We start from the raw sequence: 72,089 nt of genomic DNA, 5'->3' as shown, positions 1-72,089 counted from the left end.
TATGCTGACCACGAACACGTGGACCCCAGACTGGTTGGAACCAGACGGTTGATGATGTTGACTCCTGATTGCCTCACCACCAACCAATCAGAAGAATGTCCATGAGCTGACTGTGTACCCTGCAACCCTCTCCCTCACCCAGTCTTTAAAAACCTTCCTCTGAAAGCCATCGGATAGTTCAGGCCTTTTGAGTGTTAGCTGCCTGGACTCCTTGCTTGGTGCCCTGCAATAAACCTTACACTTTCCTTCACCACAACCCAGTGTCAGCAGATTGGCTTTACTGCAAGTGGGTGAGTGGACCCAAGTTTTGTTTGCTAACAAAATGAAACACTCTAAAAAATTATACTGGGACAATAGGCATCAACTGGGATTCGAGCCGGGAAAACTGGGGTTGACCCCTTATAGATAGGAGAATGCCTAAACTTCTTAACATATCCACAAGTAGTTGAACATATTTCATCAATCTCGGGAATTCCCTCCTCTCCAGGCTTAACTTCATTCTGTACTTTAAAACCCAGTTTAAATGAACCCCCTCTGTGAAGCCTTCCCCCTCACCCCTCAGCCCCCTGCAGCATCAGTCACTCCCTCACTGTATGAGTTTCCTATTGCTGCTGTAACAAATTATCACAAATTTCATGGCTTAAAACGACACAAATTTATTATCTTACAATTCTGGAGGTCAGAAGTCCAAGATGGGCTGCAGGATTGTGTCCTTACTGGAGGCTCCAGAAAAGAATACATTTCCTTGCCTTTTCTAGCTCCTAGAGGCCACCTTTATTCCTTGACTCATGGCCTCTTCCTCCATTTTCAAAGCCAACAGCCTAGTATCTTTAAATCTCTCTGTCTCTCTCTGTCTCTGTCTCTCTCTCCCTCTCTCACTTCTGCTTCTGTTGTCACTTTACCTTCTCTCTTTACCGCTGTTGTCATGTTGCCTGTTTGACCCTGACCCATCTGCCTCCTTCTTATAAAGTCCCTTGTGATTAAATTGGCCCCTCTTGGACAATCCAGGATAATCTCTCCTTCTCAAAGTCCTTAATCTCTGTCTCTCACATGCACAGCTTTGAATATGATTACTTTATAGCTCACGTTGGTTGTGTGCCTGTTCCATCAGAACAGAGTTTATGATCGTTTGGGTTCAGCTAGATGTAGTGACCTGAATCCTTCCCTGTACCTAACCTTAACTCAAACCCAACCAAGTACTGTTCTCCCTGACTTGTCTGGAATTTAGCTATCTGGCAGAGGGCTGGGGAAGGTGGCTGATGGTCGCAGGGATTAGTGTTTGGTTTCCATTTGCTCCTCCCATCTCAGCCCCATGCCTTTACTTAGTTTTCTGATGGACCTCATGTCCCCAGTTTCAGTCCAAACTCTCTTATACTCATTCTTTTTTTTTTTCCACATCTTTATTGGAGTATAAATGCTACACAGGGGCTTCCTTGGTGGCGCAGTGGTTGGGAGCCCGCCTGCCGACGCAGGTGACATGGGTTCGAGCCCTGGTCTGGGACGATCCCACATGCCGTGGAGCAATGGAGCCCGTGCACCACAACTACTGAGCCTGCGCTCTGGAGCCCACGAGCCACAACTACTGAGCCTGAGTGCCACAACTACTGAAGCCTGCATGCCTAGAGCCCGTGCTCTGCAACGGGAGAGGCCACCCAATGAGAAGCCCGCGCACTGCAGCGAGGGGTGGCCCCTGCTCGCCACAACTAGAGAAAAGCCTGCGCACAGCAACAAAGACCCAAGGCAGCCAAAAATAAAAAAAATTAATTAATTAAAAAAAATGCTATACAATGTTGTGTTAGTTTCTGCTGTACAACAAAGTGAATCAGCTATATGTATACATATATCCCCCTATCCCCTCCCTCTTGCGTCTCCCTCCCACCCTCCCTATCCCACCCCTCTAGGTGGTCACAAAGCACCGAGCTGATCTCCCTGTGCTATGCGGCTGCTTCCCACTAGCTATCTATTTTACATTTGGTAGTGTATATATGTCAATGCTACTCTCTCACTTCATCACAGCTTCCCCCTCCCCCCCATGCCCTTAAGTCTGTTCTCTACATCTGTGTCTTAATTCCTGCCCTGCCAATAGGTTCATCCATACCATTTTTAAAAATTCCATATATATGCTTTAGCATACGGTATTTGTTTTTCTCTTTCTCACTTACTTCACTCTGTATAACAGATTCTAGGTCCATCCACCTCACTACAAATAACTCAATTTTGTTCCTTTTTATGGCTGAGTAATATTCCATTGTATATATGTGCCACATCTTCTTTATCCATTCATCTGTCGATGGACATTTAGGTTGGTTCCATGTCCTGGCTATTGTAAATAGAGCTGCAATGAACATTGTGGTACATGACTCTTTTTGAATTATGGTTTTCTCAGGGTATATGCCCAGTAGTGGGATTGCTGGGTCATATGGTAGTTTTATTTTTAGTTTTTTAAGGAACCTCCATACTGTTCTCCATAGTGGCTGTATCAATTTACATTCTCACCAACAGTGTAGGAGGGTTCCCTTTTCTCCACACCCTCTCCAGCATTTATTGTTTGTAGATTTTTTGACGATGGCCATTCTGACTGGTGTGATGTGATATCGTATTATAGTTTTGATTTACATTTCTCTAATAATTAACAATGTTGAACATCTTTTCATGTACCCCTTGGCCATCTGTATGTCTTTGGAGAAATGTCTATTTAGGTATTCTGCCCATTTTTTGATTGGGTTGTTTGTTTCTATGATATTAAGCTGCATGAGCTGTTTGTAAATTTTGGAGATTAATCCCTTGTCAGTCTCATCGTTTGCAAATATTTTCTCCCATTCTGTGGGTTGTCTTTTTGGTTTGTTTATGGTTTCCTTTGCTGTGCAAAAGCTTCTGAGTTTAATTAGGTCCAATTTGTTTATTTTTGTTTTTATTTCCATTACTCTGGGAGACAGATCAAAAAAGATATTGCTGCAATTTATGTCAGAGAGTGTTCTGCCTATGTTTTCCTCTAAGAGTTTTATAGTGTCCAGTCTTAAATTTAGGTCTTTAATCCATTTTGAGTTTATTTTTGTGTATGGTGTTAAAGAGTGTTCTAATTTCATTTTTTTACATGTAGCTGTCCAGTTTTCCCAGCACCATTTATTGAAGAGACTGTCTTCCCTCCATTGTATAGTCTTGCCTCCTTTGTCATAGGTTAAGTGCTTTGACTATAGATTGACTCTGAAAGTTGGAGATCAATAGCTCGTGTTTGCATTACTGTCCTTCCATCTCCAAGTCTTGGGCTCTCTCTGTCCTAAATGATTCAGCACCTCCTTCCATTCTAATACTGTAACTCAAATATTTTAGGAAAGAACTAAGATGTAAATCATAAATAAAATCCTGTTTGTTCTATTAATGTATTACTAACCCTATGCTTTATTTATTTATTTTTTAATTTTTAAAATTTTATTTATTTATTTTTGGCTGTGTTGGGTCTTCGTTTCTGTGCGAGGGCTTTCTCTAGTTGCGGCGAGCGGGGGCCACTCTTCATCGCGGTGCGTGGGCCTCTCACTGTGGCGGCCTCTCTTGTTGCGGAGCACAGGCTCCAGACTCTCAGGCTCAGTAGTTGTGGCTCACGGGCCTAGTTGCTCCACGGCACGTGGGATCTTCCCAGACCAGGGCTCGAACCCATGTCCCCTGCATTGGCAGGCAGATTCTCAACCACTGCGCCACCAGGGAAGCCCAACCCTATGCTTTAAATTTGTCAATATCAATATCTTTTTATCTATCATCTTCCCATCCTAGACTGTAGTTCTCCTGGGACAGCGATTGTGTCTGGCACCCCGTCCCTCTTTGTCACAGGCTTTTTGCCAAGCAGTTTATTAATAACGTTTGTGCCGTGGCTGATAAAGGAGGATGAGGAGCATGGTGATAGCAGGGTTTGAATCTCAGCCCTTTTCTAATGGGATAAATGAGACACTCCTTTGGCTGGGAACTTACAGACTAGGCTGAAGGGACTTCTTTCAGAGAGGCATCATTTCTTACTGCCCTTCCCAGGGGTAGATGAAATTAAGCAGGTGTCCTCCAGGCCAGCTTCTGCCATCCACTCCAGTCCAGAGGTACAGGACGCGGTTACAGCTCTCTGGCCACAATCCGGCACTGTTCCCTTAAGGATCCCCTGGTAGAGGACTTGCGATTATAATGTTGGCCACTGGTGGGAGCTTTCTCCATCCACAGCCGCTGTGATAACAGATAAGATCACGCTCTGTGTAGAGTTCTGTAACTTCCTCTTCTCACTCAGTAATGCATCTTGGACCCCATTCTGTACCAGTGCGTGTATAGCAATTGGTGGTTATTTAGATTGTTTACAACTCTTGGCAATTGTAAACATAATTGAGATGACCATTATGGTCCCTACATTGCTTGGATTGGAGCTGCTTATAACCCACTCTTCGCCTGCTTGTAGGAGAGAGGTTGCCCCCTTCTCACAAGGAGAACTGGCTGTGAAATTGGGCAGTGGATTACGGGGTATGTGAAGCTATGCACCCCTCCTTGGCTCCCTCAGGATCTGGCTGCTTGCAGGCTACTCATCTCTGCTCCTTTCCTGTCCCAGAGGGTATTCTGGGGTATAATTGTCTGCACTTCTTATAACACTCTGGAATGTAGGTAAGGGTGTTATCATTCCCATTTCCCCCCATTTGTACATAACTGCTCTGCTTCTGCTTCCGTGATATCTTTTTTTTTTGTTTTTTTGTTTTTGCTTGTTTTATTTTTTCTTTGCTTTCTTTCTCTCTTTACATTTTTTTTTATTACTTTTTGTTGTTGTTTTCTTTTTCTTTTTTCTTTTCTGCTCCTGCCATGTCTTCCAGCTCACTGGGGCAGGCCAGGGGGTGGTGCCAGTAGATGGTAGCTGTTCACCTGAGCTTGGGTAAGTTCATTTTGGCCTCGAATTCAGCTTTATGGAGCTGATCTTTTGACGGCTATTTTACTCCCATGTGTATTTTTCACTTGATTCAGAACTCGGAGGGGGAGATGTGATTATTCAACACTCTCACAAACAACAGTGTGGGCTCTGGAGACGGGATCCAGTCTCAAATCCCAGTCCTTTCATTTACTAGTTTTGTGACCTCTGGCAAGTTACCTTCTCTGAGCCTCAATTTATTCATCTGGAACATGGGGTTTGTGATAATTAGCCACCGTTAGAGCTGTTTAAATAGTGGGTATAATGAACTTAATATATTTCTTGACACATTAAATGCTCAATAAATGTTAATTATTTTGACCTACGCTCTGAAACAGTTCAAATGGCATAGAAATTATCTGATCCTTGCAGGTTAGTGAAAATTATTTAGTAAATCCATCTGGTCTGGGGGCTTTGTGAGTTAGATCAGGGGTCAGGAAGTCATGGCCCATGGGTCAAATCTGGCCCTACACCTGTTTTTGCATGGCCTGAAAGCTAAGAATAGATTTTACATTTTTTAAATGATTGAACAAATCAAAGGAGGAATAATATTATTCATTTATTTATCTTGGAAAACTATTTTTTTATTGAAGTATATCTGACATATAATGTGTAAATTTAAGGTGTACAACAGGTTAATTTGATACATTTATATGTTGTAATATAATTGCCAGTGTAGAAATAATTAGCATGTCTGTCACATCATATAATTATCATTAGTTTTTAGTGGTTGGAATGGTTAAGTTCTAGTCTCTTAGCAGGTCTGATGATTATAATATAATATTGTTGTCTATATTCATTATACTGTGCATTAGATCTCTAGGGCTTATTTACTACTTGTTGCAAGTTTGTGTCCTTAAACAACATCTGTCTTATACCCCCACCCCCCATCCCCTGGTAGCCACCATTTTACTTTCTGTTTCTACACGTTTGGCTTTTCTAGATTTAACATATGAAGATATCATACAGTATTTGTTTTTCTCTGTCTGACTTATCTCACTTAGCATAATGTCTCAAGCTCCATTCATGTTGTCGCAAATGGCAGGATGTCCTTTCTCATGACTGAATAATATTCCGTGGTATATAAATATATACCACATCTTCTTTATCCATTCGTCCACTGATGGGCACTTAGGTTGTTTCCATATCTTGGTTCTTGTGAATAATGCTGCAATGAACCATGGGAGTGCAAACATTTCCAAAAGAAGAATAATACATTGTGACACTTGGAGATTATGTGAAAATCCAATTTCAGTGTCCATAAATATTTATTGGGAGACGACCATGCTCATTTGTTACAGATTGTTTTCATGTTACAGTGGCCGAGTTGAGTAGTTGCAGCAGAGACCTGTGTGTCCCATCAAGCCTAGAATATTTACTACCTGGCCCCTTATGGAAAAAGTTTGCTGACCCTGAAGCAGACGACTGACACCTTTTAATTTCTTCTATGCTTATTATCCTATTCAGAAATATAGTAAGAGTAAGAGAGGAGGATTTTCTCCTTTGCCATGTTGAGCAGGCAGTGATGATGGCATAGCCAATGAGAGATGGTATGTAGATAGCAAATATCTCAATGAGGTTGTCATTAGATTCCCATTAATGTAGAGCAGGAAAATCTTAAAATGAAGCCTGAGTTGTCCATTCCTGTGCATGACAAGGTCAAGGGCCCACATTGAAATCCCGTAGTGTGTGTCTGCTTAGGGCAATCCTGGCAACCTTACTTGTTTCTTCTGAGCTGGACTATTGTCCTCCCTCTGCTCAAATAAATCCAGACCATTCTCTTCCAGGAGCCACTTCAGAATATGTTCCTTACCATCGATCAATGGAAAGAAATGATGTATGTGGAAGTGTTGTGTGAAATGTGGACTAGAATAAAATGTTGACTATTATGGTTATTTTATACAAATGCGATTGTCTGGGTTTGTTTGGTTTGCTTGATCAACCCTGGCACAGCCTTTCCTGCTGCTTGCTGAAGGCCTATTTCTGGTTATCCTGGGTTTCGTCTCTGCTGCTGATGTTGGGTTCTGTCCTTTGGATGGAGAAGAGGATGCCTGCAGGCCCAGAGCTGCTGTTTATAATCAATACTACTGTTGTTTTATTTTTGTTAACAGAGCTCACCCTCTTTGTCTGATGGAACTCAGCTACCTTCCATCAATGTACAATGACCAAGGACATTGTTATGCCTTTGGGAAAGGGTTGATAGGGGAATGCAACAGCAACTAGGGTGTCAATGACAAAGTCCCAGGTTCCCATCCTCCTATATCCAGGCTAACTGCCAAGCCTCCGGGTAGATGTCTAAGTGTCCTAGACAAGGCATCCTGTATTTCCCTTTTGCTTTTGGATTCTGTCATCGCTGCTCCAGGCAATTCTGTTAATCATTCCCTTTGTCAAGTTTACCCAGGGTTGGGCAGATCCCATGAGCAGATTCCCTTAAACTCACACGCCCCTGACTTGTAAGCCAGAACCATCAACTTCCAGTGGGAACTGTGAGGGCTGGAGATGGCTCAAACCAGCGGACACTCTCCATCGCCGTATGGTCCAGTGGGAGTTTAACACTGGCCTATTTTATGCTTGGGCAATGAGGCCTTGTGCCCAAATTCATAATTTTATATTATCCCTATGTCCCTCATTGTGGGGGGACCCAGAAGTTATAATAACAATCTCTAAAGGCAACGCCTTGATAAAGTCCAGATAATTTGCCAACGATGTTCTCTCCTTCTGCCCCATTCCATCACCCACTCCCTCCTCCACCCACTCCATTCCAGCCACTGCCACCATAGACCACCGGAACTCTTCTCTCCAAGGTCGACAGTGTCCACTCAGCCACTAAGTTTAAAAGACAGTTTTTCATTCTTACCTTGCATTTCATATCTGCCCTCAAAACCCCCTCTTGCTTACCTCCTGTGATCTTGCACCCGGGAGGACTAGAACACGCATCTCCAGATGCTGCAGGGTCAGTCTGAGGTGTGACCCTCACTCTGGAATTCTGGTGAGTCTGAGGCAACCTCCACGTTAGTCAATGGAAGGAGTAATGCTCGGCAGAAACCCCACCGCCAGATCCTGTAGGAAGGAAGGCAGAGGAGCTGAAGCCTTTGTGATGTGGCCTTGGTTAGTTAGTCAGATTAAAACCTGAACTCAAACCTGCATGAGAATCCCTGTCCTCTCTCTCAGCAGACATGTTCACTTCCTGTTTCAGAGGAGACAGAAGCCACGGGCTGGATTCCAAGCGGTCACGTCTAATAAGCCCTTTTCATGCCTTATCTCGCTTGACTCTGCAGATTTTACTTCACCCCTCCTTTCCACTGTGACCCCTCTTATGTCTCTGCCCTTGTTTTATAAGTCTCCTTGGTGGCTTCCCTTCCTTCTGTTTGTCTAGACTTTTCTGACAGTCAATTCTCTTCTCTCTTCATGAGCTTGGCAATTTAAACCACACTCAGGGCTTCACTTACAATTTTTATGATCACTAAAGCCCTGTCTCCAGCCCAGGGCTCTCTTGATAGCTCCAAATCTGCTTATTGGATGTTCACGGGACTATTCTAGGTGCTTCCAACTTGACAGATGGAACTCTGGTTCCTTCTTCCAGGCATCTTGTAGCACTCTGCCCCAGGCCCGACGTTTGTTCAGACACATGGCACTACCTGCAGCTCCCAGACACATCGTTCTCACGGCTCCCTAGCAGCAGTTATGCTGCTGTGTGTTTCCTGCACCTGGAACTCCCTTCTCTTCCTTATTCCCCATCCCCCAGTCTTCTCAAGATTAAGTTCAGAAGTCATTCCATCCAGGGTAGCCTTCCTTGAGTCCCTTTGCTCTTACCCTGTGTGCACACCATTGTGGAACTCATTACACAGAATTCTAATTGTGTGATTCTCTTCTTCTTCCCTTGCTGGCTTGTGGTGAGCTCTCTGGGGACAGAATCCCAACGACAGCACAGCCCCACTCTCTTGCCATTCTGCCGTTGACTGAAGGAAAAACGCACAACATAAGAGCTGTGAGCTTGGGTTTTATTTGGGGACCTTACTGAGGACTCTAGCCTCTCAGGAGCTCTGAGCGAACCGCTCTGAAGAGGCAGGGGAGAAGCCGGTATATATATATGATTTTTGGCTGTGGAATACGTGCAGGCGAGCATACATCTCGGTAAGAGATTACAGGTAGTCACAAGGATCAGATATCTCAGTTAATGGTTTGGTATTTTTGTGTGTGTGTATGGGAAGATGCAAGAATCTGGGTTCATTAAAATTCTTCCCGAGATGTCTCTGTCTAAGGGGACTGCTTCTCCAAAGCACAGAGTGTCCTGTTATCGTCCTAATTTCCTCAGTGACTTAAGCCTTGTAGGACTGGGTGGTGAGAAACACCCTTTGTTCCTCTTTGTTTACATTGCTCTGTGTGAGGGAGAAGCTTTTTTTAAATCACAAGTTATCCACTGATGTTAGAGTATATTTGAGAGTTCTGGCCAGAGGTTTGCTGTCTTGCTTGTGCAATCAAATCACTTGGGAGCTTTTAGAAAATACAGGTTCCCCATGCTCCCCTTTCTGGAGATTTTGACTCAATAGATCTGAGGTAAATTCCAGACACTTGGACTATTTAAACTCCACTAGTGACTCTGTGGGGCAACAGGACTGGGAACCACGGAGAAGGTCCTTTACTAACGAGGGACACGTTGATGAACTGTGTTGTCAGTGAGCACATGGCAGGGCTTGGTAAGTCCCAACCAGGGGGCAGCAGTGGTACCCCACTCAATCCCACAGGATGGTGGGGAGGTCCTGCAGCCAGCTCTCCCTCCGTCCCCAAGGAGCGGCGGGCACAAACAAATACAGTATGCTAACACATATATATGGAATCTAAGAAAAAAAAAAAAAACAGGTCATGAATAACCTAGTGGTAAGACGGGAATAAAGACACAGACCTACTAGAGAATGGACTTGAGGATATGGGGAGGGGGAAGGGTAAGATGTGACAGGGTGAGAGAGTGGCATGGACATATATACACTACCAAATGTAAAATAGATAGCTAGTGGGAAGCAGCCGCATAGCACAGGGAGATCAGCTTGGTGCTTTGTGACCACCTAGAGGGGTGGGATAGGGAGGGTGGGAGGGAGGGAGACGCAAGAGGGAAGAGATATGGGAACATATGTGTATGTATAATTGATTCACTTTGTTATAAAGCAGAAACTAACACACCATTGTAAAGCAATTATACTCCAATAAAGATGTTAAAAAAAAAAGTAATGAGAACCATGGAGACCTGGGTTCATACTGTTTGCAGTCTCAGATCGTAGGACAGTTACTCAGTTTATATAAGTTAATGCAGTTTTCTCATTTGTAAAAGATGGCTAATAAAAGTGCCACACCATAGGTTTTATATGATGAATAAATTGTGTGTGTGTGTGTGTAAAATTTACCAGTCTGACACAAACTTAACTCTCAATAAGAGTTGACTACTATTTTCTTGTCCTTTTTGTCAAACGTGTCATAGGTTCTTCCTAGTTTAGAGCACTGATGAAAGCCACATAATCACCAATTTTCAGAACTAGAAGGAAACCTAGATTCACTTCCTCTCTCTGAAATAGATGGAGAAGCAAACACAGCTCATGGTTTCTGAATCTGTAGACCCATGGACCCAAGGAGGTAGTCAAATCTCTCTTACAGCACTTGGAGCTGTGAGGAATTCTGCTGAACAGAACTTGTGCTGGTGCAAGTATATTCCGTTACGAGGACGGGTATCTCTCAAAGAGGATTGTGTCCACATATTTCTATTACTACAAAAGCTTTTCCCACTGGCTCAGGGTTTTCTTTAGCTCATAGCTTATCCTTTTTCATGTCTGCCTTCCTCCTTGCCTAGCTGGCTCTCTATTTCACTTCAGTCTTCCCATCCTTGGGGAATTGGTCCCTCACTCCCAATGACTTGGTCAGTGTCCTCTTTTATGGCTGGGCTGGTACAATGCGCATCTTTGGCAGCAATGACGGGGTTGTGGTTTACAAAAGTAAACTCAGTTAATGGATGTGAGCCCTGTTGGACTTCAGCTCCGTAACTGCAGGGGCAATATCTGATTTTCTCTTCCTTGCTTAGAACAGTGCCTGGCCCAGAGAAGAGGAGCAGCAGACATTCTTTCCTGGAAACATACAGTTGTCACCTTCCATACATGCTCTTGGGTTGCAAAAATATCTGCAGCTAATAGCAATGGTGGTAAGAGAAAGAGTAGCAACATTTGATTGCTAACTATGGCCAGACACTGTAGAAACACAATTTATTATATTTAATCCTTGCTACAAATGTATAAGCTATAAACTATTACGATTTCCATTGTATAGTTGAGGCAGCCGAGTGTAGAAAGCAAGCAACTTGCTCAAAATTGTACATTTTCAAAGCCAGAAAGTCCACCTCAAGCACTGATGATCTGTGCATTGTAAAGAAAGTGGTACTTTTAGGTGGGATGTCTAGTAGCGGTGACATGTCAGATAGACTGGAGGTGGATGCAAGTTAATTTCCATCTCAGTTGCCCCTTGCACCTCAGTTTCTGATCAAATAAATTTTTCTCATCGAGGACTCCTCACTGTAGTTCCTTCATCTGTCTCTCTTTAATTCTTTTTTCCTCCTTTCGTTTTTTAGACAAGATTATATATTAACAACAGCAAACACTGGCATGGATATAAGCACCAGAAATTCTCATTCAGTGGGAATGCAAAACAGTACAGCCAACTTCGAAGGCACTTTGTTAGTCTCTTAAAAACTAAACATACTCTCACCGTATAAGCCAGCAATTATGCTCTCTGGTATTTACCCCAAAGAGTTGACAACCTATGTCCACATGAAAGCCACACAAGGATGTTTGTACCTGCTTTATTCATAGTTGCCCAACTTGGAAGCAATCAAGATTTTTAAGTAGGTGAGTGGATAAATAAACCATGGCACATCAGACAATGGACTGTTATTCAGTACTAAAAAGAAATGAGCTATCAAACCTTGAAAAGACATGGAGGAATCTAAATGCATATCACTAAGCGAAAGAAGCCCATCTGGCAAAGGATACATGCTGTATGATCCCCACTATGTGATACCCTGTAAAAGGTAAAACTGTGGAGACAGTAAAAAGATCAGTGGTTGCCACAGGTTAAGAAGGAGGAAGAGATGAATACACATGGCACAGGTGACTTTCAGGGCAGTGAGACTATTACACATGGTACCATAATGAGGATAATTAGTATTATACATCTGTCGAACCCCATAGAACGTACAACACCAAGAATGAACACTAAACTATGGATTTGGGGTGATAATGATGTGTCAATGTGTTACCAAGTCCAAGCTCATACTGCTTGCTGCCCAGCAAGCCAATAAATCGAGAGACAGGTTGCTGGGGCAAGGCATGACAACTTTATTAAGAAAGCCAGCAGACCGAGAAGATGGTGGACTTGTGTCCCAAAGAACCATCGTCCCTGAGTTAGAACTCAGGCTTCTTTTATACTAAAAGGGGTGGGCGGTAAAGTCAAACATTTCCTGGTTCCCGTCAGACTCCAGAGGGGATGTGTTAATTTCTTCTTTCCAGGAGTCATTCACAGGTGGGCTTTGTCAGGAGGTTTCCTGTGAGCTAAACAAAGGTATTTTAGCTTAATTCTCATTGCATGGGAGGCTGTGTTCCCAGGGATGGGCCATGATGTGTAATTTAAGCTTGTAGGCACATCTCTTTAGTGATTAACTTACAGCAAAAGCGATAGAATACAAAGGTTAAAGTAAAAGAAACAGATCCAATATGGAGTCAGATTTGTTCTTCCCTATTACAAATGTAGGTTCATCAATGGAACAAATGAACTAATCCGATGAGAGCTGTTGATAGTTGGGAAGGCTGTGCCCATGTGGGGAAGGGACTATATGGGAACTTTCTGCTCAATTTTGCTGTGGACCTAAAACTGCTGTAAAAAATAAAAGTCTACTTTCAAAAAAGGAGGGACATATGTTGTTAAAATACCCTCTTCAAACAAGGGGAAAAAATCCATGGAGAAAGAAAAGTCAAGGAATCAGTCATCACTTATAGACAGCTGATCAACTATCGGGGAATTAAAGGCAGTCTATTGAAAACACTATTAGAACTCGTTAGAATTCATCAAGTTAGCTGAATACAAGATCAGCATATAAACATCAAGCACAATCGATAAACCAACTGTTACCAGTACATAACATAATGGAAATAATGATAAATGGACGAAGGTAACGATAGCAGCAAAAAAAATATTGAAATATATTTAATTGGAAATATACAAACCTTTAAGGATAACATCATGAAACTTTACTCCTGGATAAAAAAGGGGGTCTACCATGAGGTTTTTGTATAGCAGTCTAAATACACACACACACACACACACACACACACACACACACACACACATAATATATATATGATTGTTTTAAGTTGCTGATCTCTTAATTTCAAATGGATTTTAAAAACCCTGCATTTGTACTCTCCTCCCATTACAATTACTGTTTTTGATATCATAATTTACATCTAATTGTTTTGCGTATCCCTTAACTGCTTATCGTGGATACAGATGATTTTACTACTTTTGTCTTTTAACCTCCCTATTAGCTTTGTGTGTGGATGGTTTCCTACCTTTGTTGTATGTTGCCTTTACTGGTGAGCTTTCTCATTTCATAATTTTGTTTCTAGTTGTAGCCAAAAAAGGGGTCTAAATAAATGGAGGCACCCACCTTATTTTCAAGGAAATATGAAAGCATTTAATGATGTCAACTGTTCTCACATTACTCTACAAATTCAGTGCAGCCCCCATTAGAATCCTAATATGGTAGTTGTGGGTTTGTTTTGAATTCTAAAGTGCTGTTTGAATGTCTCAAAATTAGCACGTACTCACTTATTGAGTTGAGAGGAGGAGCCCGACTTTGGTCCCAGGTTCAAGCCCAGCTCTGGCGCTTTCTGCTTGTGGGGACACCAGCAAGGTGCTCTCCCTCCCAGCCTCAGTTTCCCCATCTGTAAAATAAGGTGACATAATACTGCCTACTTCATGGGATTTGTCTTAGGATAAATAAATTAATACAGGAAAAAATGTCCAGCACAATATCTGGCAGTAAAAGTAGCTATGACACTTACGTAACAAAAAGGAAAAAAATATAAGTACTAAGTCAAACAAAGTAAATCACCTCTCTCCCAAAGCCAAATATCAAACTGAGTCTACCTGACTTTGCCAGTGAGGAATGTTTACTTATCCTAAATGCTAACAAATTGTGCTTCAGAATTTGGCTCTGGTTCCATTGGGATTTCTCTCAGTTAAGAAGAGACCATTACTTTTTCAATCACTTTCTTGTTTTATGGCCAGTTCTAAGTGACTGTTATTGTGGTTTTAATATTCTTAGTACTGACTATAGGAACAAGGGTATAGGAAGGTGGTGGGTGGAGATAGATATTATTTATCCCAAGACACACAGGGACTCTGGCGACTCATGTCTTCAGCAGGATGCTCTGGTCACTCGTGTCCTTTTGGCTGAGGTTGGAAATCCCAGAGATTCTTTAGGTCTTGCAACTGATGAACATATGTCCCACCTCCCCTTTCATAATCCCTCTTGTTCCAATTTACCAAAGACAGTAGGTTTCTGCATCATCCACCAGAATCTTAACACAGAGCCTTGACTCTGCATTTAGAAATCCCTGGACCTCAAAGAAACAGTTTAAAGTCTTATTTGGTGATACAGAAAAATTTTTCTATATCAAGTGATTTCTACTTCTTTCCTCTAATAAAATCAAAAGAGGACCTAATTTAGCTGGGACTGATAAATTATTAAAAATCATTTTGAGTGATAAATTACGATGCCATTTTTAGCCTGTAGTTCAGAATGATTGAAAAAATTGAATGGCATCGCTATCACAAAACTCATTCTTTCTGCAACTGCAAATTCATGTGACAAGTGTTTTCAGAGTTTACATCCATGAAGATGAAAAACATGAATAAAAGTACCTCATTTTAGCAATAATTCACAGTATCCATGCATATGTAAACTCAAAGGAGTCCTCATTCAGTTCATGAAGAGATACATTTATCAATAACATTTTACATCATGTATTTAAAAAGAATCAACAATTGAAATAAATGTCTGGTCTTCATGCAAAGCTGCAAGCATCTCTGCTGGTGCCCAAATCACCAATACACCTTATCTTACAAACTCCTTGAAGCCATTTTATTCCTTCTTCCCATGCCTTTCTGCATTGTGGAACCTATGAGATTTATGCCCTGAGGTTCCTCAGGGAAACGTGTGAGTGATGTAGCCACCCCTTACTACTCCCACAGACCACCTGCCAGCCCCACTCCTACACCTAATGCAGCCCAGACTTTGGGCCACAGCTGTGAGCTGCAGAGGGAGGCATAGAACATGGAAAAATCCACTAGGCATCAGAGATTGTTTCCTTCACCTTGTTCACCAACTCTTGCCATGAAGTGATGGCCCTGTGATGTTTAAATCTCTTTTCTGTGTCATACCTTAGGTAGAAGGAGGTAGGAAAATATCAGAAATGCTTGGTTTGCCCCTGCATTCTCCATAACAGTTACTCATTGTGTGCACTGGGCTACTTGTGCTGTTCACGGTGCTGGGGATCCAGCCCAGGTACCAGTTGAGACACAACCTAGAGTTTGGGGACCATGGTCCACTTGCAAACTGACTTCATCCTCCATGTGGCATCAGTGCGGTGCTCCCATGAGCCAGTGATACCAGGTACACTATTTGGATGGCCCAAGGCCTCCTCTCCTGAGAAGGCAGAGCTGTGTTCATCACAATACATTTTGCCTCAATAATACAATTTTTAACTTTGTATTTGGAATTAACTTCAAACACGCAGAAACATTGTAATGATACGTATAGTAGAAGACCATCATGCCATTACCCAGATGCACTTATTTTTTTTAAATTGAAGTATAGTTGGTGTACAATATTTTATAAGTTGCAAGTGTACAATAGATTCACAATTTTTAAAGTTTTATTCCATTTATAGTTATTATAAAATATTGGATATATTCCCTGTGTTGTACAGTATATCTCTTGTAGCTTATACATAATAGTTTTAATTCCCTACCCTTATATTTCCCCTCCCACCCTCCCTCTCCCCACTGGTAACCACTAGTTTGTTCTCTATACCTGTGAGTCTGTCTGTTTTTTGTTATATTCACTGATTTGTTGTGTTTTTAAGATTCCACGTATAAGTGATACCATACAATATCTGTCTTTCTCTGTCTGACTTATTTCACTGAGCATAATACCCTCCAAGTCCATACATGGGGTTGCAAATGGCAAAATTTCATTCTTTTTTATGGCTGAGTAGTATTCCATTATATAGATATACACCAGATGCACTTATTGTTGATGCATTACTTGATTTACTTTATATACATTCTTTTGGAGACTTCTTCTCACAAAGACACAGGCCAAAGATTTCAATACATGGAAGAAAAATTCCAACAGACATGCACAGCCTTTAACATGAAATTATACCCATATATTCCACTGGCCCCAAAGCTGTGGCAAGGCCACACATACATAAAGTCGGGGACAATGTAGGGACTAAAGAAACTACAATAAGCAGATCTTTGTGGTTGGGAACCCTCCCATGTCAAGAAGAACATGTAGGCTGCATTTGAAAGATTGGAGGAGCACTGCATTAATGAAACTGTCATGGGCTCCTGATTTCCAGGCAGTGTTCCAGAGGTTTCCCTTACCATGTAGAAGACACTTGAATGTCAAGGGCTGTCCCTCCACCCGAAGTCCTTTTCTGCAGGAGTCAAGACTGCCAGACCAAGGTGAGGCACTCTTCCAATACGTCTGTTCTACCTGGGGAACGGGTGTTACCTAAAGCAATTCCGAGGGAGAGCTGCCTTGTAGCAGTGAAGCCAGGTGTTAACAACTCTTCCTGCCCCTCCCACAGTAAGGTGAGCTGACGTGTCCTTGAGATACACGTTCTCATTGTAGGGCGGCCCCACAGGTGCAGGAGACCCCTGAGGACAGCAAGTCACAACCCCTTCACTGGTCCCTTCCCGAATAGGGGAGTTTGAGTCCTCTGCAAGCACAAGTGCCACTTATGATGGTGGAAATAGCAGATTTTCGCCATCTTTCCCCTGGAGAAGAAAGGAGTAACCCTATGGTGTCCATGACAGGTTGAATGAAAATGAAGGTTTTTAAAAATTTTTATTTATTTATTTGTTTGTTTTGGCTGTGTTGGGTCTTTGTTGCTGTGTGCGGGCTTTCTCTAGTTGCCGTGAGCAGGAGCTACTCTTTGTTGTGGTACGTGGGCTTCTCATTGCAGGAGAAGCAGTTGGCTCAGCAGTTGCGGTACGCAGGCCCTAGAGCATGCGGGCTCAATAGTTGTGGTTCGTGGGCTCTAGAGCTCAGGCTCAGTAGTTGTGGCACACGGGCTTAGTTGCTCCACGGCATATGGGATCTTCCCGGACCAGGGATTGAACCCATGTCCCCTGCATTGGCAGGCAGATTCTTAACCACTTCGCCAGAGGGAAGTCCCAATCTCAGACCCTCTTGCCAGCTGCCTTCTCATTAGGTTCTCTAATGGAAGGTACTGATGAAGGTAGGAAGGTGGGAAGAGGGCAGAAGTCATGTGCTGCGGTATTGTTTAAGGGAGAAAAGCTTTCTACAATCCAGTTTAGAATTTGTCTATCTGTGGCAGACCACTAATTGGGGACCTGATGCCTTCCCACGATCAACAGAGAAAGAGGCAGAGAAGCCAATCAATAAAATAAAGAATTTGAGGTGTGGCTCTGACTTGCCAGCCCTGGGCTATATGGACTATGTCAGCTTGAGAGAACCAATTCATCGTTAAGTCTCAGTAAATGGAGATACACTTTCTTCTTTACATGAGAGTCCGTATTGTGCACATCTGGTGTATTGAAACTTTTTAATGGGAATCTGGACCTCTCACAAAGGTGTTTTGGTCCATGTATCATTGTTTTTTTTAAAAAATATTTATTTATTTATTTATCTTTGGCTGCATTGGGTCTTCGTTGCTGTGCGTGGGCTTTCTCTATTTGCAGCAAGCGAGGGCTACTCTTTGTTGCAGTGGCTTCTCTTGTTGTGGAGCACGGGCTCTAGGCGTGTGGGTTTCAGTAGTTATGGCACGTGGGCTCAGTAATTGTGGCTCTTGCGGCTCTAGAACGCAGACTCAGTAGTTGTGGCGCACGGGCTTAGTTGCTCCGCGGCATGTGAGATCTTCCTGGACCAGGGATCGAACCCATGTCCCCTGCATTAGCAGGCAGATTCTTAACCACTGTGCCACCAGAGAAGCCCCATGTATCATTGTTAAATCAGTCTTTCTGCGAGGAAATAAAGGCTGGGACTTCCGCCATCTTGCTGATTTCACTCTGGGGATATCCTAGTTCCTCTCTAATTTCCAGTAGCTACCACAGAGAGCATATAAAAGCTGCTGTATTTTTACATATTGTTGATACATCTAGCCACCTTACAAAGTATCTCATCTTACTATCTTAATACTGCTTGTTGTATTTCAAGAGCCTGTCTCATGTTTCCTGGCAAAACAATCATGCTCTCTGCAAATGAATGTGTTTTCTCTCTTCTTTGGAAATATTTAGGATTGGTTCATTTTATTATTTTTGTCGCTACTTAGGGGGGTTGCCACAAAGCAAGGCTGACTGACTGCATGTGACAGGCATATTTTTGTTTATCCTGGATTTTAATGGAAATGTCATTAGCATCCATTATTTTATTTTATTTTAATTTTTTTAATGATTTTTTTTTTTTTTGGCCGTGCCACGCGGCTTGTGGGATCTTAGTTCCCTGAACAGGGATGGAACCCAGGCTCTTGGCAGTGACATCACCAAGTCCTAACCACTGGACCACCAGGGAATTCCCACATCCATTATTTTAGAACTGCACTTGCTCTTGGCATTGTAAATTATTTTTTTGTACCTAAATAGTTTTCCTCTATACTTATTTTACTTTAAATTTTTATTAAGAATGGTCATTGAGTTTCATTAAATAACCTTCATCTAGTCATATAAAAGGGAGATTTCTTTTTTTCAGTTGTTGAGATGATGGTATTGGTAGAGTGTATGATATTGAACTGCACCCTTGGTTTTGGAATCCCCTGTGTATGTTTCACATTTTAATCCAAGGCCACCTCTGGCCTATATTTAATGATTTCAGAGGAGAACTTTTATATATACACACACACACATACACACACACACACATACACACACACACACACACACACACACACACACACACACACACACATTGGCATAATACTGTGGTTCTCAAAGCATGGTCCATGGGCCACTGTGGAACTCTGATATTCTTACAAGGGGTCCTGGGAGATCAAACTCTTTTAGTAATAATACTAAGTTATTATTTTTCAAGTCACTCTCATTCTCTTACAGTTGTTCATTGGAGTTTTCCAGAGGCTATGTGATATGTGACACAGCAACAGATTTAATGCAGAAGAAAATATATTTCAGCAGTTTTCTATCAGTCATGTGTTAAAGAGATTGCAAAAATCTAAACAATGGTAATCCCAATGCAATGCAATTTTTTTGTCCTTTTGGAAAATATAAACTTTTTAATAAAGATATGCTAGATATTAAAATATATGAATTTATTATTCTTATGATTAAATAAAAAATAAATATTTTATAAATGTCTCCATTTTAAACTCTGTGTAAATGTAGATATTTATAAGCCACTTGAACAGAAGCTCTTTTTTGTGGTCCTTAATCGTTTTTACAGTTATAATGGATTCCCTTTTCTGAGAACCATTGATATAATATAACCACAGACATGTAAGTACATTTTATATACGTATCATTTGAATAATACTAACTACCCTACTTATTATTTTCACTCCTAACTATCAATACTCATAAAAACAAGGAAGGTTGAGGGACCTCCCTAGTGGTCCAATGGTAAAGAATCCACCTTCCAAGATCCCACATGCCTCAGGGCAACTAAGCCCCCGCGCCACAACTACTGAGCTCGCGCCTCAACTAGAGAGCCTGCGTGCCGCAAACTACTGAGCCCAAGCACTCTGGAACCCACACGCCACAACTAGAGAAGAGAAAACCTGCACGCTGCAACTAGAGAGAAGCCCGCGCGCCACAACGAAGAGCCCGCATGCCTCAGTGAAGATCCTGTGTGCTGCAAATAAGACCTGATGCAGCCAAAAAAAAAAAATAATAATAATAATAATTAAAGACAATACAACAAGGACGGTTGAGAGGAAGTGGAAGTTGACAAAAGGATGATCAAGAAAGATCTCACTGAGAAGGAGACCTTTGAGTAGAGACCAAGGAAACAAGAGAAATTGAAATGAGATTAAAACAGGATTGGTATGCACTGCATATTCCTATATGTGTTCAAAGGCAAATAATAATAATAATAAATTTAAAAATAGTATTCAGTTGTTAGATTGCGTATATTTGGCAAATACACTGCTCAGAGTCAGGACTAAGTGGGCAATTAATAGATTTTTTTTTTAAGATTTTTTTTTTGGATGTGGACCATTTTTTAAAGTCTTTGTTGAATTTGTTACAATATCGCTTCTGTTTTATGTTTTGTTTTGTTTTTCTTGCTGCGAGGTATGTGGGATCTTAGCTCCCTGACCAGGGATGGAACCTGTACCCCCCGCATTGGAAGGTGAAGTCTAAACCACTGGACCACCAGGGAAGTCCCAATAGATCTGAATCCAATAATTCTTTCAGTCTCTGATATTCTTCCTTTACCTCCAAAACACATATATATCTTCATCCTTCTACTTGTATTTATATTATCTCAGTGGTTTCTCTAAAAATGGTTATTACTGTTACATATGAGTCCAAGTTGGGGGACTAGAGCTGGGGATGTTCCTCAGAGCCCAGTGGGTGCTGAGAGTGGGCGGTGGGATTATTTGCACTGGGTGTGGGCGTAAAGAGATGCAGTGCCTGTGGAGCATTTGAAAGTGATGAGTGAAACTGAAGCTTCCCCGGAACCTACTTTTCTAAATAACATCAGTGATAAAGTACACCTTTAGAGATATCAGTATAAGTTTTAATACTCGTTCTGCCTTCCATTGCCCTGGAACAGACCACTCCCAGAGCCCTGTCCTCGATAATCCCCCGACTCCATGCGGTCACTCAGGCACCCAGGCTTTCCTGATGAAGGCCTCAAGCATCTCTTAGGGTCTTAGGACTCTACTGGATCTTGGCGTTAGGTGGCAGATGAGGGAATAGGGAAGGGGCTTTCTGAGACAGGTCTGGAGGTGATGTTTCTCATGACTCCACATTCCATTGACCCGAACTCAGTGACATGGCCACACCCCAGGGAAACAAAGCCAGCTGTGTGTCCTGGCGGCAGAGGAAAATGGCTTGGTAAATAGCTCTCTGGTATCTGTTTTCTTTTTTTTTTTTTTTTGCTTTTTTAAACTGCTTTATTGACTTCACAATATATAATGAACATCTCTCCATGCAATAGATAAAACTCTCCTGCTGATAGAAACTTACAGATTGGGTCAGAAACACAACATTCAACTAGAAGCTGGTAATAGGAGACCCACAAGAAACAAGTAACACCAAAAGGTTTACAACAAAGGTACGTCACAAACATGTAAGTTTAGGAAGCGGTGTGTCTCCCTACTAACTTCAGGGAAAACATCAGGATTCAAGGCATAAGGCAGAACTCATCATGATGGTCATGGTGAGGGGAGTCAGGGCTAACTGCCTGCAGACTATGACTTGCTGCTTTTCCCTCAGCTGCCTCACCTCCTCCCCAATCCTTTCCATATTCTCTTCTCTCATCCTTGCCTGTGGCTCTCCAAGACTCTGAGTCATGTCCCATCTACACTGCAGGATGGGCTGCCTAATGCAGAACCGCCTACGATTTCCTCTAGGTACACAATATTCACCACCTTCCAAAGGGCCACAGGCTCGCCTTTATTAGCATCTTGCCCCTTTTCATCCTTGTTTTCATTCTCCTGGTTGGCATGTTCCGTGTTGAGATTTTTACTGCTCGTTCCTCTTTGGCCGCTATCGCTCCTGGGCCCATCCTCGCTGTCTCCTGCTCCTCCCGATTCAGGTGCGCCGCCGTGACACTTCGACTCGCAGACCGTTTTCTGTGGCCAAACGCCAGGCCGCGGGGGGCATGGGGGCTGCCGTCTCTGCCCCGGGACCCCTGGGTAGGGGTCCACAGGCCGTGTCTGCTCGCCCACCCCACCTCTGGGGACCCTCCTCCGGGTCCCTTACCTGCTCCCCCTGCACCTCCTACTCTTGGGGGCCGACCCCGACCCGCACTCGCTCAGGGCCACCAGGAGCGGGGACCGAGAAGGGAGAGAGCCACGGCCGGGCTGATATCTGTTTTTAATATCCTTACTGTCTAGAGCATAATCTATTTTGTAAATTGTTGATCTTGGTAGGCAAACACTATATTTCATTTCTTTTCCTTAAATTCTTTTTATAAAAATAATTTTTTTTAAATTTATTTTTATGTATTTTATTTTTTGGCCCTGTCACGCAGCATGTAGGATCTTAGTTCCCCGACCAGGGATGGAACCTGTGCCCCCTGCATTGGAAGCGTGAAGTCTTAACCACTGGGCCGCCAGGGAGGTCCCAATATTTCATTTCTAATCCTGCCACCCTCAGCAAGATCTATAAATAAAACACATTTTTCAACAGCTTTATTGAGATATAATTCACATATCATAGAATGCATGCATTTAAAGGGTACACTGCAGTGGTTTTCAATATATTCAGGGTTGTGCAATCATCCCCACAATCCACTGCAGAACATTTTCATCGTCCCCCAAAAGAACCCCCCAGACAGCAGACATTCCCCATTCCCACTAACCCCCTCAGTCTTCGGCAATAAGTAATCTACTTTCTGTCTCTGTTCTCTTTTAATGTTGCTGATGAAAAGTCTGATATGAATTCTAGTTATTTTGTGGGAAAAGTTTAGATTTTTCTTTTCAACTTTGATTTTCTGAAAGTTCATGGAAACTAGGATTTATTCAGACATCAGTCTTTCTCACTCATCTATCTTAGCCCTCACTGAGCCCTTTTAGTCAGAAACTGATAAAACACATTTATCTTTACTACCATCCCCAGGCAATTGCCACCCTGTTCATTTTTTTTTTTTTTTTTTTTACTGAAATATAGTTGATTTACAATATTGTGTTAGTTTCAGGTGTACAGCAAAGTGATTCAGTTATATATATATATATATATATTTTTTTTTTTTTTTCAGATTATTTTCCATTCTGTTCATGTATTTTGTGAGAAGTGGTTTAACTCGAGTGTTTACTTCCAGGAGACACAATATTTGCTTTAGTCCAAGACACGTGTTAGAAGTATAGTTAGAACGATGCATTCCTTTTTTTTTTTTTTTTAAACACATCTTAAATTTATTTATTTTTATTTATTTATTTATTTATTTTTTATGGCTGTGTTGGGTCTTCGTTTCTGTGCGAGGGCTTTCTCTAGTTGCGGCAAGCGGGGGCCACTCTTCATCGCGGTGTGCGGGCCTCTCACTATCGCGGCCTCTCTTGTTGCGAAGCACAGGCTCCAGATGCGCAGGCTCAGTAATTGTGGCTCACGGGCCCAGTTGCTCCGCGGCATGTGGGATCCTCCCAGACCAGGGCTCGAACCCGTGTCTGCTGCACTGGCAGGCAGATTCTCAACCACTGCGCCACCAGGGAAGCCCTAGAACGATGCGTTTCTGCCTGGACAGATGTTACTATCCCGTCTCCAGCTCCAAGTAGTAAGAGTCCTACAGAGTGTACTTAGAAGGAAAACTACGAGAAATATTTCCATGAGGTCTTTTTCCCCATCCTCATCTTGCCATAAACTTCTAACACAACACTAAGGATTCTAGCCTCCTCACTGGTCTGTGATTCCTGTTTCTTTCCACCAGAGTTTGTTACCAGTGCATTTTCCGCAGGGCATTTAGCCCTCACGTACCTACCGTCTGCTCTCCGCTCCCTATCCCCTGAGTGCTGAAGCTACTTATTAGGTAATGAGGACCCCAGGTTGAACCCTTTTCCACTCCACAGAGCGACAGCCCAGTGCTGGAGACAGACACCTAAAAAAAATATATTGGGTAAGTATTTGACGATTCATTGATTTATTTTTTTTAGGAGCGTGGTGTTTTTATACTGAGTGATTGGAGATTTTCCTATGATCATTCTGTTCTGGATTTTCAGTTTGATTCCACGATGGTCAGATAACATACTTTGTATGATTTCACCTATTTTGCCATTGTCAAGGTTAGTTGCACGAGGTGTTGGCATGGACATCCTTTGCTCCCGTCTCCAGGGTTCCTTCAACACTCCCACCTGCTGGACCTCTGGCAGTTGCTGGCGCTGTCAGCACGGTCCACTGTCATTCTCTCGAACTCCGCATGGATTTCCAGGCACAAGTCCCTTGAACAGACACCCTTCGGCTATATCACTGGCCAGGCGGTGTGCCTGGCAAACACGTGACCGTGTAGAATGGGTACCCTCGCTCCACTGGGGCAGCTCTATGATGTCCTGAGGCAGATGGAGACCCAAGCTGTCCAAGTGCTGAGACCGGGGCTAGGAAGGGGCTTTCTGGGCCCGCCCCGTCTGGAGGCTGACATCAGGTTCTGCAGTCCTGGGAGGGTACCTCCTGGGATCTGCCATTGCTCGGAATCCTAGACCTCCTCCCTTCCAAGCCGGTGACCAGTCTGACTGGGAGATGGGAATTTCACTGACTACAGTCCCATTTGGCCTTCTGGCGCCCCAACGCAGCACCTTCTCTTGTGCTTCATTCCTGTACGTGTTATATCTGACAGAAGAGTTGAACCTGGTGGGAGCTGAATTGTCCCGAGAAAGGGCCAGAGGTCTACCTGGTGGAGGGGATGGCCCAGGAAGGAAGAGGGACCCTCGGGGGTGTGAGCAGATGTGGCAATAACTTATCCCTGGTTACAGGATTGTGGGGATTGGTAAAAGTAAGGGGAGCTAAGGTTTGATTTAAAAATCTCTTGCTTTGGGACTTTCCTGGTGGCCCAGTGGGTAAGACTCTGCGCTCCCAATGCAGGGGGCCCAGATTTGAGCCCTGGTCAGGGAACTAGATCCCGCATGCATGTGGCAACTAAGAAGTCCACATGCCGCAACTGAAGATCCCACATGCTGCAACAAAGACCCGGTGCAGCCTAAATAAATAAATAAATATTTTTAAAAAATCTCTTGCTTTGCTTTATTCTGATGTAGTGCACACTTTTCCCTTGACCTTCCTGACTTCATAGGTCATTGTGTGAATGAGCGGATGGACCACGTTGCCACTCAAGGGACCCGACTAGGGAGATTCACACAATTGAAGGGGGCACCAAACATCTCAGGAAGCGGGATAAATAATATTTTTGTGAACTATTTTTAAAAGTCAAGATCAGTGCCATATATCAAATTTTAAAATCAAGACAGGATTCACCCTGGCTTTTGCCTGAGTCACCTCTCTCACTGGCTCTGTTCCCAGCCCTGCACACTTGGAGCAGAGACAGAGAGCTGAGAAAAGTGCCTGGCCATGGCCAGCAGGGGTCAGAATGAAGATGAAGACTGTGGCGGATCAGGGAATTTGGGCAGGACCCAACTGCCAGAACCTCCCCTCTGGTTCCTGGGGAGATGGGGGTGGGTGAGGAGGGGAGGAAAACCAGTTTTCCAGAGAAGGGATTAATTTTTTTTTTAACATCTTTACTGGAGTATAATTGCTTTACAATGGTATGTTAATTTCTGCTGTATCACAAAGTGAATCAGCTATACGTATACATATATCCCCATATCCCCTCCCTCTCGCGTCTCCCTCCCACCCTCGCTATCCCACCCCTCTAGGTGGTCACAAAGCACAGAGCTGATCTCCCTGTGCTATGTGGCTGCTTCCCACTAGCTATCTCACCCATGAGTTCTTTAATGAATAATCATGTGTGTGTGTGTGTGTGTGTGTGTGTGTGTGTGTGTGTGTGTGAGAGAGAGAGAGAGAGAGAGAGAGAGAGAGAGAGATGAAGCTCTCTAAAGCCTCTATTTTAATCAGATAACAAAAAAGAACTTCAGGTTTGCAGATACTTTATTGAAATGAAAATGTATTTGAGGTTTCAACAATTGTCTTGCAGTGTGTAGATCAAAGACAAAAAAGAAAGACAGCTTGTGGTTTATACTCATCGCCAGTCGACGTCTTCTGAGTCAAAGATCTTATGGAAAGTTAAAACGGTTCACAGAAAATACTATTATATATGATTTCCTGGAAAACAAAAATAAACATCACTTAGATTTTCAACTCTTTCTTGTAAAGTAAAATCTTGCAAAATAAACATTTCTTATTGTTTTCCTGAATCTGTCCACACACATCTGACATCCAAGAGAATTAGTGGTGGGAGTAAAATCAGAATGATCTCATCATTTATTCGATCATTCAGGAGACATTTATTAATGCCAAAGAAGTTCTGGTATTTCCAGATCTTTTCCCCACCAGGGATCCCTTGAGTAAGTTTTTTTTCTGCACATTTCTTGTTCCTTGAAATAACTTATCCATAACTCTGCTGCATGTATTATCATTTTTCCACACAGAATTGTGAAAATCTCAGCTCCAGTATAAGGACCCATGACAGTTTTGAGTTCCTGTATGGCCTTACTGTCAGAAATATAGAAAATAGCCTGATGCCTTCTACCTTTGACTTTGTGGCCTACAAAAGCTTGAGGCTGTGCACTAAGAATGATTTGTCTGAGCTACGTTTTTAAAGAAACAAAACCCATCATCCTTAATTGTAAGGATTATTCAGTAAAATTTTTAAAAATTGTAGTAAATACATATAACATCTAATTTACCATTTTCACCATTTTAAATGTACCTAACACCATATTCACTCTGCAATCAGTGCAACCAATCTCCAGACTGTCTTCATCTTGCAAAAAAGAAACTCTATACCTGTTATATAACTCCCATTTTCCTCAACATCCAAGCCCTGGAAACCGCTATTCTACCTTGTGTTTCTATGAGATTGGCTATTCTTGAAACCCGGTGTAAGTGAAGTCATGCAACCCTTGTCTTTTTGTGACTGCCTTATTTCATGGGTCATAATGTCCTCAGGTTCATCCATGTTGTACCATGTTCAAAATCTCCTTAGGCGATGTTCACTTTTATCTTTACACTTTTTGCACTCTTTCTAAATTGTCTACCATGCAATGTTTTAAATAATATATTAGGAGAGAAAAAAAATGCTAGAATAACAATATCAATTTATAATTAGAGAGACTTACTCATTGTTAAACTACTGATTTTGGTTTGAAACAATTCCATCATGTTCATACCCATGATCTGCGTTTGTCATTCATGGGATGCTTAATTAATGGTCAAGGAATCCAATAATTTATGCTAACAAATTTTGATTGCTTGAAAATGCATTTTAAAGTCTTTTAATAAGGTGTATGGAATCTTCCTCAAATGGTATATTCTGGACTCTATTAGAAACATTCTTAAAACATCTTAAGAAGATGGGGAAGAAGAAGGGAATCTTTTTTGCTGATCACTCCCACGAGTGAAGGACTTCTTAAGAATCAGATGTTTTTTACCTTGATAGAAAGTGTGTGTGCATGGGTGTGTGTGTGTGTGTGTGTGCACGCCTCTGTGTGTACAGGGGAGCTGAGGGGTAGGTAGCCCTTTGCCTGAGTAGTCTTTTCCCTCTTTTGTCTTTTTCATTTATATCATTCACTAAAGATTTCAGCACTGCAGCCTTGGATGTCAAAGTCATTGGACTCACCACACAATGAAATAAACTGAAATAAGGCACATTCATCACTTGCTTTGGCATAATCAGTGACAGACTTAGAACCTGCTTGTCCCTGTCCCGTGGTTCTAAAAGCACATCAGAAAAAGCCGAAATTACCATCATCACATTGAAATTGCTCAGAGTTTCAACTGACTGCTTGAGAAAACATTGCTTTAATTTGTCCACGGCATTTGCAGTGTTTTCATCGTTTATGAACTCTTCAAGAGATGCTCTGTATTCAGTCGTGGACACACTGGCATTGGCTGCTTTTGCAATCACTTCCTCGAGAAAGGAACAGCCAGAACCTGGGAAGAAAGCATGAAAACAGGGGCTCCATTATGGATGCGTGAACCTCTTTTGGGGCGGAACCATGATGTTTGTCATCCTCTCACATCCCAGTAGAGATGTCTATTCAGAAAGAGATTATGGTGAACGGTCTTGAGTTCTCAATTCTATGAGAGTAAACTCGGGATCTGGAATTTCTTTAAGCCCTAAAACATCCACCCTTCCTCTTGCTAGCCTCGAGAAGCCAACACTACATACATTTGATTAAGGAGGGCGCTGAAGAAATAAGATGCTCTAACTTAGGGCAACATAGTAAACATTATCTGGTCTTCCTTTGTTCAGAGTCATGTGATGCTTCACCATTATCATTCAGAGTAGCAAGTAGCAAGATTTCCCAGTATTGTAAATGTATTGGGTCTAGAACATTGTCCATTAGCTCTGTTGATGCTAATTATTTTCTGCAACAAAAGGTAATGTACAAATGAAATTCTTGTTTGTGAAGTGATCTGTTGTGGTGACTTCAGGCAGTTGGGTAGGAGAAACAGCTCTGGAACTGAATTCCTGAGAGCTGGGTTTTACTCTAGAGTCTGCAATTTTTTGTTTAGGTGACCTTGAGCCTGTCAGCTTGAACACATCTGCACGTACTTGAGGAACAAACGAAGTGGGGGTATTTAAAATAGCTTTGTAAATTGAACAAAGCAAACTATGTATGTGACATGTTGTTGAAGACCAGATTCTAGCTGCCAGGGCATTTTTCTCTAGCAGAATCCTCACTGTGGAAGGAGACCTCCAGAGGGTGTGAGCTCTTCTTTTCAGCCACCATTGAGCAGGAAGGGGCTGGGAGTAAGGGCATTCCAGAAGGGCTCAAATCAATTCTGAAAATGTGTGAAGAATGGGGGATCCCCACTTGGTGCAGGACACTGCTTCACACACCACAGCCTGAGCATTTTCTCCTGGGAGTTTTCCTGTTCCTTTTCATATTTAAGGAGACTCCATGAGTGCCTCTTTCAGGAAACCCATCTAGATATAAATGCAGGGGATCATCAGAGCATCTCTTTCCCTTGCCCCACTGGAATGACTAATTCTAATAGTCAATCACAAGACTCATCCTGGTTTCATGGTACCTGTGATGATGGTGGGACTCCCTGAATGGCATGAGACACTACGTGCAGCTCCAGGGAAGAGGCAAAGCCCACGAAGGAACTTCCTTCAGATTTTCTGGAATTTGTGATGACGTTTAGGTCTATGACGTGCAGACCTGTCCTCTACTGGTGCTTGGGGATAGGGAGGTCTTGCACAGGGGACCAGACAACAACCTTAGCCCCAGACCTGTGCCCCCCCCATCGGTACTCACCTGCATAGCAGTAAAGGGGGAAGGCGACCAGCATGAGGACTGTCACCGGCTTCATGTTGGAGCAGCTGTCGCTGGCAGTTCAGTCTAATGTGGCAGAGAAAAAGGAACTCACTTTGGAGGTGAGTGCCCAGAACTCCTCCTTTTATTCTCCAGGTCGCCACCCTAATCCTTCCCACAACTGAGGGACTGAGTCACCGGCTAAACCTGGCATTAGACCAGGAAACAACAGCAAGGATCAACCAGAACCCAGCCAGCCTGTGCTGTGTTGGTAGAAAACCAAGGAGACAGAGACTTTTGGACCCCAAACAATTTCAGAAGTGCAACAATGCTACATGATTTTAGGTAAAATGAATGTAAAACTGCTTTCTGAATAAAGCGAAATACAACATTGTGAGGCTGTGTTGTCCTCCTTGTTTTTTATTATTACTGTGATCGTCATTCTCTCTTCTCCCCCCCACCCCCCTTGTTCTTCCTCTCCTCTTTCTTCTTCAAAATGCAAATACCTTCATATCCTGTGTGTCTGTTTTGCTGGTTCACCAAGCACAAGAGCTGGGTGCAGTACCACATATATCCTCTGGGAAGCAGACTTCTCTTGCCCACAGATGCTTTTTCAGTAAGGTGCTTTTAAATTTGGGAAATGTTAATAATGGCTCGCCTTCTCTGAAGGTTGTTTTTTCAAAGACTATCTCACTTAGTTAACTCAGTTTCATGAATTCATTCTATTATAAATCTATGAATTAATTTTCATCTGCTTTTTGTTAGCTTTTTAGGGTTTTTTCCCACTGATTCAAAGGATGGTGTGAAGTAGAATAAGTGAGTGCTTAGGGGAGGCAGAGCTGAATGGTGGGACGGTGATGGGACCTGGGCTCATGCAGATGTGGATTTGAGTCTTGGATGCAACACCTAATCATGAAGTGTCCTTGGACAAAGTCCTGGTAATTCTGAGCTCCCTTTTCCACACTGCTAAAATGGGCATAAATGATGCCATGCCTGGTTTTGTAAGGATGACAGACACTCTAGGTAAAGAACCTATCACAGGGCTTAAAACAGGGTAATCATGGATCGATGGGAGGTTCCATTCATCCACCCACCTAACCATACATCCACCTATCCATCCATCCACCCATACACTCACCCATCCATCCATCCACCCACCCATCCACCCATCCATTTATCCATCTATCCATCCATCCATGCATGCATCCATCCACCCACCCACCCACCCATCCACCCACCCATCCACCCATCCATCCATCCATCTATCCACCCATCCACCCATCTATCTACCCATCCATCCATCCATCCATCAATCCATCCACCCAGCCATCGTTCAGCAATACCACGAGCTTCTCCTATGACTGGCCCTGTGCTATGTGCCACACATTCAGTTGTAGGGATAAGTTAGAGGAGGACCTTGCCCTTGTGGAGCTTACCTGTAATGAGGGAGGCAACAAACAAGCCTACAATTGGAAGAATATTATCAGAAAGTGATGGCTCTAACGAACAACAAAACAACCACTGGGGCTGCATTGTGTAGGGAGGTCCAGGCAAGCTATATGAGGAAGGACTTTTAAGCTTGGATGAGTGGACAATGATATCCAGGGGAAGTTATGGGAAATAGTGTTCTAGGCAGAGGGAACAGCAAGTACAGAGGCCTTGAGGGCAGATGGTACTTGGCATGACACGGAAAGAAAGGAAAGTGTGTCTCTTGGTGTCAGAGAGGGACAAGACAGCCTCAAAGGAGAGAAAACCCACAGCAGTTGAAGCAGGGATGATAGAAAGGGAATAGGGGACTTCCCTGGTGGTGCAGTGGTTAAGAATCCGCCTGCCAATGCAGGGGACATGCGTTCCAGCCCTGGTCCGGGAAGATCCCACATGCCGTGGAGCAACTAAGCCCGTGTGCCACAACTACTGAGCCTGCGCTCTAGAGCCTGCGAGCCACAACTACTGAGCCCACATGCCACAACTACTGAAGCCTGCACGCCTAGAGCCTGTGCTCCACAAGAGAAGCCACTGCAATGAGAAGCCAGCGCACCGCAACAAAGAGTAGCCCCCGCTCACCACAACTAGAGAAAGCCAGCGCACAGCAACGAAGACCCAACGCAGCCAAAAATAAATAAATAAATAAATAAATTTATTAAAAAAAAAAAAAAAAAAGAAAGGGAATAGGAACAAGAGAAACAAAGTCAGCTTAGGTTAAAAAAAAAAAAAAGAAATGGAAGAGAGAGCCAGAGAATGAAGTCAATAGTTAATTACCCATGAATGTATTATTTGCAGTCTGGATTACTTGAGACTCATTTGTTTCCATCATTCAACTGGGGCATAAATTGCCAAGAGCAATACTGATTTAGCAAGAGGCTAGAAATAGGGAAGAAGGTTATGTTCTTACATGTGTACTTTCACCCAGTTGACCATTGCTGGCGATCCTCATTCCAAACGCAAGTGAACGACATTAGAATGAAATGTGTCCTTGGCCAGGACTTAATGGAGACTCTGCCTGGTGACCCAGCTGTTAGGGACCTGCCCTGTTACCTGCTAGGACACTGGACCCCCTCAGAGATTTCTTACTCAGAAAAAAAGAAGCCCTCATCATGTACGTGGTGCCCACAATAACGAGGTGTGTTCTCCATAGCAGGGGCTGATCAGTCTCAGGTGAATCAAATAACAATAACTTGGCTTGCAAAAGACTCCATTGCAAGCCAGCATTCACAAGGAGAAATAGAAGAAATCAAAAGGTCAGGATGCTTGTGTTGCTAGCTTGCTTTTTTTCTCTTCCCAAAAGGGACTTTGACTCAGGTCCCCAAATTCAGTTCAGAAACTAGAGGAGTGGGCTTCCCTGGTTGCACAGTGGTTAAGGATCTGCCTGCCTATGCAGGGGACACAGGTTCGAGCCCTGGTCCGGGAAGATCCCACATGCCGCGGAGCAACTAAGCCCGTGTGCCACAACTACTGAGCCTGTGCTCTAGAGCCCGCGAGCCACAACTACTGAGCCCGCGTGCCGCAACTACTGAAGCCCTCGCGCCTAGAGCCCGTGCTCTGCAACAAGAGAAGCCACCGCAATGAGAAGCCCGCGCACCGCAACGAAGTAGCCTCCGCTCACCACAGCTAGAGAAAGCCCTCGCGCAGCTATGAAGACCCAACGCAGCCAAAAATAAAATAAATAAATTTATAAAGAAAAAGAAACTAGAGAAGTGAAGTACCTTCTGTTTTGGTGTTTGTGTGACATTTACTGACCACCTACAATAACCACCCATGGTATCGAGGTGAATTATTCACAGATTTTACCCTGACTACCTGGTGTCTCGGGGGAGAGAGGAAGTACTGGGTAAGAGAGAGTTATATTTGGCCTGGCCTTGCTCTCACAGAAGACCTGAGATATTCACACTCATATTTTGGTCATTTGAGGACTTGTCATACTTAATATAAGTAGTAACAGTCAGTGACATTCATGCATTGGCCCAAAAGCCTACCAAAGTTATTTTGAAATTTAGATGATCATTAAGTTTTCTCTTTTTTTAATAAATTTATTTATTTATTTATGGCTGCATTGGGTCTTAGTTGCTGCGCGTGGGCTTTCTCTAGTTGCGGTGAGCAGGGGCTACTCTTCTTTGTGGTGCGCGAGCTTCTCACTGCGGTGGCTTCTCTTGTTGCGGAGCACGGGCTCTCGGCGCGCGGGCTTCAGTAGTTGTGGCTCGTGGGCTCTACAGCTCAGGCTCAGTAGTTGTGGTGCACGGGCTTAGTTGCTGCGTGGCATGTGGGATCTTCCTGGACCAGGGCTCGAACCCGTGTCCCCTGCATTGGCAGGGGGATTCTTAACCACTGCGCCACCAGGGAAGTCCCGTTAAGTTTTTTTAAAATTGTAAGTTACTGAGATGAATCAGCTCCACAGTATTCTGGGGACAAGATACCTCCCCCCTCCACTTCTTTATTTTCACTCCTTCCATAAAACTGGTTCTGCCTTTCACCTCCAGGGCTGTGGGAACATTAACCTGAGGCATGTTCTTTGGAGGTGAACCTCTTCTTCCTTGAGATCACACCAAAATCTGAAAGTCTTGAGAACTAAAATACTGCCTGCCATTGTCAGTAAACAAAGGATGTTGCAGCCGTCAAGAGCCCTGAGGGAACTCAGGATGGAGACAGACAGGCTGCCCATTGTCAAGTCCACCTAGCAGTCAGCCACTGCAGCCACCCCCGAAGGTGCGCCTGAGGAAACTCAGGATGAGAAAACACAGGAAACTGGCCCCAGATAGCTGAGGTGAAGATCAAAGGAATGATTTTAGTGAGCCCAGACTCTTGCATCTTCCCATACATAGAAAAGCGCTAAATTCCTTAACTTGAGATAACTGGTTTTCTTTTATTAACAGTAATCTTTTGTTCCGACTACCAGGTGTTGCAAAAACTCCTCTATATCCTGGTTTCCCCCCTTCCTTTCCGGAGTAGTTTTCTCAGCGTTCTTTGAGATGCTGTCTCCCAGGCCTGAAGTCCGAAGAATGTCCCCCCAATAAAACATAACTCTCCACTTTTAGTTGTGCAATTTTTTTTTTCCCCCCCTGGTAGAGAGGTACTTACCCAGGCCAGAAACTTCAGGAAAGGCCCTGGTCTTGTAGACATCTTGTCATCAGTGAGTTGTCTATTGTTCACATCCTCAGGCCTTTCCTAGACCGGGTGCCCCCCCTTGCCTTGGGCCCAGCCCACGTGGGGATTTCACAACGGTGTCTCTGTGCACAACGGGAATAGTCCTAGGAATGTCATGAGGCCTGAGCATGTTACAACATGTCAGTCCTCAGAACAGGGCTGGGCACAGAGCAGGAGGTGCCTACATGTCAGCTGCCAGCAATTAATTTTATAAAATTGAGAAACATGTTATGATAAATTTTGAAGGACTACTAGAATCTTTAGAGACCACTGAACTAGGTGCTTCTACTTTACCTTCTCTAAAATACCTAAGAAAGTATCATGTTCAGATCTGAGGTGAGAAGTCCTGAGTTTGAAAATAAAGCGCTTTATCTTGATCCATGCTTACTTGATATTTTTCTGACTCCTTCTTGAAAGAGTTCTACTGTGTTATAATTTACATATATAACTTCTCTCTCAAACATATTCTACATACTGTTGGCTTATTAATCTTTTCCATACCTAGCACTAATCCGTGTTTACTTTGTTTTCAAAATTCCATAAAACATGAATGGCAAACAATTGTATAGCACTTACTCAATGCAAGGCACTGTTGGAAAACCTCTTTTAATCTTCATGACGACAACCCAGTGAATAGGACAATGATGAAATCTACTGGCCAAATAGGCACATGAAAAGATGTTGAATATCGCTAATTATTAGAGAAATGCAAATCAAAACTACAATGAGGTACCACCTCACACCGGTCAGAATGGCCATCATTAAAAAGCCCAAAAACAACAAATGCTGGAGAGGGTGTGGAGAAAAGCGAACCCTCCTACACTGTTGGTGGGAATGTAAATTGGTGCAGCCACTATGGAGAACAGTATGGAGGTTCCTCAAAAAACTAAAAACAGAGTTGCCATATGATCCAGAAATCCCACTCCTGGGCATATATCCAGACAAAACTATAATTCGAAAAGATACATGCACTCCTATGTTCATTGCAGCACTATTTACAATAGCCAAGACATGAAAACAACCTAAATGTCTATCAACAGTTGAATGGATAAAGAAGATATGGTGTGTGTGTGTGTGTGTATACATACACACACACACATATATATATATATATATATATATATACACACATATAATAAAATGGAGTATTACTCAGCCATAAAAAAGAATGAAATAATGCCATTTGCAGCAACATGGATGGACCTAGAGATTACCATACTGAGTGAAGTAAATAGAAAGAGAAAGACAAATACCATATGATATAAGTTTTATGTGGAATCTAAAATATGACACAAATGAATGTATCTACAAAACAGAAACAGACTCACAGACATAGAGAACAGACTTGTGGTTGCCAAGGGAGAGGGCAGGTGGGGGAGGGAAGGATTGGGAGTTTGGGATTAGCAGATGCCAACTACTATATATAGGATGGATAAACAAGGTCCTACTTTATAGCACAGGGATACAATATCCTGTGATAAACCATAATGGAAAAGACTATATCTATATCTATATCTGAATCATTTTGTTGTACAGCACAAATTAACACAACACTGTAAATCAACTGTACTTCAATAAAATTAAAAAGAAAAAAAAAAGAAATTTATTGGCTAAACTTAAGGGTAAAAGGGGTGGTTGAATGGCTGGAATGCTGGGAGAGTGACATAAACCAGGGTTTTCCCGAGCGAACTGGGATGTATGGTCACCGTCCCCATGAGGTGGGCACATCTTTCCTCCCCAGCTGCAGACACCGGGACAAGAGAGGTCAAATAACTTGACCAAGGGCACACAGCTAGTGGGTGGCAGAGCCAGGTGTTCTGGCTTGAGAGACAGCTCTCAACACTATTATTAACTGAGCTCCTTTGTTTGACCCTTATGGACTTTCACATTAAGGTTCACACGGATTTTTAAAAAATTTTTTATTTTATATTGGAATATAGTTAGTTAACAATGTTGTGTTAGTTTCAGGTGTACAGCCAAGTCATTAAAAAGAATGAAATAGTGCCATTTTTGGCAAGATGGATGGACCTGGAGATTATCTTACTAAGTGAAGTAAGTCAGATGGATTCTTGTGATCTTGACTCACACGATTGCCCTGTGTGAACTCCAGATTGAGCTCCGCGGGGACCTGACAGTTTTCTTCTCCAGTCCTTTGCTCCATGTGAGCCCTCCTCCCCCACTGTCCTTGCCTCAGTCCCTCTGGGTTGAAAAATCCCTATCATTCCCCATGCCACATCAAAGACAGTCCAGTTCTTGTGCCCTTTCCTGGCCCGTGAATCTGTGGGGATCTCCCTTCCCAGGTCCCCTTGGCTCTCCGTGGGCAGCTCTCTCCTGACCTCTCCAGAACCCTGATCCCAAGGCCCCTTCCTCCCTGTTCTGCTGCTTGAGGGCTTGGCCTGTGCACCTCTGATCTTTGTGTGACCCGAGTACTATAGTAAGTGCTTAGTTAGTTGTTGTGTCAGTGCTTTTCAGGATAGATTTTGAATTTATACAAAGACTTCACTGATTATATTACATGATTTTATTATTAGGTCTATTTAGAAAGAGAAGCTTATTTAAACTTGACTCTTTAGTAAAGGCAGTGATGAAACCCAACACTAAAACCAGGCATCAGCGTGACATCCTGGTGCTAACATCACCTTCTTTATGTTCCAGGATGAGGACTTTGGAGTCACAATAGGGAGAGGGCAGGTCAGGAGGGGAGGAAGTTGGAGCCCAAGCCATCCAGGGACTGGGTCACCTCCCTATTCCCAAGAATAAGCATTATCTTTATCCAATCTAACCCGGATCCATCTACTGACTTGGAGCCGTGAGCCGGATTTGGAAGCCAAGCCAGGATCAGGAGTCACCTGCAACTCATTCTTTTTGGCTCATCCACCAAAACCCTGAACTTTACACAACTTGACATTTCCAGAAACTGTGCAGTTAAATATTTAATCCCCATACCCATGTGACAGTTCAAATGGTTAATTAGATACCTACACCATTCTCATCTCTATTCAGCTGGCAATTTTCCCTCCACTTCATGCCCACATTTTCTTGCTAACCATAGGCATCCACAGTTGTGAACCTCTGGTCCTTAGGGACATTACGAGGGGTATATGGGAGAACTGATATAGAGTATTTCCATTGTGAGAACAGTGATTCTCTACTGTTCTGATTTACTGATTTACTCTCTCCTTCCACCCATGTCTGTGGACATTTGTCAATGTCTAGAGATGTTTTGGGTGTCCTCAGAGGGTGGGTGGTGTGCTGTTGGCATCAAGTGGGTAGAGCCCAGGGATACTGCTAGACGACCTGCAATGCTCAGGGCATCTACTCAGAGAAGACCTCTTCACCCTCAAATGTCAATAAAGCCAAGGTGGAGAAACCCAGTGCTAAATCAGCAGAGTTGAGGTACTTTTTCCAAGTGCCCTTTTTAAAGAGCTCATCTATTTGACCTCTGTCTGTTAGACACATGACATTATTCAACATGTGTCTTCTACAATGTATTTCCTTCTAATCCTTCTGATAATAGATTTAAAGCAGATCTTCAAGGAATGCCCTAGTCAAAAGACATAAGTATAGTAAAAGAACAGCAAGAAGGAACATGGGGATAAACAGTTAAGCTACAGTTTCTAATAAATTATTAATTATTAGAAAATAGTTAATGCATAATCTGCTGATTATATATGTTATCTACAGGATAAGATTATAAGGTTTTTACCCACCAAAATGATTGAATTTGTCTCTACTGTTACATTACCTAATAAAAGATATTACTTATGATAAAAAAAAAAAGAAACCCAGTGCTAGAGAAACATCTAAGAGCATTTGTCCTTGTGATGAAGGATCAATAGTGTTAGGTAGCCGCACACTCTGGGGGCATTGAGTCCACCTTGGTGCAGACAGATACCGGCAGGAGCATGGGCACCTGTAGCCTCCAGTGCAGCAAGTTCAGACTCATGTCCATGGCTTTGCCCAGGCTTGCCCTCACTCCTGGAGGGGTGGGCTTTCTTTCTCCTCTCTGTCATCCTCATCCACTTTGCCCTTCAAGATACAACTCAGCCACCACCTCCCTCACCAAGTCTTCCTTCCTGGAGGATGCAAGTTCTTAAGGGCTTTGTTCGTCCTTGAATTTCTAGAAGTCTTTCATTTCTGTGATAGCATCTTATTCTCAGTGATATACCTCCTACCTTTCTTCAGTTCTCACTCACGTCTTGTCATTTAGTGATAATTCCTTAAGGAAGTCCATGAATTCTTTCAACAGAACACATCCAGTTTCTCCTAAGTTTGATGCAGTGTAGATTCCAAGTTGACTGGATATAATTTCAAGCATCATAACCTATTTTTTGGGTCACATTTTGCCCCTGACCATTTTTTTTGCCCTTTTTCTTCTATCCAGTCATTCTTTTTCATTTCTGTCTTACAACTTCCTATATTTTCCAGGGCTTTTATTTAAAATAGAGATATAAGAGGATTGTTCAAAAAGGGAAATATTGAAAAATAGCTTCCACAGAATAGAGAGCCCAGAAATAAACTCACATGCCTATGTTCAATTAATCTTTGACAAAGGAAAGATGAACATACAATGGAGAAAAGACAAACTCTTCAGCAAGTGGTGTTGGGAAAACTGGACAGCTACAGGTAAATCGATGAAGTTAGAACACTCCCTCACACCATACCTAGAAATAAACTCAAAATGGCTTAAAGACTTAAATATAAGACATGACACCATGAAACTCCTAGATGAGAACATCAGCAAACCATTCTCTGACATAAATCGTAGCGATGTTTTCTTAGGTCAGTCTCCCAAGGCAATAGAAATAAAAGCAAAAGTAAACAAATGAGACCTAATCAAACTTATAAGCTTTTGCACAGCCAGGGAAACCATAAACAAAGTGAAAAGACAACCTGCAGACTGGGAGAAAATATTTGCAAACAATGCATCCAACAAGGGCTTAATTTCCAAAATATACAAACAGCTCATACAACTCCATAACAAAAAAACAAACAACCCAGTCAAAAAATAGGCAGAAGACCTAAACAGATATTTTTCCAAAGAAGACATACATATGGCCAATAGGCATATGAAGAGATGCTCAATATTGCTAATTATTAGAGAAATGCAAACCAAAACTACAATGAGGCACCACCTTACACTGGTCAGAATGGCCATCATCAAAAAGTCTACAAATAATACATGCTGGAGAGGGTGTGGAGAAAAGGGAACCCTCCTGCACTACTGGTTGGAGTATAAATTGGTGCAGTCACTATGGAAAACAGTATGGAGGCTCCTTCAAAAACTAAAAACAGAGTGGCCATACAATCCAGCAATCCCACTCCTGGGCATATATATGGAGAAAACTCTAATTTGAAAATTACATGCACCCCAATGTTCATAACAGCACTATTTACAATAGCCAAGACATGGAAGCAACCTAAATGTTCATTCACAGATGAATGGATAAATAAGATATCATATAGATACATAATGGAATATTACTTAACCATAAGAAAGAATGAAATAATGCCATATGAAGAAACATGAATGGACCAAGAGATTATCATACTAAGTGAAGTAAGCAGACAGAGAAAGACAAATATTATATGATATCACCTCTATGTGGAATCTAAAATAATGATACAAATGAACTTCTTTACAAAACAGAAACAGACTCACAGACATAGAAAACAAACTTATGGTTACCAAAGCAGAAAGGGGGTGAAGGGGGTGGGGGAGGGATGAATTAAGGGTTTGGGATTAGCAGATACAAAGTACTATATATAAATGAGATAAACAACAAGGTCCAACAGTATAGCATAGGGAACTGTATTCAATATCTTGTAATAAACTACAATTGAAGAGAATCTGAAAAGAATGTATGTATAATAGATAGATAGATAACTGAATCACTTTACTGCACACCAGAAGCTAACACAACATTGTAAATCAACTATACTTCAATTAAAAAAAAAAAAAAAAAGGAGGGAATTCCCTGGCAATCCAGTGGTTAGGACTTGGCCTTTTTCACTGCCATGGTCCGGGTTCAATCCCTGGTTGGAGAACTAAGATCCCACAAGCCATGTGGCCCAGCTGGAAAAAAAAAAGTCTGAAACTTAAAAAAAAAAGAAAAACATCTTCCAAGGAGCAACACTAGACACTGTCCATTCCCATCCTCACCACGTTCTTGTCTACAACGTCTTTGGTCTCCTGGTATTGACATGTTCTAAATATTTTTTTCTCACTGTTCTCTACTGGTTCATCTATAAAAACCTATGTTATACCCAGTGTTTATGGGATTGCATACTTCTTTCTTCATCTACTCCCTCTTTTTTGTAAAGTGTATCCTCCAATACCTTCTGAGAAAAAGCTCATTGGAGACAAACTTTTGAAGATTTGCACTTCTGAAATATCTTTATTTTCATGCTTAAATGATAGTTGATTGCATATAGAATTATATTTGTATACAGTTACAGGTCAGAGCCTCTGAATTTTTAGTTTTACTCCTGAATCTTCTAGTTGTGTGTTGATTTAATTTTTATTCCCCATCTTTGGATATGACTTAGTGTTTCTTTCTGAAAGAAACACCTTTCTTTAGGGTAATGTTACAGAAAGTCATAAAAATGTGTTTGGATGTGGGGAGTGAGTGGGCTATTCAATTTCATATTCTTCATTTCTAGGAAATTTTCTTGCAGTATTTCATTGGAGATTTCTTTCCACCGTGATCTCTCATTCTGGAATTCTACTAGCTGGGCATCCTAGATCAATGCCCAGGGACAGGGGTCCAGAGCAGGGGAGTCCTCATGTGTGATGTCCATGGTGGGACTTGATCCTCCCAGAAGTGATTCCAATCTGGGTTTCTCAGAGTGTTGCAAGAGCTCCATAAATCCTTGTGTCCACCAAGCATAGTATGACTGAATATGTAATGTGTTTCACAAAATATGGACTAATTTAAGTGCACATATTTCCTGATGTGACTAAAAATACACTGATTATAAAAGCATTGCTATTAATTGATAATAGTAGATAACTGCTATCTTCTATTTCTCAACCAAGAAGTTGTATAAATATACCTACCTACATATGCCCACTGTAATTTGAGCATGAGTGTAGGCTTAACAATAAGTCCTCTTACTTGAAACATTTGGAAACACATGCCCTCTAATATTTCAGATTTACAGAAGTGGTATCAGATTCACATCCCGATTTTAGGAGGGTCACTTTGGCATCAGTGAAGAGGATGTATTGCAGGAAGGGCATCACAGAGCCCCGGAGACCATTTTGGAGACTTTGGTCCAAGCTGGGAAGAACTAGGGCTGGGCTGTGATGATGGCTGTGGGGATGGAAAGGAGGGGCTTCTCAGAAGCGATGGTGTGGCAGTGGAGGGCGCAGAACTTAGTGAATTTGTAGATGTCAGGAGAGAGATGAGCTGTGTTAGGTTCATAAAACTCTCCCAAAGATATCCACATCTTAATCCCTGGAACTTGTAATGGTTATCCTTCCACGGTAAAAAAGGACTTTGCAGATGTGATAAAGTGACAGCTTTTGAGATGGGGGATTATTCTGAATTCTCAGGTGTTCTCTAAGTGCCATCCCACATATTTTATATGAAGGAGGCAGAGGGAGATTTGATACACAGAGAAAAGGAGTAGGCAATGTGACCCCACGGGGCAGAGATTGGAGTGACGTGAACGCAAAACAAAGAATGCCATCAGCCATCAAAGCTGGAAGCAGCCATAACAGATTTCTCCCTAGACCCTCCAGAGGGAGCATGGCCCTCCTGACACAATGATTTCAGCAGAGTGTTACAGATTTTGGGCTTCTGTCCTCCAGACTTTGAGAAAATAATTTGATTGAAGTCACCAAGTGTGGGATAGTGTGTTATAGCAGCCACTGGAAACTAATCCAGGAGCCTATACTGTCTCCAAGTTTTCATTGGATGGTGGGTCCATTAGCCAGGATGGGGTAGGGGCACATGGAAGAGGAGTAGGTTATGGGCAGACAGTGTTTTCAATTTTATATATTCCTTTGGAAGTAACTGTGGAGGAGTTAACTAGAAGGGAGTTGTCCAGGTGGCAGCTGGTGGCTTGTTTCTGGAGCTCTTGGGATAATTTGAGAGAGGAAGCATTGGCCCAAGGTATTGGTGAGGGTAGAGACATCGATGATCAATGTGATCGTGCAGAGTCAAAAAGAGTTAACTGACAGTTGAACCCTGGGAATTGACTAAGAATTGAAAAGTAGATGGAAAATGAATTACACTGGACAATTCATAGGATTGAAACCACAGTAAAGGGAAGAGGACCAAGCAGTTTGGTTGTGTTTAGGATGAGGACAAACTATGAATGACGCTGCTGGTTGGGATTTACATGACTGGCCAGACATGCTGTGGGCATCCCTCAAATCTAGACCAGTAATAGGAATTTTTTAACTGCTTTTTACCATTAACCATCCTTTCATCATGGCAACATGAATGGGAAACCTGTAAAGAAATGCAGGATGGTTCATGACCAAATATTTCTTCTTGGGAGCCCTACACCTCAGGTTGCCGCGGCTAACTGGACATTGGGTCGCTAAAATTAACTAGTGACGACACCCAGTGGCTGCTTCATGATGAAAACCACCCCAACCCAAAACCAGAGACTGTTGGATAATCAAGACAAATAGAGAAGTGCAGGGCAAGTCATTTATTGAGCAAGATGTTGAAACCTTTACATTTTCCAGGGATGATCAGGTGATCAACCCAAGACGAAGGATAGAAAACATTTCAAATCTGTGAAACCACACTTCACCGGTACTTTCCCCTGAAATAGAAAAAGAAAGAAAGAAAGGGGAGGTCATTCTTGCTGCTGCTGGAGATGACACATTAACACAGACTCTCATTCACAACTAAGTTGTCAATGAAATTTCAACCAGCAAAATGGAAACAGAAGGGCCCAAGGCAGGAACCCAGGCTGTATGGTAAACGATATACACCTGGTACAATCACAAAAAACTTTGCAGGTCAGGAAAGAATCCTTTCCCTAGACAAGCAAATAAACCCTGAGGTGGTCATCCAAGAGTGGGACTCAGGTTTCCGATGGAAGGAGGAGAATGCAGTTTGGACAGAGCAGTTCAGCCATTCTTTTCTCGGATGTCCCAGGAACTCTACATGTTCACACCAAAGGGGACACAGAGTTATGAGATGGGGACAGGGGTGAGAGGAGAATCGGCAAGCACTGCTCTCAGGAGATTCCCAGTCTCATGTTGTGGAAATTCAACCTGACGGCACATGTCCTCCCCCGTAGGACACTCTGGAGAACCTGGCGCCCAGGGGGGTGACCCCAGAAGGAAGAACATGCCCAGATGCTCTGTGCAACCTTCCTTAGGAAAGCTCAGCAGGTGGGATGTAATCATTCTATCAGAAGTGAGCAGCGAGGCAGGTGCCCCCCCTTAGAGCAGCACACTGACCCCTTCCCGGGATGTACAGCTGAACAGAATCCTCTGTGCAGAAAGAAGAAAGAAATTACCAGTGTTTTTGTAAGCAGCAGTTTGTTTACAAAGGAGAACTGATTCACGCATTTCTTCACTTCCATCTTGGCCTCAACAGCTTCTGGAGGTGCATTATATTTCTGAAGTTTTGCCTTGTATACTTCATCAGGTTTCCAGAAAAAGCCTGTCAGATCATCAATGAGGGATGGACAGACGAACGCATTGCCTGGAGCAGAAGAAAAAAGAGAAATGATGCAGGGAAAGTCACTTTTTTCCCCATGGTTCCCTGAACTAGAACTAGACAGGAACCCCAGGAGTTTTACGATCTCATCCCGTAATTGTGCCAATGGCAGTGCAAGACCCTAAGGTTGTGACTTCCTCAAGACTCCAGAGCAAGCAGCTGAGCCAGGACTAGAAATCACTTTCCCGATCCCGAGTTCAGTTTTCTTCCTTTTTAAAGTATACCCACTACTTTCCAAGGCTCTCTCGGTTTGCTGAAATTCACTTTCCCTAGATTTCAAAAAATTAAGTTTTGCCTGTCAGTTGAGTGACACCTTATTTTGTCTTGGATATTGGGGAAGAGATTACAGTGATCGAGTTTTCAAGTGAATGGTAGAGTCAGATCTTACCAGAGAGCAGAGAAAGGAGAATAAATCCAGAGAAGAGTAAGTAAACTATATGTTGGCAGATGCTTTTTTGAGACTAAATTAAAGAATAGGATTGTATCATTGGATGCAGACATAGCTAAAAAAGCAAAAATCTGATCAATTTGAACACATTTGAAGCTTATCCACAAAGTTATGATTTGCTCTTTTGTTCTGCAGTGAGGTACAGAATTCCTAGAGAAGGTGAGAGGTGGGAACTGGAGCTAATTCCTGACCCCACTGGAATGGTGCTGAGACCGGAAGTAATCACTTTTCAAGGTCTGGATTCTCCATCCCCCCCAAGTCTTGGCAACCACCTGGCAGCCTGGGATGTACTCTACCAGGCTCTGATCTGACCCCTGGTCAGACATCAAACTATGCAGAGAATTTGAAAGGGCAACGAAGGGAAAGAGAAGGACATTTAGAAAGTCGGATAAAAGAGAAACGCTCAAAGAGACTTGCATCAGTATTGAGGGCATGAAGATGTGCAAAAGTATTAATGAACAATGGCTGGAATTAATTGTAGAAAAATAAAGTTTGTGGCTCTAATGATTGTACTAGTTCTACTACCATTACTGGTAGGACTCCTGGAAAACTAGTAGTATTTGTAGATATATAGAATTCTCCTTATTCTCAGAGTCCATTTGAAGATCTAGTATTCAGAGATTCAGAGAACACTGGCTCTTTTTGAACTGAAAACTCCCCCCAAACCTTTCCAGCTGTAACATTTTCTGAGTCTGAATCTATGACTTAAAAAGGCTGTGTACTCAAGTGTCACCTAAGAAACTCTAGGAAGGAGAACATGTGATAACTACTAGATACCTGTTTGTTACCTAGAGCTGGACTCTTGACACACTTAATCCCACTCCATTGTCATAAACTACTCTTGGTGGGCACTGGAAAACCCAATGATAAGAGGAGAGTTGGAGAGATTAAGCATTTTGTTCAAGGTCAAAGCACTGGTAAGTGGCAGAGCTGTGATTCACATCCAAATCTTATTATGTCACGCTGCTTCTGAAACACAGATCACAGACAAAGAGTGAGGCTTTGGGTGGAAAACTCTTAAAATTTGCCTGCAATGACTTTTTTGGTAAAAGTTCTAGAATATATTGGGAATTGATCAAATGGGGCCCGGGCTTCTGGGGACTCGAAGTCAAGTAAAGGAAGAGGTTTGGATTCTGATCTGTTCACACCTCGCCCCAAATAAATTCACTTAGTGAAAATACCTAGAGAAAGGTCCTCAACAGGGCTGGTGCTGGGCGGATTAGAAAGGATACTCACCCTCGTAGCAGCAAAGGGCCAGAGTGACCAGCAGGACAGGCAGGGACAGCCTCATGGCTTATTTTGCTTTGAGTTTTCAGCCTTAGTGAACAATAAGCAATTAGGAGCTGGACTCAGGAGCTTGGGGAGCCCAGGGTTATTTGTACCTGGAGAGCTCTGCTAGTCCTGCCCATATAGACACGTGGCAGGTGGTAAGGTCTGGCTTCCAGCCCTTCCTTCCTCACTCAAGGCTGATGTCATCCACCCGTGTCACAGTCTCCAATGACTTGGTCAAAGTCCCGTTTATAGGCATTACTGACACCACGCACCTCCCCTTTGTAGCAAAAACTGAGGTGGTAGTTTCACAAATGTGTAATCAGTTAATGGATGTGAGCCCTCCTGGATGTCAGTGCCTGGTTTTGCTCATCTTTGCAGAGCATAGTGCCTCGCACAGAGAAGAGGATAAGCACATATTCCTTGAATAAATGAATGAATATGGATGAACAAACCATTAGCTTGGTTAGGGGACATCTTTAGTGTTAAATGATGCCTGCTGTGCCAGGTTTCCCTTGGGCAGCCGAGGGAGAAAGGTGAGTAGCCTGGTGACAATTGTGAAAGAAATCAGTGATTTTCAGTATCCCAAGAGAAAAGAGCGCAAAGAAGAAGACTACCTCCCCAAGTACTAATTTTCTACTCTTAATGTTTGAAAAAGTATCACAAGAGATTTCAGATCAAATCAAGCTCTAATCTGATAAAAGAGCCTCCTCTTTACTTTTCCTAATCAAATAGGAGGATCACACCTTCTGAGTCACAGGGTCCTAGCAGTGGAGAAGCCTGCAGAGTCTCGTCCTCTCTGCAGCCATGAGCAGAGGGCTTATGGAAACACAGGGAGAGGCATAGACAATTCCCAGTAAAGGCATTGGGAAGCGAGGCTGCTTATAAACGCGGGCATATTTGAGTGGCACTCAAGAATATGTGGAATTCTGACATGGAGGAATGTTTGCAGGAGGGATCACAAGGGCACAGCATGAGGGAGGACAAGACAGCATAAACCACATGGTTTGTTGGAGGAATATCAGCTACCCAGGTTACTCTGAAACTTACAGTAGCACGTGATAGAATAGGGAAGGTTTATGACTGGAGAGACAAGGTAAGCCAAGTCAGGAGAGTTTCCACTGTACTCTGTGGGCAGCGGTGGAAGAATGGATGGGTGAGGTGAGACACATCTAGATTTTTTTGCCCCAGTGCTTTCATGCTGGGTTTCAGCTCTTAAGTCAAAGTCTCATGGGTTTTTCATACCCATCGTGATGGCTACTATAAAAAAAAATGAAAAGAGGGAAGGGAGGGAGGAAGGAAGGAAGGAAGGAAGGAAGGAAGGAAGGAAGGAAGGAAGGAAGGAAGGAAGGAAGGAAGGAAGGAAGGAAGAAAAAACCTAGTGTTGGCAAAGATGTGGAGAAATAGGAACACTTGTGCATTTTTGTTGGGAATGTAAAATGGTGCAACTGCTAAGGAAAATAGTATGGCGGTCCCTCAAAAGATTAAAAAGAATTATGATATGATCAGTCAAGTTCACCTCTGAGTATATATGCAAATGAATTGAAAGCAGGGTCTCAGACACATATTTGCTTTCCTGTGTTCATAGCAGCATTATTCACAATTGCCGAGAGGTAGAAGTAACCCAAGTGTCTATAGACAGATGAATGGATAAGCAAAATGTGGTAGATACATATAATGGAATATTATTCATATTCAGCCTTATGAAGTAAGGAAATTGTGTCACATGCTACAAATGGATGAAACTTGAGGACAGACAGTGCACTAAGTGAAATAAGCCAGTCACAAAAAGACAAATACTGTATGACTCCACTTATGTAAGTTTTCTACAGCAGTTAAATTTATAAAAACAGAGAGTAGAATGGTTGTTGGCAGGGGCTGGGGGAGGGAGACTATAATGTCCAATAAAAAATGGAATCATCAAAATCACAGTGAGCTGATTGTAACTGGAAACATACCATTGTTGTCTTCCATACAGTTTCTTTGGGAAGCAAAACCTTCTGTAGCTAATAATATTAGCGGTAATAAAAAGAGTTGCAAAGTTTTTTGGTTACTAACTATGGCCAGACAATGTGCAAACATAATTTATCATATTTGATCATTGTTGCAAATCTATAAGCTATTACACTTCCCATTGAGTCAAGTAACTTGCATACGGTAAGAAACTTGCTCAAACTTGCAGTTTGGAAGCTAGTAGGTCTAGTTCAGGCATTGATGGTGTGTGGATGGTAAAGTAACAAAGTGGTACTTTCAGTAGGGGTGGTGGTGACCTGTCAGAAAATATATTGAAATATACGTAAATAGAAATTTGCAAATCTTTTTCAGGATAAAATCATGAAACTTTATTCACAGATATAAAAAAGAATGTAAAAAAAACCCCAAAAACCTACCAAACAAACAAAAAACCCAGAGGCGCATGCCTTATTCCTGAAGGAAATATTAGAAAATTTAAAGAAGTCAACTATTCTCAAATGATTCTACAGATTTAATCCAGCCCACATCAGAATCCGAATCGGTCAGTTTTACACTGTTTTGAATTCTGAAGTGCTGTTTGGATCTTTCAAAATTAGAATATATTCATTTATTGAACAGTGGGAGAACCCTGACTTTGGTCTCAGGTTTAAGCCCAGCTCTGTCACTTTTTACTCGTGGGGACACCAGCAAGGTACTCACCCTCCCAGCCTCAGTTTCCCCATCTGTAAAATAAGGGTGATATAATACTACCTACCTCATAGGATTAGTCTTAGGATAAATGAATTAATGCAGGAAAAAATGTCCAGCACAGTGTCTGGCAGTAGATATCAGGTATTACACTTATGTAACCAAAAGGAAAAAATATAAATACTAAGTCAAACAAAATAAATCACCTCATTCCCAAAGTCCGATATCAAACTGAGTCTACATGACTCTACCAATGAGGAATGTTTATTTATCTTAAATGCTAACAAAGTATGCTTCAGAATTTGACTCTGGTTCCATTGGGATTTTTCTCAGTTAAGATGAGATTGCTTAATTTATTGTTTTGGTCATGTCTAAGTGACTGTTATTGTGGTTTTAATATCCTCAATACTAATTCTTGGAACTAAGGGTATAGGAGGGTGCTGGGTGGAGGTAGATATTATTTATCCCAAGACACACAGGGACTTTAGACTGATGCTGTCAACAGGATGCTCTGGTCACTTTTGGCTGATGCTCATGTCCTTTTGGCTGAGGTTGAAATCCCGGGGACTCTCTAGGGATTAAGTCTCTAGTTAATACCTACATGGGGAGATGGGAACATTAAGACATCGCTTCTGGATCATGATGCCCGCAGATACTTTTACACTATGTGTATCATGTGGTTACACTGGTCGTCAGTTCCCATCTCCCCTTTGACATTCTTGTTCCAATTTACAAAGACAGAAGCCTTACATTTCATCAGATCTTACACAGCACTGACTCTGCAGGTACACTCTCTAGACTCCAAAAGAATAATTTAGAGTAATATATTGTGGTAGACAAATTTTTTTCTGTAAAAGTGATTCCTGGTTCCTTGCTTTGAATAAAATCAAAGGAGGACCTAATTTAGTCATGGCTGATAAACCATTAAGAATAATCCTGAGCGATAGTTCATTATGTCATTTTTAGCTCATCTGCCCAGAGGAATTCAAAGAATCTAGTGACATCACTACCATAAACCCATTCTTTTCACATCTGCACACTCATGTGACAAGTATTTTCAGAATTTACATCTATAAAGATGAGACGCATGAATAAATTGCCTCATTTTAGCAATAAATGGTATTATCCATGCATATATAAAATAAAAAAGTCTCATTCAGCTTATTGAGATACACTTATCAATAACATTTTACATCATGTATTTAAAAAAGTATCAACAATTGAAATAAATGTCTGGTCTTCATCCAAAGCTGCAAGCATCTCTGCTCGTACCCAAATCACCAATGCACCTTATTTTACAAACTCCTCAAAGCCATTTTATTCCTTCTTCCCATGCCTTTCTGCGTTGTTGAGCCTATGAGATTTATGCCCTGAGGTTCCTCAGGGAAACGTGTGAGCGATGTAGCCACTCCTTACTACTCCCACAGACCACCTTCCAGGCCCTCTCCTACACCTAATGCAGCTCAGACTTTGGGCCACAGCTGTGAGCTGCAGAGGGAGGCACATGACATGGGAAAGGCCATTGGGCATCAGAGACTGTTTCCATCGACTGTTTGCCAACTGTTGCCATAATTCAATGGTCCCAAAAGTCTAAATCTCTTTTCTGTTTGAACATGGGGAAAAGAAGGAAAAAATAGAAATGCTTGGTTTGCTCTGGAGTTTTCCGTAACAGTTTCTCATCGTGTGCATTGCCTTACTTGTGCATTTCATAACTCTGGGGATCCAGTCCAGGCTCCATCTCAGGCACAACCTGGAGTTTGGGGACCCTGCATCCAACCTCACATTGACCTCATACATCATCTTCCACCAGCAGATACTCTGCCGACCCAGTGATATCATGTACTCTCCCTGGGTGGCCTGACCCTTCTTTCCCCGGAAGGCAGAAGTGTGCTTATCACAAAATAGTTTGCCTCAATAATACCATTTTTAACTTTGTATTTGAAATCAACTTCAAATTTACAGAAAAGGTGCAATGATATTTCCACTGGAACACCCGTACTCCTTTACCCAGATCCACCACCTGTTGATGTGTTACTTCATTTGCTCTGGTATGCAGTCTCTTCGAGGGAATTCTGTTCTGAACACATTTCCAACAGATATGCAAAATCTTAAACATCAGTTTATCACCGCATATCCCATCCCAATCCCAGAGCTCTGGCAAGATCATGCACAAATCTAGTGGCAAATCAAGGACTAACTAAATTACAAGGAACAAGCCTAAAGTGGCCTAAAGCCCCCTCAGTGCCACGAGAAACATGCAGGTTGCATTCAGGTGAGCTGTGGGACGTTGCACCTATGAAATTGTCATAGGTCCAAGAGATTTCTAGCGGTTACTCCAACGATTTTCTTCCACCATTAGATTTTCTTCCACTGTCTTCTAATGGTGTCAGGGACTCTCCTTCCACCCTAAGCTCTTTTTCTGCAGGAGTCAAGACTGCCAGACCAAGGTGAGGCACTGAACGGATGTTACCTGAAGCAATTCCAGAGGGAGAGCTGCCTTGCAGCAGTGAAACCAGGTGTTAACAACTCTTCCTGCCCCTCCCACAGTCAGTAAGGTGAGCTGGCATGTCCTTGAGGTACACGTTCTCATTGTAGGGCGGCCCCACAGGTGCAGGAGACCCCTGAGGACAGCAAGTCACAACCCCTTCACTGGTCCCTTCCCGAATAGGGGAGTTTGAGTCCTCTGCAAGCACAAGTGCCACTTATGATGGTGGAAATAGCAGATTTTCACCACCTTTCCCCTTGAGAAGAAAGGAGTAATGCTATGGCATTCACGACAGGTTGCATGTAGTTTGTTTGTTTTTGTTTGTGTGTTTAATGAATTCTGGAAGAAGCACACGAAGAGGAAGCCAAATAACCTCCGGACCAGGAAACTGCTGAGCCCACACTCACTGTAGGATCCACAAGACTATTTGCTTTGTTTAACTTTGTATTTTGCTCACCACAAAGACCTTTCTTTTTGAACAGTCTTTTGTAGTGAAGTGGACAGTAAGCCTTCTGTTCTTTGTGGATGTTGGTCCTCATTAAGCCCCATTGTCATATGATATTTATGTACTCATAGCCTTCGCATCTTCCCCCAAATCCCTCTCATTGTAGATCTGCTGCTTTTTGGGTTTAAGACATAATACATAAGATCTTACAGGAATTTTTCTGATCCCAAGATTACTTAGCACACAGGTATTGACCAATAAAGCTTATGGGTTGGTTAACTGACCTACTTATTATGCCAGTTAAGTCGTGTTTATCATGTTGTGGGCAACAAACTTACCAGGTATTAACTGTTCTATAAGTCAGACAAATGGCCTCCCTCAGGCCGAAAAATGAAATCAAGACTCTGTAGATTAAATCCCTGTGTGCCAGATTGGATCTCTATTTTCTCTTTTTTGTTTGTTTGGTTGTTCTTTTTTAATATAAATTTACTTATTTATTTATTTGGCTGTGTTGGGTCTTCATTGTTGTGTGCGGGCTTTCTCTAATTGCGGCGAGCGGGGGCTACTCTTCGTTGTGGTGCGTGGGCTTCTCACTGCGGTGGCTTCTCTTGTTGCGGAGCACGGGCTCTAGGCGTGCAGGCTTCAGTAGTTGCAGCTCGCGGGATCAGTAGTTGTGGCTCATGGGTTCTAGAGCGCAGGCTCAGTAGTTGTGGCACACAGGTTTAGTTGCTCTGCGGCATGTGGGATCTTCCTGGACCAGGGCTCGAACCTGTGTCCCCTGCGTTGGCAGGTGGATTCTTAACCACTGTGCCATCAGGGAAGTCCTCTATTTTCTTAGTTCCAGATTTTTTTTTGTCCTATTCGTCTTTCTGATGAAGGCCCGCAAGTTACATATCCCAGACTCCCGTGCCAGCTGCCATCTTGTTAGGTTCTCCAATGAAAGGCGTTGATGGGAGATCGCAAGGTGGGAAGAGGGCAGAAGTCATGTTTTCTCAGCGTCTGACTTCACCTCTTGCAGTGGTTGTAAAAGCAGTGTCTATAGTACCTACAGCAGCCCAGCCATGGCAATGCTTAATGAATTATGAAAAATGACCATCCAATCAGGGCACATTCAGGGAGGCTTCTTGAATGGTATGACATAAAGTTAAATCAAGAAAGCATCTAGGCTGGTGTAATGGTCAGCCTTCAACAACTTGCACGGGGTCAAAACAGAGGAAGACCTGATCTCACTGCATGCTGGGAACTGAGCAACAGGGACTTCTGGGGAAGGGGGCATTACTGCAACCGGGTAAAACCCAGGTTGACTGAAGCTATTTGCAAGTGCCCTGGATCAGTTCCTTCCACCTCAACACCTGGGTTCATTGAACCCACACGCAGGAATCCTCTCTGGAATTGACCTCAAAATGTCTTTGGGGATTACATATCCCATGCCCCTTTTGTCTCCCTTCCTGGGAAAAGAGAAGCTGGGATCTGAGGCCCAGTTTTTATTGAATCTCTGGGGAAAATGAGTAGTAAGAGAGAGGAATCACCTCCAGTTAGAGAATGCAACTCCCCAATTTCTCCCAGCAGAACTGATTCAGCAAAATGATTCTATAAATTCCCTATTGACTGAGCACATAATCTGTGCTTACTCGGGACTACAAAGAAAGGGATGAAAATACCAAGCTTCTTCTTCCCAAGATGTGCAGGGGGGGAATGATTTGGAGAAGTGAAAAGAGAGGAAACTGTTAAAATTAGGCCTATTTTAGTAACATAAATGAGATTTAAACCAACACCAAGCCATTTTTTTGGAAAAGAGGAGCGTCAGAGTCTTTAATAAAATGGTCTTCCTCTCAGCCAGGCAATCATACTTGGAACGGGAGAGAATGTTCAATCAATGCTTTGCCGAGGCTCAAATGTGGTGATGATTTGGGGTAGTTCCTTTAGTTTGTTCAAATTCTCCAATCACAGCCTTGGAGCATCTCCCATGGACCTAAAAGCCTTAGATTGAAGATTGTGAAACCAGACAGAACTCTCAAGCCATTTAACTTGCTGCTGCTTCATTTCTTGAGAATTTTGATACCAAAATTATGTCTGCCTCCTTTTTCACATAAGTTGCATTCTCTGGTAAACACCAGGACACAGCAAAGAGAGGGACTTAGAGGCAAGTGAGAGTGACTTTTCTAACACTAATCAGGAAGGTCAAACTCAGGTTCCTCAGCAAGGTGTCAGTTCATTGAGGCTTGAAGGATGAACAGCCCTCCAGGTAATCAAGGTGGATGCAGAGATATATAGGACAAGGAGGTGGAGCCTCAGTCGTTACCACGGGAAGGAGGATGTCCAGTGCTCTCCTGGAATCCCACCTATTCCATGGACACTGACACCCACATTCTCCCTACTCCTCTATGCCCATAACCCTGAATCTCAGGAAAACACTTGTTTGTTTGTGTTCCCATGTATACGTTCATTTATGTGCACCAATGAAGAGGCCTCATACACATCTGTTTTATTCCTTGACAGGCCCCTCCACTAGATTCATCTCTTCTCCACCCATACTGGCTGTTAGGTGAAATTCCATAATTATGATCTCCTTCCTTTATCATAGCCACATAGAATCTCAATCCCCACTGGAACACAAATTCTTCTGGGAGTGATATTTCTTTGAGCCTCACGGTCAGTGGCATTGCTGGGTCCCCTCATAGGGAAGGCTTTGCTCCCCCGCTGAAGGGAATCACTTGCATGCTTCCAGCTCCCATTGGTTCTGTTCTGCTTCTCACAGTTCGGAGTAAACCTATTGATAGTGTCCAGGAGAGTGATCATAAAGTGTAACGCAAGTCAGATCACACTGGAGCTCCCTTTTCTTTGCTGATGGTTATTTTCTTGAGCCCGGACTCTGGAATCCATCTTCTCTTCAATTCCGTTGCCACTTCCTCATCATCTCTGACCTGGACTTGCCCGGGAGCCCGTTTCCCTCATCAGTCGTTCTTTGTGTGGGTGGGTCCTCCCTGCAGTCACGGCCATTCACGCATAAACCTCCTGTCAAACACGCGTTTCATGTCAGGCACTGTTCTTGTCACTGTGGATACATCAGTGAAGAAAACAGACAAAAATCCCTGCCTTCCTGAAGCTCATGTTTTAGTGAGGGGAGAGAAATAATAAACCAAATAAGGAAGTAAAATATATGGTATATTAGAAGGCAATAAGTGCTATGGAGAAAAATAAAAGTAGGGTGTAGGAGTGATTTAATTAGGAGTGATTTAATTTAATTAGGAGTGATTTAATTAGTGATTTAATTTAATGTAAGTGCTTGACATTAAGCTTTGATTGCCAAGGCTTCCATTTCAAAGACATCCAACTCGAATAAACATATTACCAGCTACACAACTAGATAAAGAGCCAGACCTTCCCACCCATGAAGGTCCCCATCTAGAAAGCTCTGGGGGACCTAAGTAAGTGACTGCTTGAGTGACCCTGCCCCTTCCTTCCAACGCCCTCATTCCTGCTCTTATGTTTTAAATTCTTCATTAAAGAGTGACCCACAAAACCCTAGTCACCCCACCCTCAAAACCAATAACACAGAAGCCCAGGTCTGAATTCTCTCTCTCTCCACCCATGACTTCTATACGTGGCCCGGGGCATGCAGTGTCCCCTCCAGGACATGTGAGTAATAAACCTTGTTCTTCCAAATTCCCTGATGGTTGTTGCTGAGGTACATCTTGCAATCATAATAAGAACCACAAGGGCCGTTCCAACCACGAGATTAGCTCCGGTGGGGACAAGTCTGGGGGGGGTCCACCCAAGCACTATGGGCCCAGGGGAGTACCCCAGGCATTCCTAGCCGACAGCATCACTATCCACAGGCTGAGAAACAACACAGAACAGGTGGACGCAAATGGCCTCACTGAAGAGGTAATGTTTCAGCCCAGATTTGAAGGAGTGAGAGAGAGCACCAGGCATCTGGGAGATGAGCTTTCCTGGTGGAGGGACTCTCCAGGGTCTGGCTGGACAATTCTCTTAGTTTTATATAAATGTGTATTGTCCTCAATTATTCTAGGGTGCAATATTCCAGGAAACAGCACACTGTTCAGTCCTGTTGACCAACGTGTGGAACAATCATCACGAGACCCCAGAGGGTGTTCACGTCTTAACCTCCCAGCGACCGATCCACTTTTTCCCCTTCCATTCGCCCCCCCCATCCCCATGCAATCTGGCTTCCTCCCCAACTATTTCAGCAATACTGCTAATTTCTTACACTTTATTTATTTATTTATGATGTAAGAATGGTCGTCCATTCTATTTTTTAAAAATTTTATTGGAGTAGAGTTGATTTACAATGTTGTGTTGGTTTCAGGTGTACAGCTAAGTGATTCAGTTATACATATACATATATTCATTCTTTTTCAGATTCTTTTCTCATAACATTATCACAGAATATTGAGTAGAGTTCCCTGTGCTACCAAGGTCCTTGTTGGTTATCTATCTTATATATAGTAGTATGTGCTTGTTAATCCCAAGCTCCTGATTTATCCCCCCAGCCGCCATGTTTCCCCTTTGGTAACCATAAGTTTGTTTTTAATATCTGTAAGTCTGTTTCCAGTTAAAGATTTTTATACAGTAAAAGGTAGAAATCTCCTTTTCTTTCTTCCGGATGGTTATTAGCATTGACGGACTAAAAGATAAATGATCTTTTAACTACTGAATTGTAACATCGTTTATGCTATATATTAAGTTCCCTAGATGTATAGATACATTTTTAAAAAATATTTATTTATTTATTTGGTTGTGCTGGGTCTTGGTTGCGGCATGTGGGATACAGTTCCCTGACCAGGGATCGAACCTGACCCCCTGCAATGGGAGTGTGGAGTCTCAGCCACTGGACCACCAGGGAAGTCCCTATGGATCCATTTTTAAGCTATTATGTTCCATGGCACAGTTGCCATTTCTGTGCCAACACTAACCTGGATCAAGGTGTATTTTTTTAGTAAGTTTTAATATCTGACACAGCAAGTGACCATTCAATGTTTTTCCCAAACTTCTTGGTTATTTTCAGACATATATTCTTCCATATGAATTTAAAAATAATTTTATCTGGTTCCTGATAAAACCACAATGGAATTCAGGTTTAAAGGGCATTACATTTATATATCAGTTTTGGAAAGATGGACATTTTTATAATTAGTCTTCTAAAGGCACATATGTACCGTACTTGTTAGATTTGTTTTTAGGGATTTTATGAATTTGTCACTTTTGCAAATGGGCTATCTTTTTCCTGTCTAATTCTCAATGGCTATCTCATACATCTTATAAAAGCTGTTGTAATTTTTATATATCAAGCATGTATCCAACCACTTACAAAGTAGCTTATCTTATTACTTTAATATTTCTAGTAGTACTCTGTATGTCTCATATCTCCTGGTGAAAGAATAATATTGTCTGCAAGCAAACATTTTTTTAATCTTATCTTTGGAATTATTTATGATTACTTCCTCTTCTCATTTTAGTGTGACACTTAGAACTTACAAATCAATGTTGACTAATAATAAACATATCGGGCATTTTTGTTTTCCCCGATTTTAATGGAAGCGCATTTAGCACTCATTATTTCACAGTGATGTTTGCTGTTGACTTTGAAAAATGATTATATTGGTTCAAATAGTTTTCCTCCCTTCTTACTTACAGTTTTACTAAGAAAGTTCACCAGAATTTATCTAATAGATTAACTTTAATCTATTCATGTAATTATGAGGTTTTCTGTATTCATTTGCTTTTTTTTAAATTAAAAAAAAATTTTTTAAATTTTATTTATTTATTTTTGGCTGCATAGGGTCTTCGTTGCTGCACACGGGTTTTCTCTAGTTGCAGTGAGCGGGGCCTACTCTTCGTTGAGGTGCGCAGGCTTCTCATTGTAGTGGCTTCTCTTGTTGTGGAGCACGGGCTCTAGGCGCATGGGCTTCAGTAGTTGTGGCATGCAGGTTCAGTAGTTGTGGCTCGTGGGCTCTAGAGTGCAGGCTCAGTAGTTGTGGCGCACGGGCTTAGTTGCTCCGAGGTATGTGGGATCTTCCAGGACCAGGGCTCAAAGCAGGCAGATTCTTAACAACTGCGACAGCAGGGAAGCCCTATTCATTTGTTAATTAAAAATTTTGATGTTATTTCTGGAACTCTTGTATATATATCTTTAACCTTTTGAACCAAGACTCCTCTCTAGCCTTCATTTTATTGGTATGAAGAAAAAATTTACTATATATACACACATATATTTACGTACTACAGCAGTTCTAGGGACTGCCGAGGGGACACTAAGACGCTTTCAGGGGGTCAGAGAGGACAAAATTATTTAAAAAATAATACAACAATGTTATTTGCTCACATCAATCTCTCACAAGTGTACAGTGGAATTTTCCAGAGGCTACATGACATGTGATATTGCAACAGAGTAAAGACTGAAGCATATTTATGAATTCAGCTGCCTTCTTTTGAGCCAGACATTAAAGAGACTTGGGAAAATGTAAACAATGTTACTCTTCTCATTGAGAAAGAGTCATTTGGGTAAAGACCAAAGAAGAAAGAAAAACCGAAGAGAGAGTAGAACAGGATTTAAGAAGAGCTGCACACTGCATATTCTTATGTGCTAAAAATGCACTTAAAAATAGTTATTTAAAATACTCTTCAGTTGTTGGACTGTGTGTTTTTGGAAAATACGCTGCTCAGAGTCAGGACCAAGTAGGCAATTTCTTTGATTTGGTTGCATTAGTTCTTTCTGAGTCTCTGATCACCTTCCGTGACCTCCAAAATACATATGTATCCCCATCTTTCTAGTTATTTTTTAAATTATCTCAGTGATTTTAAAAATAATGTTTTTTTATGATTACATCTCAGTCCAATGTGATTGGCCAGGACAGGGGAGATGTTGCATGACAAGCTGGAATTCTGAGGGTGGGGCAGTGGGAGTGTTCCCACAGGGAGTGAGCAATGAAGGGGTGCGCTGTCTGCGGAGAAGTTTTAAATGATCATAAAATGGAACAAAAGTCAGCTGCCTTATATTAGTACCATGAGCTAGTTTTTCTAAAGAATATCCCTGATTACATACTCCTCCCTGATGGACATTCTAGATAACTATTACACTCACCTGGAGCAGATTGCTCCCAGTGGCCTGTTCATGACACATCCTGAACACGTGTGGTCATTCAGGGACCCAGACTTCTTCCGTTGAGTGGCTCCAGCATCTCTAAGGGCCTTAGGGCTCTCCTGGATCTCTGCATCCAGTGGCAGACATTCTGGAAAAGTCAAAACTATGGAGACATTAGAAAGATCAGTGGTTGCCTGGGGCTGGGGAGAGGATGGATGAATAGGAAGGGCACAGAGGATATTTAGGGCAGTGAAACTCCTGTTCTATCATGGTGGGTACATATCATTATACATGGCACAAAATGCATAAAATGTACAACACCAAGAGTGAACCCCTAATGTACACTATGGACTTTGGGTGATGTTGATGAGTCCCTGTAGGTTCATCAGTTGTAACAACTGGACCACTCTGGTTGGACGTTGATAGTGGAGGAGGTTGTGCATGTGTGTGAGGAGGTGGTATATGGGAATTCTTTGTACTTTCAGCTCAACTTTGTTGTGAACCCAAAACCATGGTAAAAAGTAAAGTCTATCAAAGAAGGGGAGGGACTTCCCTGGTGGTCTAGTGGTTAAGAATCTGCCTTCCAATGCAGGGGATGTGGGTTCGATTCTTGGTTGGGGAGCTAAGATCCCACATGCCATGGGGCAGCTAAGCCTGCGTGCTGCAACTACTGAGCCTGTGCTCTAGAGCCCGTGAGCCGCAACTAGAGAAGCCCGCGTTCCGCACAAAGGAGCCCGTGAGCTGCAGTGAAAGATCCTGCATGCCACCATGAAGATCCAGCGTGCCGCAGCTAAGACCTGACGCAGCCAAATTAGAAAAAAAAACAAAAAAAAACAACAACAACAAAGGGAAAAAAAAGAGGAAAACGTGCTTCTACAAATACTCTCTTCAAACAAGGGAAAAAAGTCCATATTAAAAAAATGCCAATGGAGTGGATGCGTCGGCGGCGACCCTTCGGTCTTTTTCGGGAGGGGGCGATGCTGAGATGGGGGCGGTGGCAGCCGAAGCGGATCGTACTCTCTTTGTGGGCAACCTTGAAACGAAAGTGACAGAGGAGCTCCTTTTCGAGCTTTTCCACCAGGCTGGGCCAGTAATAAAAGTGAAAATTCCAAAAGATAAGGATGGTAAACCAAAGCAGTTTGCGTTTGTGAATTTCAAACATGAAGTATCTGTTCCTTATGCCATGAATCTGCTTAACGGAATCAAACTTTTTGGAAGGCCCATCAAAATTCAATTTAGATCAGGAAGTAGCCATGCCTCACAGGAGGTCAGTTTGTCATATCCCCAGTATCATGTTGGAAGTTCAAGCCCTACTTCCACATCTCCTAGCAGGTACGAAAGGACAGTGGATAACATGACTCCATCAACACCGATAATTCAAAGATCTTTCTCTTCTTCAGAAAATCTTCAGAGACAAGCAGTGATGAGCAATGTTTTGAGACAGATGTCATATGGAGGGAAATTTGGTTCTCCACATCTGGATCAGTCAGGATTTTCCCCATCAGTTCAGTCACATAATCACACTTTTAACCAGTCTTCAACCTCCCAGTGGCGCCAAGATACACCATTATCACAGCGAAAAGTCAGACAGAATTGTCATCCCTATGTAGTGGATAGACATTATAGCCGTGAACAGCGTTACACTGATCATGGGTCCGACCATCATTACAGAGGAAGCAGAGATGATTTCTTCTATGAAGAGAGAAATCACGATGGCTGGAGCCATGACTATGATAACAGAAGAGACAGTGGTAGAGATGGAAAATGGCGCTCATCTCGACACTAACAAGTGTAAAAGGGATGTTTTCATAGGGTCATTCTAGGCCCTTTTTGTTAAGTTGTTTCTGGGAATGTTTTCTTAAACTCTATAGAGCAGCTTTACAAGTTGCCACATTTCTTTATAAAATTTTTAAAACCTAATTGCAGTCCAATACAGAAATGAGAATTGTGGTTCTAGTTTTATTACATTAATAACCTTTCACCTCAGGGTTTTAAGAAGAGGAAAGGGTTTTATGCTAAAGAAAGTGCCACAATTCCTAATCATTTTAGACAGTTGAGGAAGGGATGTATTATATGGATTAGTTGTATTATGAAGCAAATATTTTAATTATCTGTTATTTTTTTGTATTGCAAGAAATTTCTTGTTAGGGAATCAGATTTTGGTGTATATAATGGAAAACATTCAAGTTGATAGTCTGAAATGACTCAGTATTTTGTTAGTAAATGAGAAAATGTAAATTCAGTGATTCATTTTACTAACATTTGAGAAAACCTTTTGGTCAAGTTTGGGGATAAATCATATTATTTAACTTAGAGAACTTAAGTGTAAGTTCTGTGACATGATCTTGAGATTTACTGTAAGTGAGCGTACAAGTATACATCTACACATGCTGGTTCATTATAAAATTTTAGAATTTGCTCATTAAATCATGTTTGATGTATGACTGAAGTCACTCAGGAAGTTAAATATCTCTAAATGTATTTTTTTACAGTAAAAATACAGTGTTAATGTAAATCTTTTTCTGGAAGAACAAAAATGTAAATGCATAGTCAGATAAAATAGTAAAATGTTTTACTGAAAGTATTCTTTTTTGGGAAAAAAAGGTTCACGAAACCTTTTAAGTGCTGCCTCTATCACTCAAACTTCTAAAATTTTAACATGTTCAAAGTGCAGGGGCACATTTTATTATGGAGATTGTACAGGGTTTTTTTGTTTTTGTTTGAACATTTGAAAGAATTTAGTCTAAAACACTTTGATTTAAAATTTTTAAAATCTTGTTTAACAAAACTTTTATGTATCAATATGCCGTTTCCCTTTCATTGTAGAATTTGTTTGTAAAAATTCATTCCTTGAAAAATTTGGATCCTTTTTAATATTAACCACAACATTTGTACTATGTTGCTTTTTAATATATTGAAAACAAACAAAACAAACAAACAAAAATGCCAATGAATTAGTCACTATTTGTATTGATCAATGACCAGGGAAATCTAAGAGAATCCACTGAAGAAAACCATCAGAACTGATAAGAATTCACAAAGTTAGTTGAATATATTGACAACATACAAAAATTGATTCCTTTTCTATAAACCACCTGTTACCATTACAGAACATCATGGAAAATACAATAATTAGCAACAGAAACAATAGCAGCTGTGTAAATATTGAAATATACCTACCAGAAATATGCAGACTTTTAAGGACAAAAATCATGAAACTTTACTCACAGCTATAAATGGGATCTGAATCAACAGAGGCACACACTTTATTCCTAAAGGAAATACTGAAAAATTTAAAGATGTCAACTGTTTTCCAGTGATTCTAAAAATTCAATGCTGCCCACATCAGAATCCCAATGTGATAGATTTATGTTCTGTTATGAATTCTAAAGTACTATTTGGATTGTTTGGATCTCTCAAAATTAGAATGTACTCACTTATTGAGTTGAGAGGAGGGACCCAACTTTGGTCCCAGGCTACCTGGGTTCAAGCCCAGCTCTGACGTTTTCTACTTGCGGGGACACCAGCAAGGAGCTTACCTTCCCAGCCTCCATTTCCCCATCTGTAAAATAAGGTGACATAATACTGCTTACCTCATACAATTTGTCTTAAGATACATGCATTAATACTGGAAAATATGTCCAGCACAGTGTCTGACAGTAAATGTCAGCTACTACACTTACGTAACAAAAGGGAAAAAATTGTAAGTACTAAGTTAAACAAAGTAAATCACCTCCTTCCCAAAGTCAAATATCAAACAGAGTCTACCTGACTCTGCCAAGGAGGAATGTTTATTTATCTTAAATGTTAACAAAGTGTGCTTCAGGATTTGGCTCTGGTTGCACTGGGGATTTTTCTCAGTTAAGATGAGATCACTTAATTTATTGTTTTATGGTCATGTCTAAGTGACTGTTATTGTGGTTTTAATATCCTCAGTACTAATTCTTGGAACTAAGGGTATAGGAGGGTGGTGGGTGGAGATAGATATTATTTATCCCAAGACACACAGGATCTCTGGATTCCTGTCCTTAGCGGTGTACTCTGGTCACATATGTCCCTTCTGGTTGAGGTTGAAATCTCAGGGCTCCTCTAAGGATTTGGTCTTCTAATTGGTCAACACATACCAGGAGGATGAAACTCTTAAGGGGTCACTTCTAGATCGAACATCCACACATCCTTTTACCACATACACAAGTGTGGTCACACTGACTCTCATTTCCTGCCTCCTCTTTCACAAAGACAGAAGACATACTGTCATCCGTCAGAATCTTTGTACAGACCATTGACTCTGATGTACAAATCTCCAGACTTCAAAAAAAATAACAATTTATTTTGTGGTACAGAAAATTTTTTCTGTAGAAAGCGGTTGCTAATTCCTTGCTCTTAGTAAAATCAAAGGAGGACCTAATTTAGCCTGGATGGTAAATCATTAAGAATAAATGTGAGGGACTTCCCTGGTGGTCCAGTGGTTAGGACTCTGCACTTCCACTGCCAGGGGTTGGGGTTCGATCTGTGGTCAGGGAACTGAGATCCCTCAAGCCGCACGCCAAAAAAAAAAAAAAAAAGGAAAAAAAAAGGAAACTTTGAGTGATTTATTATAGACTGACATCACTACCACAATTTTATTCTTTTCACATCTGCACATTCATGTGACAACTGTTTTCAGAATTTACATCTATAAGGATGAAAAACATGAATAAAATTGCCTCTTTTTAGCCATAAATGATGTTATCCATGGATATAAAAAATCAAAGAAGGTCCTCTTTCTGGTCGTTAAGAGATGCACTTAACAATAACATTTTATATCATATATTTAAGAAGTATCAAAAATTTATATGCTGGGTCTTTATCCAAAGTTGTAAGCATCTGTACTGGTACACAGAACATCAATGTATTTTATGTTGTAAACTCCTCAAAGCCATTTATTACGTCTTTAATTGCCATTGTGCACGGTTGTCCCTACAAGATTTATGCCCTGAGGTTCATCAAGGAGATGTGTGGGTTGATGTACCCCTGCCTACTCCTCCCACAGGCCACCTGCCAGCCGCCCTCCTACACTTAATGCAGCTCAGACTTCTTGCTACAAGCCGTGAGCTGCAGAGGGAGGCCCAGGATACTGAAAAGGCCATTGGGCACCGGAGACAGTTTCCTTCACCTTGTTCACCAACTCTTGCCTTGAAGTGTGATCCTATCATGCATCTCTTTTCTGTGTCCTAACATAGGAAGAAGGTAGGAAAATATCAGAAATGCCTGGTTTGCTCCTGAATTCTCCAAAACCATTTCTCATTGTGTGCACTGTGCTAATTGTGAGCTTCATAATGCTGGGACTCCAGTCTAGGTACCAGTGGGATACAACCCAGAGTTTGGGGACACTTTGTCTGCTTGTAAATTGACTTCATACACCATCTCCCATCAATGGGGTACTCTCATGGCCCAGATATATCGGGTACTCTCTCTGGACAGTCTAAGGCCTCCTCTTTCAAGAAGGCATAACTTGTGTTCATCACAATACATTATGCTCGGGAATAAAATTTTTAACTTTGCATTTGGAAATAATTTCAAGCTTACAGAAACGTTGCAATGATGTATATGCTAGAAGATCACCTGTATACCTTTACCCAGAGCCTCTTATTGTTGACGTGTTACTCCATTTACTTCAGTATACGGTCACTTTAGGAGAATTCTACTCAACAGTGACTTGGGCCAAAGGTCTCAATTTATGGGGCAAAATTTCCAATAGGTATGCAAAGTCTTAAACAGCTCATTACATCATATATCCCTTCCCAACTCCAGAGCCCTGGCACAGTCATATACAAATCCAGTGGCAAAACAAGGGCTAACGCGGAGCAGCTAGGCCCGTGAGCCACAATTACTGAGCCTGCGCATCTGGAGCCTGTGCTCCGCAACAAGAGAGGCCACGATAGTGAGAGGCCCGCGCACCGCAATGAAGAGTGGCCCCCGCTTGTCACAACTAGAGAAAGCCCTCGCACAGAAACGAAGACCCAACACAGCCAAAAATAAATAAATAAATAAATAAATAAATCTTTAAAAAAAAAAAAACAAAAAACAAGGGCTAAGAAAATTATATAAATCCCTCTCTATGTCACAATGAACATGCAGGCTGCATTCGAATGACTGTGGAGCTCTGTCCATATGAAACTGTCATGAGTCCATGAGATCTCCAGGTGGTACTCCAGTGGTTTTCTTCCACCACTAGAGGACACCTAAATATCAAGGACTCCCCTTCCACCCTAAGCTTCTTTTCGGCAGGAGTCAAGACTACCAATGTCTACAAATAACAAATGCTGGAGAGAGTGTGGAGAAAAGGGAACCCTCCTACACCGTTGGTGGGAATGTAAATTGGTGTAGCCACTATGGAAAACAGTATGGAGGTTCCTCAAAAACTAAAAATAAAGTTGCCATATGATCCAGCAATCCCACTCCTGGGCATATATCCAGACAAAACTATAATTCAGGCCACCACCGCCGCGCCTGGCCTCCCTGCAAAAGCTCCACCATGGCCGGTCCTGTATTCACCTTATAAAGGTGGCGGTGCAGGATTGCTGTGACCTTTAGACTAATGACTGTCTGAAACATCGTCTGCATCTGTAATATGGGCACCAATGCCTCTGCTCTGGAAAAAGACAGTGGTCCAGAGCAGTTTCCAATCAACGAACACTACTTCGGATTGGTCAACTTTGGAAACACATGATACTGTAACTCCATGCTTCAGGCCTTGTACTTCTGCCGGCTGTTCTGGGAGAATGCGCTGGCATACAAGGTCCAGGAAAAAAATAAGGAAAACCTGTTGACATGCCTGGCAGACCTTTTCTACAGCACCACCATGCAGAAGAAGAAGGTCAGCGTGATCCCACCAAAGAAGTTCATTTCGAGGCTGAGAAAAGGAAACAATCTCTTTCATAACTACAGGCAGCAGGATGCTCACAAATTTTAAAATTATTTGCTAAACACTGGACATCCAGCAGGAAGAGAAGAAACAAGAGAAACAAAATGGAAAATTAAAGACTTCCCTGGTGGTCCAGTGGTCAAGACTCCATGCTTCCAATGCACGGGGTGTGGGTTCAATCCCTGGTCAGGGAACTAAGATCCCACGTGTTGCCCAGCGTGGCCAAAAAAATAAAGAGTAAAGTAAAAAAAAATGGAAAATTAAAAAATGGCAACATGAACAAACATGTGGAGAATAATAAACCAGAACTGGGTCCCTGAGGTTTTTCAGGGAACACTCACCAATGAAACTCGATGCCTGAACTGTGAAACTGTTATTTACAAAGATGAAGATTTTCTTGACCTTTCTGTGCATGTGGAGCAGAGTACATCTATTACCCACTGTCTAAGAGACTTCAGCAACACAGAAACACTGTGTAGTGAACAGAAGTATGATTGTGAAATGCGCTGCAATAAACAGGAAGCCCAGAAAAGGATGAGACGTCAAAAAGCTGCCTATGATTTTGGCCCTGCACCTCAAGCGATTCAAGCACATGAAGCAGCTCTTCAGGTACACCAAGCTATCTTACCGGGTGGTCTTCTTGCCGGAAGTCCGGCTCTTCAACACCTCCCACGAGGCGATGAACCTGGACCACATGTACGACCTGGTCAGAGTGGTGGTTCACTACGGTGGTGGTTTACTACGGCAGTGGTCCTAATCTTGGGCATTATATTACTATTGTGAAAAGTCATGGCTTCTGGCTTTTGTTTGATGATGACATTGTAGAGGAAGTAGATGCCCAAGCAATTGAAGAATGCAGTGGCCTGCCATCGGGTATATCAAAAAATTCAGAAGCTGGATATATTTTATTCTATCCATCAAGAGAATAAGTTAAAGGACTGTGAGACTAATTCAAGTGGGGAAATGTTCAAAGCACTCTTACCCGGTTTCTTTGCAGATGTCCCTCCTCCCCAGCGGCCCACCAGTGATGTTATTCTGAGTCTCAGGGGTCTGGCTGTGTGACTCTGTCCACCTTTGTTTTTCTACCTGAAGCCCTACTCGGGGTTTCATGTTAGTCTGAGGTAGAGTTAACTGCAGTCAGATTGTAGCAAGGTTTAGATGAATAACATTTGCTAATTTTAGGATCGGGTACATGCAGTCAGATTGTAACAAGGTTTAGAAGAATAACATTTGCTAATTTTAGGATCGGGTACATGCTATGCCACTGGCTGTGTCTAGCTGAATTAGAATGACATTTCTTACGAACGTCCACAAGTCTATTTGGGGTCTTTGCTAATCTTCCTTAATGGCTTCCGGGGTCTCCTTTCAATGTATTCCTTTAACTTGTCGCTGGAAACATTGCTCCCCGTTTTTAGCTTCTCTGCTTCTTTTCCGACAGAAGGACAGAAGAATGGGGTAGATGCTCACATTTTAGAGCTGCAACTATAGCTTTAAGTTTGTACGAGTGAAAATGCTTAAAAGTGAGTAACCTTGCCGGTGTTAGAATTCCAGGGGCTGAGGAGGTGTGGAGCTCAGGGCAGGCAAAGCCGAGAGGAGGAAGCTTTTGTGTACAGTGGAAAGCTGCTTTTCTTATCTTTCTACCAAAACCAAGTTTCAGGAAAATAGCTCTGTGCTCTTTGTTTTTAGTGATGCTTTTCTTCTGTCCTGTGAGTTGTAGCTGTCTTTCATCCGGCACTGCTAAGCTTTCCAAGGTATCTTTCTGATCCTGCTGGTGTTTCACAGTCAGTGGTGGCAGGGCTGAGACACCACAGGGACTGCCTTCCACCCAGTTCTCCTTAGTCAGGCGGCACCAACACCTGCCTTCCCCAGGAAGAACGAAGGCGCTGCACCTTTCCTCCCGTCTGTCACATGGTACTACTGTTCACGTTTTAGCATTTCAGTCTGTGTACTGAGGCCCTGGCAAGGCCCAGGGCTAACATGAAACCTTCCCTAGAGGAGATACTGGAGTTAAGCTGGGGATACAGATAGGTCAAAGGAAGTGTCAGTGGGCAGGCGGAGGGATGAACACAATGGCGTTTCTTTGGCTCAGACTCCCAGGATGCTTGACAAGATGGAGTTTTTTGGAAGAACCTCATCTCACCATAGTTCCTTTTACTTTTTTCACTTTTGTTATATACGTATTTATTAAATCATTTGAGTATTGGTACCTTTTATTAAAAGGGTCGATATGGTGTTTTGCTGTTGAGCTGGTTTTTGGTTTCCTACAAGTATTATAAGTTGTAGATCTTGGCTTCCTTTGGGAAGACAGTTGACTTCTATACGCTGTAATATACTATGAACCTGTTATTTTGTTACCTAATAAATCAGCGAATGAACATGCAAACTTTTGACATAATGTGAACTAAAATTGAAAATGTTACTGGCCATTTTGCAACAATTAAGAGCATAGCGCTTTATCTAGATGAAAACTAGATTTCTTATCTTTGAAGTATCTTGAACTGTTTATTGCTCACAACTTCCGTAAGCATGCCAACACTTCATCTATTCATGCTTGAAGTGAAATATTTTACTTTTCACTAGAGAAGACAAAAACAGGGTGATCTTCACGTTATACAAGTGATGAATATATACCTTGTCTTTGTTAGAGGTGAATTCATATTTATAACTACTTTGCCTTTTTTCCCTCCACAAAACATATGCAGTAATCCCTTACCTGGAAGGCCAGTTTTTATTTATTTATTTATTTATTTATTTATTTATTTATTTATTTATTGCCACGTTGGGTCTTTGTTGCTGCACGCAGCCTTTCTCTAGTTGCGGCGAGTGGGGGCTACTCTTCGTTGCCGTGCGCAGGCTTCTCACTGCAGTGGCTTCTCTTGTTGCAGAGCACAGGCTCTAGGCACATGGACTTCAGCAGTTGTGGCTCGCAGGCTCTATAACACAGGGTCAGTAGTTGTGGTGCACGGGCTTAGTTGCTCTGAAGCATGTGAGATCTTCCCAGACCAGGGGTCGAAGCCATGTCCCCTGCATTGGCAGGCGGATTCTTAACCACTGCGCCACCAGGGAACCTCCTTTATTCTGTTTTTAGGGAGGAACACTCTCCAACTGAAGGTGACTGATATAGGGGGCTGTTTGTACTATACATAATCCATATATTTGACTGCAGGTTGCAAAGTTTGAAAAAGTGATGGATGATACCTAATGTATTTGGAACTGATACATGAGAAAAACTATTGAAATTATCTCTGAAATGAAAAAAAACTATAATTCAAAAAGATACATGCACCCCTTTGTTCATAGTAGCACTATTCACAATAGCCAAGACATGGGAATAACCTAGATGTCCATCGACAGATGAATGGATAAAGAAGATGTGATCTATCTATCTATCTATCTATCTATCATCTATCTGTCTGCATCTATCTCTATCTATCTATCTATCTACAGTGGAATACAACTCAGCCATAAAAAAGTGAAATAATGCCATTTGATACTAAGTGAAGTAAGTCAGAAAGAGAAAAACAAATACCATATGATATCACTTATATGTGGAATCTAAAATATGACACAAATAAATTTATCTATAATATAAAACAAAAACAGACTCACAGACATAGAGAACAGACTTGTGGTTGTCGAGGGGGAGGAGAGGAAGGAGGGTTGGATTGGGAGTTTGGGATTAGCAGTTGCAAACTACTGTATATAGAATGATAAACAACAAGGTCCTACTGTATAGCACAGGGAACTATATTCAATACCTTGTGATAAACCATAATGGAAAAGAATATGAAAAAGAATGTGTATATATGTATAACTGAATCACTTTGCTGTACAGCAGAAAATAAAACAACATTGTAAATCAACTATACTTCAATAAAATAAATTTTTTTAAAAAGGCTACCAGAACTACAATCCTGCAGCCTGTGGAACAAAAACCACATTCACAGAAAGAGAGACAAGATGAAAAGACAGAGGGCTATGTACCAGATGAAGGAACAAGATAAAACCCCAGAAAAACAACTAAATGAAGTGGAGATAGGCAACCTTCCAGAAAAAGAATTCAGAATAATGATAGTGAAGATGATCCAGGACCTCGGAAAAAGAATGGAGGCAAAGATCGAGAAGATGCAAGAAATGATTAACAAAGACCTAGAAGAATTAAAGAACAAACAAACAGAGATGAACAATACAATAACTGAAATGAAAACTACACTAGAAGGAATCAATAGCAGAATAACTGAGGCAGAAAAACGGATAAGTGACCTGGAAGACAGAATGGTGGAATTCACTGCTGCAGAACAGAATAAAGAAAAAAGAATGAAAAGAAATGAAGACAGCCTAAGAGACCTCTGGGACAACATTAAATGCAACAACATTCGCATTATAGGGGTCTCAGAAGGAGAAGAGAGAGAGAAAGGACCCGAGAAAATATTTGAAGAGATTATAGTCGAAAACTTCCCTAACATGGGAAAGGAAATAGCCACCCAAGTCCAGGAAGTGCAGAGAGTCCCATACAGGATAAACCCAAGGAGAAACACGCCAAGACACATAGTAATCAAACTGGCAAAAATTAAAGACAAAGAAAAATTATTAAAAGCAGCAAGGGAAAAACGACAAATAACATACAAGGGAACTCCCATAAGGTTAACAGCTGATTTCTCAGCAGAAACTCTACAATCCAGCAGGGAGTGGCATGATATACTTAAAGTGATGAAAGGGAAGAACGTACAACCAAGATTACTCTACCCGGCAAGGATCTCATTCAGATTTGATGGAGAAATCAAAAGCTGTACAGACAAGCAAAAGCTAAGAGAATTCAGCACCACCAAACCAGCTCTACAACAAATGCTAAAGGAACTTCTCTAAGTGGGAAACACAAGAGAAGAAAAGGACCTACAAAAACAAACCCAAAACAATTCAGAAAATCGTCATAGGAACATACATATCGATAATTACCTTAAACATGAGTGAATTAAATGCTCCAACCAAAACACACAGGCTTGCTGAATGGATACAAAAACAAGACCCATATATATGCTGTCTACAAGAGACCCACTTCAGACCTAGGGACACATTCAGACTGAAAGTGAGGGGATGGAAAAAGATATTCCATGCAAATGGAAATCAAAAGAAAGCTGGAGTAGCAATACTCATATCAGATAAAATAGACTTTAAAATAAAGAATGTTACCAGAGACAAGGAAGGACACTACATAATGATCAAGGGATCAACCCAAGAAGAAGATATAACAATTATAAATATATATGCACCCAACATAGGAGCACCTCAATACATAAGGCAACTGCTAACAGCCATAAAAGAGGAAACTGACAGTAACACAATAATAGTGGCAGACATTAACACCTCACTTACACCAATGGACAGATCATCCAAAATGAAAATAAATAAGGAAACAGGAGATTTAAATGACACAATAGACCAGATAGATTTAATTGATATTTATAGGACATTCCATCCAAAAACAGCAGATTACACTTTCTTCTCAAGTGCACATGGAACATTCTCCAGGATAGATCACATCTTGGGTCACAAATCAAGCCTCAGTAAATTTAAGAAAATTGAAATCATATCAAGCATCTTTTCTGACCACAACACTATGAGATTAGAAATGAATTACCGGGAAAAAAACATAAAAAACACAAACAAATGGAGGCTAAACAATATGTTACTAAATAACCAAGAGATCACTGAAGAAATCAAAGAGGAAATAAAAAAATACCTAGAGACAAATAACAATGAAAACACGATGATCCAAAACTTACGGGATGCAGCAAAAGCAGTTCTAAGAGGGAAGTTTATAGCTATACAAGCCTACCTCAAGAAACAAGAAAAATCTCAAATAAGCAATCTAACCTTACACCTAAAGGAACTAGAGAAAGAAGAACAAACAAAACCCAAATTTAATAGAAGGAAAGAAATCATAAAGATCAGAGTAGAAATAAATGAAATAGAAACAAAGAAAACAATAGCAAAGATCAATAAAACTAAAAGCTGGTTCTTTGAGAAGATAAACAAAATTGATAAACCATCAGCCAGAGTCATCAAGAAAAAGAGGGAGAGGACTCAAATCAATAAAATCAGAAATGAAAAAGTAGAAGTTACAACAGACACTGCAGAAATACAAAGCATCCTAAGAGACTACTACAAGCAACTCTATGCCAATAAAATGGACAACCTGGAAGAAATGGACAAATTCTTACGAAGGTATAACCTCCAAGACTGAACCAGGAAGAAATAGAAAATATGAACAGACCAATCACAAGTAATGAAATTGAAACTGTGATAAAAAATCTTCCAACAAACAAAAGTCCAGGACCAGATGGCTTCACAGGTGAATTCTATCAAATATTTAGAGAAGAGCTAACACCCATGCTTTTCAAACTCTTACAAAAATTTGCAGAAGAAGGAACACTCCCAAACTCATTCTATGAGGCCACCATCACCCTGATACTAAAACAGACAAAGATACTACAAAAAAAGAAAATTACAGACCAATATCACTGATGAATACAGATGCAAAAATCCTCAACAAAATACTAGCAAACAGAATCCAACAACACATTAAAAGGATCATACACCATCATCAAGTGGGATTTATCCCAGGGATGTGAGGATTCTTCAATATACGCAAATGAGTCAATGTGATACACCATATTAACAAATTGAAGGAGAAAAACCATATGATCATCTCAATAGACGCAGAAAAAGCTTTTGACAAAATTCAACACCCATTTATGATAAAAACTCTCCAGAAAGTGGGCATAGAGGGAACCTACCTCAACATAATAAAGGCCATATATGACAAACCCACAGCAAACATCATTCTCAATGGTGAAAAACTGAAAGCATTTCCTCTAAGATCAGGAACAAGAAAGGATGTCCACTCTCACCACTATTATTCAACATAGTTTTGGAAGTCCTAGCCATGGCAATCAGAGAAGAAAAAGAAATAAAAGGAATACAAATTGGAAAAGAAGAGTAAAACTGTCACTGTTTGCAGATGACATGATACTATACATAGAGAATCCTAAAGATGCCACCAGAAAACTACTAAAGCTAATCAATGAATTTAGTAAAGTTTCAGGATACAAAATTAATGCAC

The 72,089-nt window shown here is 41.8% G+C and overlaps 2 pseudogenes across 2 annotated transcripts; both read left to right on the top strand.

The window, feature by feature from the left end:
* Nucleotides 1-58,991: 58,991 nt before the first annotated feature.
* Nucleotides 58,992-59,727, top strand: LOC309668313 (RNA-binding protein 7 pseudogene; annotated as a pseudogene). The gene has a single exon. The product of its transcript is annotated as an RNA-binding protein 7 pseudogene (transcript).
* A 4,178-nt stretch (nucleotides 59,728-63,905) lies between these two features.
* On the top strand, nucleotides 63,906-66,156 carry LOC309668310 (ubiquitin carboxyl-terminal hydrolase 46 pseudogene; annotated as a pseudogene). The gene has a single exon. The product of its transcript is annotated as a ubiquitin carboxyl-terminal hydrolase 46 pseudogene (transcript).
* Nucleotides 66,157-72,089: the final 5,933 nt, after the last annotated feature.

The sequence above is a fragment of the Balaenoptera physalus genome, assembly GCF_965194825.1.
Source record: "Balaenoptera physalus genome assembly, chromosome: 10".
Lineage (NCBI taxonomy): Eukaryota > Metazoa > Chordata > Mammalia > Artiodactyla > Balaenopteridae > Balaenoptera > Balaenoptera physalus.
This window is presented reverse-complemented; position numbering and strand designations above follow the sequence as displayed.